At 31.7% G+C, this 72089-nt stretch overlaps 1 protein-coding gene and 1 pseudogene across 4 annotated transcripts; one reads left to right on the plus strand and one right to left on the minus strand.

The window, feature by feature from the left end:
• Nucleotides 1-9385: 9385 nt before the first annotated feature.
• Nucleotides 9386-38729, plus strand: LOC134275415 (ankyrin repeat domain-containing protein SOWAHC-like). 4 transcript variants are annotated; one of them, XM_062757695.1, is made up of 14 exons: nt 9386-9517; nt 11228-11295; nt 11857-12105; nt 24946-25089; nt 25828-25887; nt 26125-26226; nt 26542-26553; nt 28380-28452; nt 29129-29209; nt 29618-29656; nt 35932-35967; nt 36851-37092; nt 37795-37910; nt 38258-38729. In XM_062757695.1, the coding sequence occupies exons 1-14, from the start codon at nt 9394-9396 to the stop codon at nt 38310-38312; spliced, it is 1401 nt and encodes a 466-aa protein (XP_062613679.1). In that variant the 5' UTR covers nt 9386-9393; the 3' UTR covers nt 38313-38729. The 4 variants fall into 4 exon arrangements, with proteins under 4 accessions (XP_062613679.1, XP_062613680.1, XP_062613681.1 ...); XM_062757696.1 differs by lacking the exon at nt 26542-26553 and having other exon boundaries at nt 26125-26238; XM_062757697.1 differs by lacking the exon at nt 29618-29656.
• An 8066-nt stretch (nt 38730-46795) lies between these two features.
• On the minus strand, nt 46796-48499 carry LOC134275413 (uncharacterized; annotated as a pseudogene).
• Nucleotides 48500-72089: the final 23590 nt, after the last annotated feature.

Genomic DNA, 72089 nt, shown 5'->3' on the forward strand with positions numbered 1-72089 from the left:
CAACAATTAGAATCTGAACCCATTCCATATGAAAATCGAAAAAATTGAAAACAAATCCGTTCATTTAAATCACACTGACAGACATCGATAACGTACATGTATATACTTCGTAGCGTAGTGGTTAAAGCGGTCGGTCTTGGAGCAAACCCTGTGCGATGGAGAGAGTTCGAATCATATTTGAAGCTTTTTCTTTTTTTTCACACATCTTAAAAGCATGAGTGAAAAATAAATTATTAATAAAATATTAAAACAATGAAATACAAAATTAAATGTGTAAAAGATGATATAAACAGTATAATTTTGAACAATATAACTTTTAGAATTGAGAAATGTCTTTTCTCAGAGCGGGGGATTGTCCTCGCCTTGTACGCCTCCATTCTTTAAATGTTTTAAAGTTGTTACACAATACTCAGGTGACCTATAAGGCCCGTGGGCCTCTTGTTTCGTATAGATTTGTATAGGAACAAATTTATAAAGGTATAACAACACGATTTTTGTATTGTAATAGCATTTCACACGAAAATATGTTAAAAATCTTATTTCATCTAAAAGTTATTGAAACTTTGGATGGGTTTGATTAACACACCCTTGCACTTTCACAAATTTTAATTTTATTCTTGATACTTAAGAAAAGTGTACTAATGAAAAATATTAAAACTTTAATCCAGAAAAATAATTACTTTCAGTGTAGAAATGTTCGAAAACAAAACCCCTTCACATGTATCGTCATTCCATGCTTAGTGCTGTGTACAGAGTTTAGTAAACTGAACACACCCGTAAAAGGTACAGTTTTTGTAAACAGGGCACGAACTTTTGACGATTCACCGGGTGTGTTCAATTGTTAAAGTCTGCTCAACACAATTGCACGGACTGACAATATACTGTGTGTATCTTTTGCTTTCGAAAATTTCTACTTTGAAATTTCTGGATTATTGTTACCGTCTTCCTTGGAAGACGGTATTGTATAGTTGAAGTTTTTTACAGTCTTCGGACTATCCACTTCCTCTCTTTTGTGATTGGTAGAAATTGCATGATGAGAAAATTTTCAATTATTTCATTGGTTGAAATGCTGTTCAAGGCAAGGGAGATAATTTTCTGATGATCTATTTTTCGTACGACTTAACAATTTTGCAAGATTTCCAATCTTAAAAAAATGACAAAACGAACAAACGAACAAAAAAATCAGCAGTAATTATTTCTTAATAACATGATATTTTCTATAGCAATAAATAAAAAGGTTTCTTTAATTTCATTATAAATAAAATTTGATAGTTATTGCTTGCAGGCTTTACAATCTGTTATTCTTTTCCCCTTTCTTGTTTGAAGAGTGAATGGGAATCAGCCGAGGCTTGCCGAAAGCTCTCGGCCAGTCAAAGTTTACGGAGATGACCGAGCGACAACCGTGGTAGGGCTAATGCCCGTGAAAAGCTAATTTAGAAATACAAAATCAAGAAATTCAAAAGAATTATACGGCCTGTTAAGTGTAGATCTGTTTACTGTTAAAAATTGTTGCTAAAGACTTTTTTGAAAAGCTCTACTTGTTTTAATATTTTTTTATTAAGCCTGGGGCCCGTTTCACAAAGCGTACTTAGGACTAAGTTCTATCTTAGGAAAGAACTTTTTCCTAAGTTCATTACTTATCAGTTTCACTAACATCGTCTTATCTTAGGATATTCATAAGTTATGTCGTAACTTTAGGACAGGTAAATCGTTGACTTAGGAAGAAATTAAAAATTGCGGTTCATATCCAAGATTTCTTATGGGGGAGAGAATTTGTTTGGGGAGAGAAAATCCAAAGAACTACCAGTATATGGACGATTTTGTTCTCTCCATGATAAAACTGCTTTACTTTGCATGGAATTACACAGTACTTGGATTTCAATAATTGGCAAAGATGTGTCAAAATTAATGTGTCAGTTCACAAAACTGGAGCTGGCGATATAGATGTACACATGCTTGAATAATTCCCCATCATTTAAAGAGCACGCCTTTGTAAACAAAAAAATAGCACATTATTTGATCCATTATTATACATATGCATGTATATATTACGTTTTTATCTACATGTACATGTATATTTTTTAATAAATTGCTAGTATTTTAATTGATATTAAATTAGAATGGTTGCATCTAATCTTCTCTAGGACGTTATTATTGAGGGGACACAAGCATAACTTGTTTTGTTTGTCTGTAGTATTCTAAATATCAGTAAAATTATTATCAACCCCCCCCCCTCCCGTGCTCCTTCAGTTTTTACGGCCATGAGATTACAACCACTTCTTCTCTCCGCTTAATACAATGTATAGGCTAGCTATGCATGAGATTTCAATATATTTCAATATGTTTCCTTTATTAACCTCTTCTTTTAGTATTTTCATATCTTTATAGTCACGAATTTGGGATTTTTTTTTCTAGCATGGCATTCTTATTTATATATACGAGAAAGCTTCACACAGCACGAATAACTAACGTGGAGTAGTCATTGGCAAAGATTTTTTTAAATGCCCTCACATGAGCATTTGTTCACTATACGAAGCTATCATTCTGAATTTCATTTACAAGTGGATACCTTATACAGAGCAAAATAAAGTAAACGTATAACACGTACAACAAATGTTTAAAAAATACAAATATAGTGTACCCGGAAATGAAGAGGGCTTGAAAGGGTGTGTCTGTGAATGCTTAAATTTTAGCAGCAAACTTCTCAAAGTTAAATCATACTTCTGTTTAAGTCCTTTGCAAGTAGGGGTAATTCCCAATGCTCCTACCCCTCCCATTTTGAAGCTGAAAATATAACCCATACTGACATATTGAGAGTTGTAGATAGAGCGGAAAACATATTTCATTAGTCCTTATAAAGGCACAACATAAGAATTGACTTAGGAAAAATTTAAGATAAGATTGTTTCGTGAAACAGCTGTGACAAATCTTAGGAACTTCCTAAGTTATAACTTAGGCATATCTTAAGTTATGTCTTACGACATATCTTAGGAAACGTTTGTGAAACAGGCCCCAGGTCTGGACCACGATTTCCAAATAAGGAAGTCAAGAGCGATAATCGTGAATTGTATTAATACACAGAATAAACAAGGTGTTAGTCCTTCTGACCAATCAGATAACAGCATTTAGACAAACTCATGAGAAAATAAATAAGAACACGGGGTTTTTAAGTTTTTTGCTTAAAAGATTTTTTTAGAACAAACTCTTTGTAAACTTTATGCACATTTAAGAATAATACAAAATTTATGACAATTCTACCGTGAACAAACACGACTTAAAAGCTTAGAATACGTTTTAAGTGGGATTAAAAATCTGTCACTATAGGAAGTAGCAATCCCAAAACTTTAACTTGCGTTAAAAATTTGATATATATACGGTAAATATTCAGTCTTAGAGCCTGACATAAAAATCTTATCGAATAGATAACTGCAGTCTTAATTATTTTTTAGTGTTTATTACAGAATAGTCCATGCAGTTTCTGATATATGCGAGGTAAGATATTCATGCATAATTATTCTCTTTTCGCCAGGTTTTACGCCTTTCCTTATGCCCATTTAAAATCTGCATAGCATTCTTCAAAAGTTTTCATCTTACTTCTTAAGATTTTTTGTTAAAAAAATCTTTTTGAGGAAAAAACAAAAGCACGTGTTATCTTTTTGTTCTTTTAAAACATGTTTTGAGGTGTGTAAAAATGCCGTTGTCTAATTGGACAGCAAAAAATAACGTGTTCTTGATGTATATTTATAGCAATTTTCAGTTATCGTTCTTGACTTCCATATTTGGAAATTGTCCAGACCTGTTAAGACACAACAATATGGCCACTTTTCCTAAGTATTAAGAATAAAATTAAAATTTGTGAAAGTGCAAAGAAGGGTTAATTAAACCCATCCAAAAATTTGATGTTTTAATAACTTTTAGATGAAATAAGATTTTTAAATTTATTTTCGTGTGAAATGCTATTAAAATATATAAGTCGTGGTATTATACAGAAAATATTAACTTCAAATCTGTGTCTATGCACCTTTAAAACATTACCCAAGTTGCTATTATAATGTGTTGGACAAAATGTTGTTTGTTTCATCTGTCCTTAAACCTGAAGATATATGCATACATGTAGATTAATACTATATAAATATTGCATGTAGTTGAGTGTAACATTGAAAATTTTCACCCCAAGAAAACCATTGTCAACCGAGGCGCAGCCGAGGTTGACAATGGTTTTCGAGGGGTGAAAATTTTCAATGTTACACTCAATTACATGCAATATTTATTATATTATACTGAATGTTTTATACAAATACATATTACAGTGAACCGTGCGCGCATGAATTCCGCGCAGTCGCTATTTTTTGTAATACCACCCGTCGTCAAGCAATGTTGACTGTTGCTAGGCAGGAGGGCGTGGCTTCATTATTCAGCGGGTAGTAGTGTTTTTTATCAAATGTTTCTCGACGAATCAGATTCGAGTAATTTACATGAAAGTATAATTTAACAAAAATAACTACTTCTTTTTGTTGAGATATTGCAATGTTTTTATATAATTTCTCCTTATGTATCAAAATACTACTAACCACGTGTTCTTACTTATTTTCTTACTACTTCCATAACAAAGCTGAATTTATGAACCAGTCATGTCCGAAGCGCGTTGAACCGAATTGTCTTGCATGACACTCAAATGGCCGTTATCAAGCGAAATTTTCAATTGTTTCATTTTCATTCCCAGGAGGGTTAATGGACTTTTTCGAGAAGCGCTGACTTTTACAGTTGACTGCTTACTTTTACACTAGGACAATATGGAAGCTCTCTAACGATATAAATATTTAGCTCAATATTTAATTCAACGAAAATGATAGGTTATTTAAATGCACATATAGGTTGTCTTTGAAGAAAAAGAAAACCACGCAACCCTCAACTCACGGCCTTCACGTGTAAGTGCCCCTAACACCATACCTATACATGACCATTTCAAAGGTTTTCTGATCTATTATCAATTCTGTGACTCCGTACATGATAGATCTACAGGTTCATAAACTTTTTGCAAATTTTTCATTGTGGAAGTAAAATATACGGAGAAATATATGATCGAAATACAGCGCACTTATTATTTGCGTGCAATACCTATCCAATTTTTTTCTATGGGTGGCATATAGCTCTCTGGTCAATCTGATTGGCTCTCTGGTCGTCCATCTTGATTTTTTCCAGCTAGCTTCAGATCTGCAGTTTTACTATATGTGAATCATTTGAATATACACCAAGGTTAACTATTAAATACAAAGTCTCGAAGCAAACAAACAATAAGATAAGATAAGATAAGATTTATTAATACCAATTTGGGGCCCATCAGGGCATACAAGTAATAAGGAAAAAAAAAACATACAAGCAGAAATTCAAAATTGATAGCAGTAACTAACAAAAGATAAATGATGTTACAGCAGTTGGGGATTACAACATACATAATCAATATACTGTAAATAAAAGTTTGTTTAAAGTATTTCTATATATTACTCTTTTGTATTTATTTGTTTCTTTGTTTAACATTGCATAATTTGCTATTTCTTATTTTAAAGATATTGATTAAAAAATTACCCAGCTTGATAAGCAACATGTCATCTTCATTAGACATAATCCATAAAAATTTTTCTTTATTTGTTAAAGTATAGAAATTTTTATTACTTTTAGCAATAATATTAAAAAAAGTCATCTCTATCATGCTTATATAATGGACATTCAATCAGTGAGTGTATCTCATCTTCCACACAGTTCATGTCGCACATTCTACAAATTCTTTCATTTCTTGCAAGGGTGGTTTGCTCTCCAGCAGAGTTTAGTTTTTTTTCGTACCTTCCACTTTCTATTCTGAGGTTATGTGAACTCACTCTAAATTTGCATATAATTTTTCTTTGTTCAAAATTTTTTAATAATAAATACTTTTCAATTTCAAAACTTCTTTTTATATAGAAATATGTTGTAAGTTTACCCGATAGACAACCATCATCTCTTTGTTTAAACCAATATTGAAGGAAATCTTCTCTAATAATTTTTTTCAGATGTTTCTTTAAAGTTATTAGTTTCATTGATTTACATCTTGACAAATCTATGCCCATTCTGTTACAGAAATATGTTACATTTGAAAACCAACTATTTACATTACAACTGTCCAAGATAATGCTTTCTTTGTATGCACTGTATAACAAAGAGTTTTCAGGCATGTTTTCCAGTCTGTGCCAGTAAGATATAATTGCTATAATAATAGAATAAAATATTGGTTGTCTACCCAGTTCAGAGAGAACTGCAATATTGGTACTTCTTTTCCCAGACCCTATGATAAATTTGCAAAATTTCATATGAAGATTTTCAATCTCCCAATCTTTAAATATATCAAATAAACATTTTTCTTTTCTTTGCATTGATGATGACAATACACCCCATATTTCGGATCCATAGGTAGCTATTGGCTTGATCATGTGATCAAATAGATGAAGTAAAGTTTTAATGGGTGGATCTGTTGATTTTATATCTTTGTATATTTTAAATGATGACTTTAAAGCTTTGTTATATAAATTACACCTTGCTTCTTTGAAAGAACCAGAATTTGAGAGTATTATACCTAGGTATTTATACGTTTTTACACATTCTATATTAATACCATTAATTGAAAATGTTTCTTTTAATAAATGCCCACTTCTGTTGAAAATAATTACTTTTGTTTTGTTAACATTGATTTCCAAACACCATTCTTTACAATATTTGTATAACATATCAAGTTTTTGTTGCAGGGCTAGCTGGTTGTCAGATAATAATACTAAATCGTCTGCATATAATAAAGCTCCTATTTGCTTTTTGAAAAGTGAGACTGAGTTAACAACATCTTCATTTAGTAAATTTGCGAGATCATTTAAGAATATTTTGAATATATTCGGGCTTAAGACATCACCTTGTCTTACTCCTAGTTCAGGTGAGAAAGGTTGGGTTAATTTATTATCAATTTTAATCGAGATATAACTGTATTTGTACATACTGCATATTATTTTGTAGAATAGTCCATTTATATTCAATTGAAGAAGTTTAAGTTTTATGCCTTCGTGTATTATTGTATCAAATGCTTTATGGAAGTCAACGAAGCAAGCATACAAACGTTTATTACCTTTGTTGGTGTATTTGTCGATCAGACATTTCATTACAAATAAATGATCCGAAGTTCTAGCTTTTTTTGAAAATCCTATTTGGCTTTCGTGAATGATGTTATTTTCCGATAAAAAATTATCTAATCTATTGTTAAGTATTATATTGAAAAGTTTGCCAATACTGTTGGTAATGGTTATGCCTCTATAATTTTGGGGTAATCGGGGATTTTCTGATTTAAAAATAGGTGTTATATAACCTTCTACCCATTTTCTGGGATAAATTCCGGAAGTGAAGACATTGTTAAACAATTTTAGAATACAAGGATTCATGTAAATTTGTGCTACTCTCAACATTTCGTTGGTAATATTATCCAGGCCAGGGCTTTTATCAGATTTTATACTAGACAAAGATTTTTGTAATTCCTTTAAAGAGATTTTAAAGTCTAGTTTACTAAACGATATAAAGTTTGGTCCATTTTCAAGTTCCTTAATTTTATTTTGAATAATTTGTAGTCTCTCTGAATGCTTATTAGGCAGTTTAAACAGGGTACTAAAGTAGTTATGCCACATATCTGGTTCAATACATTTCTCAGTTTTTTCCTTATTCCCCTCTTTGGCTTCTCTGATTGATGCGACTAAATTCCAGTATTCTTTAGGATTATTTTCCTTTAGTTGATCTAACTTGTCGAAAATATTTTGAACAAACTGTCGTTTTTTGTATTTATTTAATTTAGCATACACTTTTTTAGCTTTGAAATAAGACCCTCGTATGAAAGGGTTGTTAGGAAATTTAGATATTAAGATAGCCTTTTCACCAAGTTGTTTCTTCATTTTCCAAAGATCTGAATCAAACCATTTTTTGTTAACTTGTTTATTTTTATGAACCTTCTTATTTAGTGATAATTTTGCTACTTTTTCAAAAATGTTATGGATATCATTTGTAGCTTCATTAATTTCCTTTTCATTCATTTGTATATCTTTATTTAAAAAGGTTTGTATGTCTTGTTGGATAATAGGGTGTGTAAAAAAGTTCTGGTAGTGGCTTATTAGTGAACTGTTCCATTTGTAACGAATAGGCATTTCTTGAAGATTATTGTTATTTATCTCCCTTGTAAAAGATGATAGTATTTTTAGTGAAATTTTACAATGACAATCAGAGAATGGTAAAAAATCATATACATGAAAGTACATAATATCGTCAAGTAATTTCTCTGTTACAATAAAGTAATCGACAACACTTGAACCTGCATAGTTATGGCAAGTAAATTTTCCATATGAATCACCAAAAATTCTACCGTTAACTATTCTCATCTTATTTGCTATACACATTTCTAACAAGTCTTTACCTCTATTATCTAATGTGATATCTCTATTTTTCCTATCCCCAACTGCTATATCTACATTATAAAAGTCTTCTTTAATTGGAATGTGTGAGGTATTATCTCCTTTTATGTAATCAGGTTCATTACCAGAATAATAACAATAAAAGAATCATTTCAGAAAATGACATCATTTGACAACATATAGTCCGAAATATCTGACTTTTTTTTTATTTTTACGATTTACGTTTTGTCCTGGCATGTAAAAAATTAAAATCGGGGAAAATCCTGGAAAACGTCAGACATTTCGGACTATTGGCAACATTGCAAAGTTATTATTCTTATTAACAAATTCATAAGGATATGAAACAAATGCTATAGTCTAGATAGTATTCTCTTTATCCATTAAAAAAAAAATTAACACAATAGAAACTTACATCTACAATTTATTTGTTTTATCAATATTACAAATCTGTACAGAAATGATAATTATTCTTTTTCAATTCTTTCTTTTTTCCTATCCCCCCTTTTGGTTTGTTTAAAAAAAAACTTCTAGGTTTTCAATCTGCATTTTAAAACAATCAAGCAATAATTTTTAAGGGGATTTAAAAAAAGAAGAAGATTAAGTCCGTCTATCAAATCAGCGGCTTAATTAATGAACTTTGGTGCAAGAGGATTTCTGGTACACCGTACATGTACGTAGTGATGATGTACAGGATCTAGTGATCAAGCAGATGGCATGCGATCTATATCTCTTGGCGAATGGGCAGAGGTATCTGGCCTGGTCTCTTTATATATATTTCAATAATTAATGAACAAATTGCATCTGATCAATACTATCAATACATCCTGATACACATAAACAAGACTATGTATTTTGTAATCCGGAAATGTTCAGCTTGACGAATTCATACTATTCTTTTAGTTTACTTTCACTTTCTTTCTAAAAAATGGCAGCTTCCGGGTTTTGTTTGGAAGCTGTCAAGAAATTTATGATTGATAATGATTGTAAAGTTACTAACCACGAACTAGTAACACACTTCAAAAGTTATTTGAATGATCCTGATGAAAAAAGTGAGTCATTATTTAACACATTTCATTTGTTTATGAAGTAATGTTTTGTTTATTTACTTTAAACTCTATCTCTTTCTATGTGTTTACATTTGTAAAGTTAGTGTGCTAAACAAACACAGTAAAAATATGCATGTAATATTTCCGTATGTGAATCTATTTTTTTATGTTAACTTCCTTTGTGATATATTGATTTTTATTTGCTTACATCTGTACGTGTTTTATTCTGTAAATATTGATTGACTATACCAGGTTCAAGTTACAATCTTTTGATTGAGCTATATGCCTATAGTTTGAATTACCTAAATGAAGCTTTATTAAGCTGTAATGAATAGCTTCATTTAACTGTTTTATTACATATCTTTTTGCAGCATATTCAAAAAGTCCCACCTTGCCTTGGAGCAGTAGTGTTTAAGTCACAGGCCTCCAAATTTCTTTCAATAAGCTGGTATATGATTGATCAGAGTGATATATATCATGTATGTATACCCCCGCCATACATGTATATAGAACTTAGACAAAAACTGATTGCTCTCAAATTCCACTGCTTCAAAAGTTTCAAATTGAAATATAGAGGCAATCAACAATTACTCTCCTCTTTTCAAAACTTTCTGCCACTGGCCATCGCCATGCATTGACTTAATGTATTCAAGGGCTCTGCACTGAATAAATCATGCTAAATTAAAAGCAATCATTTTGTTACCACAATAATAATATTAATATTGAACCATTAAAAAAACTATTTCCTTTGAATTTTTTATTTGTTTGGAACTTATGTCGAGGGGTGAGGGGGGTAAAAAGTAATCGCATACTGTAAATCACTTTTTATCGCGAGACAGTGTGCTCGTGAAAATTTAATTCTCGCATACAATAGTATTCCTTAGGATCATATAGAGCAATAACCACAATTCCCTGAAAATTTTATCTTGCTTATCAAGAATCAATGTCTATCTCGCGAAAATAAAGTGTCATGAAAATTAAGTGATCTACAGTACCTGGTGCACTTATAAAAAGAGGAGGTATGATATATCACTCTGATCACCAAGTTTTGGGGCAGTATAAAGGAATTGATTTGTGACCACAAGCTACTCCTTGTATGGAATTATAAAGGAATCAAAAGCTGCAACATTAGAAGTATCTTTGATAATTTTTACATTTTGAAAGTCTCTAGTACGTATAATAATAAATATTCAAATACTTGACCCTTTTTGCCTATTTCTAAATCAAGCTAGTTTAAATCGCTTTTTAATTTATATGTGAGAATCTTATTTTCAAGTAATTTTTGGAGACAGTTTGCTCGCAAAATTATCATTCTCACATATATGATATACATGTATCAGTATTCCTTAAAATTATGTAGTCTAGAGCAGTAACCACAATTTGTAAAAATTTCGAGAAAATAAGGTGTCATTAAAATTATGTTATCTACAGTACATGTATATAGCTAAATCGAAAAGTTCTGCTGGACCTGTATACAGCTGTTTAATCTATACAACCCATTCAATAATCTTTTTCTTGGGTGATATAGAAAATTGTTATGAACAGTCTTTTATTGATTGGTAATTTTGGATATGAAATATCTAGAATGAAGATCAGCAGTGAAAAATAAACAAAAGGATTTAAAGTTACAGATGCTATTCAAGATGGATTACTGAACAACTGTACATGTATTGGCAATAAATGGTTCATTTAACAGAGATTTGTGTTTTGCAGCTCAAAAGTTTAACAGAGAGAAGTTCAAAGAGTTTGTCAATACCTTGGCTGGGATAAAAACTGATGAGGTACATACACAATGCATCTGAATTGTTTATCAAAGAAAAAATTAAAGATAATAAACAAGTGATCAATGTAGAAAAACTATATCACTAATACAAATCTGTAAATAGTACATAAAACAGACCCTTGAAAAATTAACAAAGTTAATATATATTTTAATGTGAAGTTGACACAAGCTTTTTCTTCTCCTCAGGTAGGAGTTTCTGTATAAATACTGCTTCATAGAAGTATTAAAAAAGGTCGGCTTATAAGCAGCACAATTAGTGTCTAGTAGAATTCCAATAGTTTGTTGGAAGACCTAGTCTTTGAAGACTAAATCGGTGTTGTCAATAAGAAAAAAGAAAGAAAAAAACTTCGAACCTAACATAGCTAGTCATTGTATTCTTTGTATTTTAAGAAAAGAAGGATATGGAGATAACGAACAGTATTCAGTCTCAAAGTAAAAAAGAACTTGAAAATGTAAATGAGTAAAAATTAAACTTGCTTTCACAAAATATACTTTTAATTTGTTTAAATAGCAAAATAATTCTTAAGTTCTATAAATATACACATGGTTATATTTTCAGAGAGGAGAGAAAATTCTTGTGTTAAAAAAGAAATTCAGACCAGAGAATGTCAGTACAGATTCTTCTAGACAAGAATCTCTCCCCTCGAGCAGGTCAGGGTCATCAAGTGACCCCAGAGGTCAAGGGTCAGATAGTGTTCCTAAATCCCAAAGTTACAGCAGCAGCAGTTCTAGCACTGATCAAACATCAGAAATTCCAAATTCTAACCATTTGTCTACTGCATCATCAATTTCTTCAGCTGCCTCAACAGTAAGCATTATATATTTTTTTGCTGTGCCTCTTATGCACATAATGTGCATTCTTTGAGTGCATTAAAGTTTATAGTTGCTAAAAGACAGACCACTTTCACTTGAATGCATGGTACACCACATAGATATAGAGTTACCAAACTGAAATTTATTTTATATGAATATAGAAAAAACTCGGATTTCAAAGTGCTGATGATTATTTTTATATTTATACAAGAAATTCACAATTATGTTATTCAGACTTAAATTAACTGAAAGCTTTACCATATAAATTTACTGCTACATTGTAGCATGTAAAAGTGTTAATTACAATATTCAGATATTGATTTGTACATATATTTTTAAAATAGTGCTGTAATGAAAATCTGTTTTCGTAAATGAGGTTAAATGAATGTTATAGATTTTAACACAATTAATGGAAATGATCCAATAGAATTTACTGAATTTAATATTTCTTGATAAGCAGTTACTTGAATACTGTAGTACCAGAGTGCTTACATTACCAATTAGTATGGAAACAAATGACTGGTATTTGATCATGTTATCCGGTATATGTTATTCTGCAAAATAATTAAGTTCATCTGACAGTAATTTTCTCATCTATTTAGATCATATCAGGCCACATGAATTACAACTTTAAACTAGTCATTAAAAGTTGAAAAAGATAATAGCATATTATAAAATAGTTTTATGGTAGTAAGTTTCTACAAGTCTAACAGTCATGCTGTCACCCTAGAAATGTTGCATTACGTGAACACATTTTTTTTTCCATAAGACAAAGCCTTCAAACAAATTTAAAAAAGCTTTATGACAATTTTTCTATTGTACTTCAAAAAATGCAGACTCATTCTAACTGAAAATACCGAAGATCACTTTATTTTCCTGAGTAAACTATTTGGTATTTATTAGTGGGAAAAGTTTTTTTGCAAACTGTGGTTTCTGTTTTAAATGTATATAATCTTTTGTAATATGAATACACGAGAGAATAAAATTTTCATGGGCAGACAGACTTGCATAATTAGATGAAAACAAAGTTCTCATTAATAAAACATGATTTACAGTAAAAATTATAAATATAAACTAGCTACAGGTTCCGAATACATATAAGCAATAGACAACCTGGATAAAACCCTAAGTTGCTGGTGTGTGATCTAGTCTTCCTGGATGGCCTGATATCATGCATGCTAGCGACTCAATTCATTTCCCATTTTAAAAAATTCTATTAAAATATTAATGTATAGTTAAAAAAACAAGAATAAAAATGAACTCTTGCTTAAATAAAGTGAAGTTGATTCTTCTTGATGTGAATTATTAGGTATCATAAATTTTTGTTGACATTATGGAATGAAAATTGTTTGTTCCTAGCACTGTCTCCCATCCATTTTGTTCTTTATAAAATTATAATAGTGTTGCGCATTATGCATGTACTATGCCTAAATAGTAGGCAGGGTTTGACACATGGTGCACGAGCCGGAGGCGAGTGCACTATGTGTCAAACCCTGCCTACTATTTAGGCATAGTACATGCATAATGCAACACTATTGTTATTATTATGCTGACTGTTGTTATTATTTATGCGGTAATCCATTTGATTTTTTCCTGAAAATAATGGTGGTAACTCAGCGCACTTGCAACATTCAAAATCTTCATGCTAAAATTAGTTGCATGCTTAGTTATTTTGGTTACTAGTATTTTCTCTAAATAAGTCAGAATTTTCTGTCCCAAAGATACTCATCTTTATTTTCTGTTTTGTTAGTAAGACTGATTTGTTTACAGACGTGGATTCTCATTGATAATTTTCTTTTACATCCTTCAATCAAGCGCTATATAAAAAAGCGTTTTAATGACCCCATGATATCAATTCATCTAACGATCTGTATGTAATTAGTATGAAACTTTGTTGTACACATTTATCTAAGATTCCTTAGAATAAATATAACTGTTTTCAAATAATATTTGTCTATTTTCTCCTTCTTGTGTCAATTGTATAAATTAAGTTTATATATTTAATAAAATTCTCCCAATCAGTGATCGTCTCTGTGGCGTAATAGTTAAGGCATCGGACTGGCAACCTCATGGTCATGAGTTCGATTCCCGGTGTGTGCATAGGAGAATTTTATTCAGAAAATAAAGCCGTGCACTATTTCGGCATAGTATGCTTACGCTATATAAATCCTTAGACCACTATGCGAGAATAGTATGGTATGGGTTATTTAAACAATAAAATGCTTTCTTTGTTCACGGTGTAGTACCTAAACGGCTGCTATCGGAACAAAATTGCGTTCATTGTTGCTATTCGAAAATTGTACGGCTGCTAGCAGAAATAAATATGTTGAAAACTCTTGGAACAAGTTGTAAAACTGTAAAATCATGACCCCAAATCAAGATAGTCTATGAAAAGTCCGGGTGCACGGAACAAGTTAGGTATTTCTATAGATGTTATCATGTGTAATTTGAAGCATAGCCCTCTAATAATTTAGAATTAGTAAAATTTCCGAAGCCTGTACCAAATTTTAAGTCAATAAATACCCAGTTTTCATGCTTTTTTAAATCATCTATTATTCAGATTGTGGGTATTTTGGTATTTGAAGATGCGTCAATCTATAATAATACTTAGAAATAATTTTAAAAATTTGAAAAGTGTATTTTGAAAGAGATTTTTGGATGAAACACGATTTTTAAAGTTACGGTTGCTATCAGGGTCTCAGCATATATTGCACCGGTTAATAACTGAAAACATCGCATCGGCTGCTATTTGAAAATTTTCCTTATTAACAGAGATATGAAACAAACTTATGGCAGCAAATGTCTAAAATATACATTTTAAACATCCCAAATTGCATATGAAATAAGATGTGTATATATGCAGTTGACTTTTACCAACTTAACTCAGGGGTGTAACTTCGATTTTGAAAAAGGGGGGGGGTGGAGAAAAATTCAAATCTATATTTTAAAAAAGCTGACATGGAAAAAAGGAAAATGTTCAAACTTCTTTTGAATAATTTTTTCTCACGCGCTACCGCCTACCCTTCTTTGACTATACTGCAATAAAAAGGGGGGGGGGGGGGTCAATGAGTTATGCTTGGAAGAAAGTTAACAGGTCTTTAGGTCTTTCAATGAACATTCTAGAAAGTAAAGGTTATGCTTGGAACAAAATGTGGAAGGGGGGGGGGGGGGGGAGGGCACGCGTCTGTAACTCAAATGTATTTTTGCAAAGTAGAGATGATCTTCGAAAAGCATTGCTACACAAATCAAAAAGTAAGCTTTACGAAAGGACCCGTAAATCAATTTGAAATAGCATATAATATATTTTAATTTTTTTTTTTTTACAATCATTTACAATCATTTTTTTAACTTTCTTAAGTTAGAGTCTTTCGGGATTTTTGTAGCCTACATGTACACTTAAACATGTATAATATCTAGAAAAGTCAAAGTATAAGATTTGTCAAATATTTCTAATTCCATATTTCTTTTCCGAAGTACGGTGATGCATTGGTTCGTTGTACGACTAACATGCAATATTCAAAACATCGACTTAAGAGTTCTTTAAATTATATAGGTAAGAAAAGACAAGCCCCCCCTCCCCCCCCGCCACGAAAGAAAGCGTGGTTTTTATATTGATGTTTCCTACTTCTTTTTACTGTCAAATTTCTTGTAATTCAACTTAATGTGACTCTGGGAGTCTCTGACAATACTACAGCAAAGATTTTTTTAAATCACAGAAAATTCTCTTAACAAAAATGGAGGAAAAGGAGCAGACCTAACCCCCCCTTTTACCTTCAACGTTCTTTACCCGATGTACATAAATCTTAATAAATGTAAGCTCCTATATGAACATACGTTATTGTCCACGTTTTCAAGGGAGGGGGGACACACCAATATAAAAAAAAGATTTATTTAGCATAAGTTTTCAGTGCATATATTATGTCTACATGTATCTTTGCAAAAAAAAGTGGGAAGGCCTAGCCTCCCCCTGTTGCACAGCCTATGTGTACAGGGTTCATGTACATGTACATACAAACTCCACTATTTACATCATACATATAAATATACGATTATTTTTCATTATATGATCGAAAGTAACATACATGACAAGTCAATTATTTAGAAAGAATATATATATAGTTTTCTTACCTATAATTGCATAGCATATGTAACTTGAGGATGTGATTTCATGAGATTTAAAAACTTAAAAACCTTTTCCAATAGTTACCGGTGCCGTAGTCTAATAGTAGCCGTAACATAAGATTCTCCAAATAAAAACGCTCTGGCTTTTCAGAAACCCATCGAATTGGACAATGATATAAAATAACCAATAATATTTACAAATACACAACGAACTGTCGATTCATTTTTATCAAATATCTAAAACTTCTGACGCAATTTTAATATATTTCTTACGTGCATGTAAATGTGCCCAACGCTTTCGACACTTTTCGTCTTATATTTCAGCAATCCTTTAATTCATTAAAATTCTAAATATACATGTTAGTATCAAAATGTATGTAACGTTCCGTAAAGGTGAAATACCAAGCGGCTAAACTTTAATAATTGAATTATTGACCATTTTGTTGAGCCAGCGAAGAAAAATACTTACAATTTCATCCATTTTTTTCCACTAGCAACCGCTCAACTTTCAGATAGCAGCAAAGAACGCGCATTTTTTTCTGATAGCAACCGTTTAGGTACTACACCGTGTTGTTTGTTGTTACTGGAATGAACGGTCGCAGCTGTTGCAGAAAAAATACATAACCCGCGTAAGCGGGTTATGTAAATTTTTTCTGCAATAGCTGCGACCGTTCATTCCAGTAACAACAAACAAAGAAAGCATTTTATTGTTTATATTTATATCTGTTTAAATTATCATTTTAAGTAGGATTAAAAATATTAATTATTGTGTTAATGATGCGAACGTCTTTGTACGTTTCATTGATGGAACGGCCACTGATCAAGAAATCTGTACAGGTGATATGCCTAATGTAGTTTATGCAGGGATGAACGCAATGGGTTTTCTTAAGAAATAAAGAAGAAAATATTCAGTGGATGTAAATATATAGAGACAAACTGACAGGAAGCATAATAATCCCTAATATGGTATAAAGTGTGATTGATATTTTTTGTTTATATCAATCCGGTGGGTGTCATTCTTTTGTTGAAATATCTGTTTACCTATTTTTGTGCGTGTGCATGTACATGACTTAAGGGAAGAAAAACAAATGTAAAACTTAAAGTACCTTAAGGTTAAAAGGAAATGAAGCAGACTTTTATTGCCTCTCTGTAAAGAGAGTCAGACTCAGATTCTGAACCTTGTCATCGTGTCCTAAAGGTTGTTTTATTTCTAAGTAGGCTAATGCTACAGTGATTCTGTGTTCTTCTGAAAGCAAGCAATATTTTTTGGAAGCTACTAAAGGTTTAAATAGGTCTAGGGTTGATTTTGTTAATATTAAGTTTATTTGCAGGAAAAATACATTTAAAGCTTACACACTTCCCTTTTAGAAACACTTTGAGGTATTCAATTCTTTAGAGTCACACTAACCTAACTCCTAGATGTAAAGGGAATAAACTAAAAGAATATAAAGGACCAGTAACTCACAATGCCAAGAGCTCATATGTTTACAGAAGTTGCATGTCGTAATCTTAGGTAACCCTTTCTGTAGTAGTATATTTGCATTATACTGTGTTTTTGTCAAACTATACTGGCTGTTGTTTCATAGTTTTTCTTCAGAAGCAAGGTTAGACATGGAATCACTCTCTTCTTAAATTCGGGCATTCCAGGCCTTATACTAGTATGCCGATGTGGTGCATCTGTTGATTGATGATAAAGTATCACTTGTGTAGCGCAATGGTTAAGCATCTGCCTTAGAGTAAGGCGTTCATCCTTATGTAGTTGGTTCAAATTCCACCATGGGACATGGAGACTTATCCTTCAGAAGCGACCAAATAAATTGAAGTTCTGTGTCACAGTAGATGCTGGCATAAAAAAAAATTCTTCACAGCTCAATGGCCCCGAGTGCAGAGGACAGGTCAAAATTTGAAGCTCTCTACCAGCAGGTGGTGTCACTTCCATATTAGTGAAAAATTCTCGAGGGGGCCATTAAAAACAACTAATACACAATCTTAATGAGTTACTTGCTTTTATAGTGCTTAAACACTTATTTCAAAGACATCTTTCCTGATTTAAGTCTAACTTTATGTCACATGTCTTGAAACTAGATGAATAAAAAGGTAGATGTTTCAACCTCCCACATATCACCCTTAATCAATTCAAGAAGGCCTCATGATATTGATGGCGGATCTTGAAAAAGTAATAATTAGACACAATAGTGTCAGATTTAACTGCATGTTAGACATTAATAGGTTTTACAGTTATCTGAAGAAATTTGGAAGCAGCAACATTATAGAGTAAGTCAAAATGTAAGCAAGAAGAGCACAAAAGTTATGACACCATTTCACTTTCTCATTAATCAATGACTCTGACCATTGAAGTATGACATCAGCTCTGATTGATTATTGTTGTTTTACACCAAGTCGGCAATATTTCAGCCATATTTTGGGCTATCGGCACTGAGATATACCCTTTTCATGCCTCTTTCTTGTCACAGATACCTTTGTGGCCTGGATGATACTTGTTTATGCTAGTAATTGTATAGAAACTTTGTTTACATTTTATTTACAGCTTAAATGTATACCGCTCTGACCAGTAAATTGTTGTAAGGTTTCTCTCCTACCATAGCAGGAGGATACAATTTCTTATTTCGCTAGCGAATGTTTTACAATAGCTTTGTAGCATACGCTCATCTACACAGTTGACAATTGAGTATAAGCTGAAATGTGGCCAAAACAAGCGGCTTAAAACGTGGCCTCAGATTTAACGCGAGAATAAAAATTATGGCGGACAAATTCCTTTAAAGATATCAACCTTTATGAGAACTTTACGTTTGTATAGAAACTACTTCATATACCGGTGAAGGGCTTTAGATTTAGACCTCTACATGTCACTCAGGGCAAGTGAGCATAAAAGGATTTTTATTGTACCAACGCCTGCCGTGACTTAGGGCTTGCTTCATAAAGTCCGCAACTTCCACTTCATATTGCCGGACCCTACCTTGGCAAAGGCACAGTTGCTAACTATTTTTTGTCGACTTAGGTCAGTCGCAGTCAAGGTTTTAAACCAACGACTTTCCCATCACAGAGCGAGCGCGAGATACGAAGTGGCCTATCGTGACCAACTTTATTATCGGCGTTGTTTTCATTTAAGCACTCATATCTAGTTCTTCATTAATCAGCAGACATTGATTTATTTTTTTTGTAAATTCCCTATAAAATTGTACTTCAACTAACATTTGTGTCAGAATACATGCACTTTCTTCTAAAGGGTTAAATACATCTCTTCTAAGAAGAAACACAAGTTGGGTAATGCTGAACAGCTCCTCTGATCAGATTCAGTATACTACTAAACGAAGGTCAAATAACACAACCAGTATATGCTTATAGAGTTTTCTGAGAAAAAACCAGAATTGTACCAGCACAATGAATCCTACCTCTGAAAGGGAGTAGAAGGGAGTCACGAGTGATTTTGGATAAGGCATTATTTAAAATTGTGGCCCCGTGTCACGATATGCATTGCCGTGCTTAAGTGCATCACTTCTTCAGTCGTTAATGCAAAGGAATGGTCAAATTCCATGGTATTCACCTAAAGCAAATGACCTCGCTACACGACTGAAACGTTAAACAACAATTAATCATATAAATAAAATGCGATAATTAGTGTTTATAGTTAAAATTGTTAACCAGATTTCGAATTGTTTTATATATACATGTATTAACCGATTAACCTTCCTCCTACACTTTATATCACTAGGGCACTTTTAGAGGTTAATAATGTGGGTTTTAATTTGTTTTATTTTTTCATTAGTGATAATATAAAAAAAATCTTATACCTTTTTGTTACAATAGACAAATCAAGTTGTGTTATTTTAAAAAATGATCTAGAACCTATAAAGCATTTATACATGAAGGGAATAATTTCATGAAATCTACACAAGTAAAAGGAGAAATATAATATTTATTTTCATAGAAAACATTTTCATGAACACTACACATGTGCAAGTGACTAAGGTCAGTTGCAGTCGAGGTTTGAACCCATGATCTTCCGATCACAGTAAGCGCTCAATTGACTTCGCTACTGTGACGGTTTTACCCTAAGACGTCGGGTTTTCTAAACTTGAATTTTTTGCGTAGTTTCCATCTAAGCACCCATCACTTGTTTTGAGACATCCAGCATAATTTTTAAAAGTCCTTTTTAACATTTACTACTGAATGTACTTCAACTAAGATTTACCGGTATGTAAGAATACATTTCCTTTCGTCTAAAACGTTCTACTTCTAAGGAAAAAAAAAACACAAACTGGATCATGCTGAGCAACTCCTTGATCAGATTCAGTATACATTGTTTACATGGTAGGAAGATAAAGAACCCATCCAGGATATGCGAATAAAATTTAAATTATACTTTACATTATTATGGAAAAAATGTGAATTTCGCCAGCACAATGCACCCACACCACAGGCATTTGTTGCGGAAAAATTAACCCTTAGTATAATAATAACACTTGTAACATTATAAACTATGAGTTTTATATTTTATTCTAATGGCCGAAGACCAGAAGAGCTTATGCGATAGTAACATCTCTGTCATCCGTGCGTCTGTCTTGCTGTAAAGAATGTTTAAAATGCTACTCCTCCTACAGTTTTTTCTGAATTAATTTTAACTTGGCTCACAAGTAGACTACACTGAGATACAAATTTCTGTGTACATGTATCGGTTTTGATTTCGATGAACGGTGTTACTATGGTTACTAAAATTACAAATTTGTTTGAAATATCTTCAAAATGCTACCCCCCTACAGTTTTTGTCTGAATTTAATATATACTGACACACAAAAGAAACGCAACAAGCAGTAATCTACAAATGTTTGATTTTTTTTTTATCTTCTTGCTTTCAAAAGCGAATAAAGAAGGCTAAACTCACTTTTTAGAACATCGGAGATTTGAAAAAAATGTTAAATGTTTATCTGTTTACTTTACTAAGTAAAATATGACTGTTAAAACACCCCATCCCAGCCATTCAAGTAAAACGTGCAAGACTGCCTTAAACAACAATTGCAGCTTAATTTCTACGATACAATAGGTTCATTAATATCGAGACCTGAGCGATGGAAGAATTCATTGGCATTTTAAAATGCCCGTTTGTCAGATGATTATGTCGAATTTTCTCTAACTTAGAGCAGTGTAGCCACTCTTGGACTTCCAGTACAAGGATTGTCCTTAATGCATATGATACGTAAGACCCTGTTGAGGCCTAATGTAGTGAAATTTCGCACCAGCAACTCTCCATCATCTTTACATTGAAATTTTACAGCTAGAGCTATGGAAATGCATACATAAGCCATTTTCAAGTAGCCTTAGCATCGTTACGGGAAACGAAAGGAGAGTTTAGTTTTTGAAATATTGTCGCATTACTTATGATGAACAGTAAAACACCTTTAAAACTCCATAATATTGCCAAATGTTTTGTTAAACAAGCGATTTTGATTTCTGTTAAGCAGACTCAAACTTGACTTCCGGTTCCGGTATGGAAATCGTTCAACCGTTAAATTACCGATGTTTTCCAAATTGAAGATATTCATAATTTTAAGATACAAAATTCTTTACTTAACATAATTATTTCCCCCTAAAGTAGGGTGTTGCGTTTCTTTTGCGTGTCAGTATAACTTAGCACACGAGTAGACTACACAAGGATACGCATTTCTTTTCATAGGTTTTTGATTTCGATGAAAGGTGTTGCTATGATTACTAAACATATAAATTTCTTTGAAATATTTTCAAAATGCATCTTGTCTGATATCAAAAAACCTTGACAAGAAAATGACTAAAACACTGATCTTTTTTTATTTTCTCCTGTAACAAGTGTTGCAAAGTTTCAAGTTCAGTTACTACTTTCTCCTGCCTTCATTATAAGTATATAACAGTAGAGCTCCAGTCTCGTCAGAGACTTCTTGTATGCTTACTGAAACAAATGCCTGTGATCCACAGTGCGAAATACTTTTGAAGAATATTAGAAGGGAGTCATTGGATATTTCAAAAGTCAGGGCCCGTATCATGGTGTGCAATGTCATGCTAAAGAACATCTTTGCTTCGGTTATAATCGCAAAGCATAGGTCAAATTTTGTGACATTCACCCAAAGCAAGTGACCCCGCTGTAGAAGTGAAAAATTAACATAAAATCAGATTAATAAAATGCGATAATTAGTGATTACAATAAATCGTGTAAACTAAAGTTCGATTTATTTTATATTGTTTAACCGATTAACCACCACCTACATTGTATATCACGATGTTAATTAGGTATGTTGGTTTTGTTTAGCGCTATTTTTCATTTCATTTAGTGATAATGCAAAAAAAATTTAACCCGTTTTTGTTACATAAGACCAATCAACTTGTGTTATGTAATAATCCTCTTTAATTTGTATTCAAGTTTTAATGGCCTAAATATCATCAGTATTCAATTTGAGTAAAATGCGTCCAAAATGTAGCCAAGAATCAGAAGCTAGGTGCAAAGTTCTATTTTTGGGTTTGTGTCAAACAACTACAATTAAACAGCATTGCTTATTCGGGAATATGCACGTATATCAGGGATGGGGTCAATTACTTTCAAAAGTAATCGATTAAATTACAATTAATTTGGATTTTAAAAGTAATCAATTACAAACTGATTACAGGTATTTTTATGCCCCCCTTCGAAGAAGGGAGGGCATATTGCTTTGCTGCTGTCCGTCGGTCTGTCGGTCGGTCTGTCGGTCGGTCGGTCTGTCGGTCCATTTAGTTTCCGTTCATTTTCTTTACAACCGCTGCATATACTGAAATGAAATTTGGTATACAGGTTTATCAGGTAAATATCTAGGTCAAGTTCTGTTTTGGGTACGATCACACCATTTTTGACAGAGTTATGCCCCTTGGACTTAGAAAAATTCCATTTATTTGCAGTTTCCGTTCATTTTCTTTGCAGAGGTTGCACATATTGAAATGAAATTTAGCATACAGATGTTTCAGCTGAATATCTAGGTCGAGTTCTGTTTTGGGTTTGATCGCACCTTTTTTGATAGAGTTATGCCCCTTGGACTTATAAAAATTCCACTTATTTGCCGTTTCCATTCATTTTCTTTGCAGAGGTTGCACATATTCAAATGAAATTTAGTATACGGATGTTTCAGCTGAATATCTAGGACAAGTTCTGTTTTGGGTTCGATCACAACCTTTTTGTCAGAGTTATGCCCCTTTGACTTAGAAAAATTCCAATTATTTGTAGTTTCCGTTCATTTTCTTTGCAGAGGTTGCACATAATGAAATAAAATTTAGTACCCGGTATACAGATTTTTCAGCTGAATATCTAAGTCAAGTTTTGTTTTGGGTACGATTGCACCATTTTAGACAGAGTTATGCACTTTTGGACTTAGGAAAAATCCAATTGGGGGGAGGGGGGCATAAGTGTTTTACAAACATCTCTTGTTTTTTAAAGTAATCAATTACATCTTATTACTTTTACTTCATGTAATCATGATTACTTATGATTACTTTAGATTACATGGATTTTAAAAATTTTTTTAATGTTCAAGGACAACAGAATGTTTTTATTCAATCCTATCTTTTTAAATATCATTTATATTCAGTGATATTTTAAAGGTAGAATCCAGACAAAGTTTGGTGGTACATTTCTTTACAATTATAAATGTAGATGCATAAGATTTATAAAGTTCATGTTTTCTATCTTTAATACAAGTAATTATCTGTGTTATTGTTGAGATAGAAATAAGAAAAAATTATTTATCAAATTGGATATAATTATAGCTATGCATAAAAGGATTCAATAATGAATTGTTACACAAGTAATTGACCCTCTTGATGAGTGATGAGCTTTTCAATTGAGCTGCCAATTACTAGATGATTTTACAAGAATTAAACCATTGACTGGGCAAGCATTGATAATTCAATAATTGTTATAACCCAAGCTGATCTAATTTTAGTATACTGGTTTTTTATCACTAATTAATTCACATATCTTTTTATGTACGCTGAAAATCAAACAAAGTGATTTTTAGAATACACATCTCAATAAAGAAATATTTGATATTAAAAAAACACACACACATTTATTCAAAAATATTTTTATAGGGAAAACAAAATGTTGCATTTCACGCATGTTAATTGATTGAAACAAAAAAATCAATCTTTAAAATGATCCTGTAGTAATTTTCTTCTAGTTTCATTATACATATATCAATTCAAAATTTCTAAGCTGCTAAAGTATTTTGAAATTACTACTGAATATAGCTAGGAACTGATAAAATTTACTCATTTTCTGGACTATGGACCTGATTATAAGCATTTCTGGAAGCATTAGAAGAAGAAACCTAACTTAAAATAGCTTATAATTTTATAATAAATTTTGCTCCTTGAATATCATCAAGAATCATAATTTCATGGACTTTGTTTTAATAATTGTAATCATAAAGTAATCAAAAAGTAATCATGATTACAGGACTTTTTTCATAGTAATCGATTAAATTACGATTACTTGTAATCAGAAAAATGTATGATTACTTGACAAACTGTAATCGATTACAGCTGATTATGATTACTCATTACGATTACCCCATCTCTGACGTATATGTACTAGTTATATAGATATATATTACAAACATGTACCATTATGGAAGCTCAATCTGCATTGTTATGTATCGCTTTGCTTCTCACCTACAACCTAACATTGGCACAATTCCAGAATTCGGGACCAGTGACGTCAGAAGATGACGTGAATGCCTCCATTGTAAGCGTCAAAGAACGAGCACATCACCTAAATCGAATGGAGTCAGAAAGTGAACTGCAGAAAATGGCTGAAGGTCAAAGAGTAAAAGGACAGCGAAGTGTAATAAAATTTTCTTTCAGATTCATCCTAAATCTGTTTCTTGTTGCACCTTGATAGAGAAACACTTGACATAGATGAGTCAAAGTGAATTTAATCTGACTTTATAGATAGGATTTATTTTCCTTTTTAAAAATGCATGTCAATGCACGATTAACTTTTTGCCAATTTACTAATCATTCCAGCGAGATATATTTTTGCCTTAAATTTTGATTTTAAAAACATTTTTGTTGATATTAATACGGTTTTGTCATAAATATGATAAGGACATGAACACTGTCTACTGCATACCACAAATTCTCCTTTGATTTCCCTTTTTTTGTTTAAGTGTATTTAATTATAATAAGTTAATGGATGACCATTAAAATGCATACATTTCATATTTGATTAAAGTTTATTTTTGTTACTATACAATGGTGAATAAATAATTGCAGTGTAAACCGACGGAAATGAATACGTATTTATAAAAATATGCTTTATGTATAATATTTATTAAATGCTTTATGCTTTAAATTGCCTAACTTTATATACCATGCATAGAGATATTTTGAGAATTTGTCAATGAATTTCTTCTGATAGGAACTGCGCGTCTCTGTTTTATAAAATGCTTTCTCTTACTGAGTTATAACATTTTTTGTAAGTGGAAGACTTGACTTATTGACCTTGGAATTAATTTTAAAAATGATTTCAATGCTAGTTTGTTTGGATGTTTGTTGTTTGACGTTTATTTGTATGTTTTAGCCAAATGAGAAAGGTGATCCCGATGACGAATCAAATTCGTCTGGAAGTTGTTATGTTTCGGTAGGTAATAAAGCAAGTAAATTACTGAAGAAATAAAAAGAAAAAAGAACTTAATAATCATCTGAAATTGTTACTTCTTCATTACCTTGCTAAATAAACAAAATCCAAAGACTATGGTTAGTTGAATTGGGAATGGAAGCGGAGAAATGCATTCAAAAGACAAAAAGAATTAAGCTCACAAATACCTTTATGTGAATCACCTTTTCATGATACATGTACGAATTTATTTGGATTTAGTTGGATTCTGAGGAGAAAGAATGGATTGTGGTCAGCTCCACGTCAGAGTATCATCCAATTCACAGAATGTTGACCAAGAATCCAACTTTAGTCAACGTGAAGGTTGGTGTTATGGTGTTATGAAGGGGAAATATCATTAACTAGTTGATTTAAAGCTTTGAAGAGAATGCAGCCTTATTATTTCTTACTTATATGTATGTCGACAGAAAAAAGTCATTTGGAGTTGTTTTATCCTAGTTTATTTGTGTTTGAATTTAATGAAAAACATGAATGTTTTTTTCAAGATTTGTTTGTATTTTTATAATTTAAGGAAAAGTCATTTGAAGGTGTTTTATCATGATCTATATGTATTTAGATTTTTCATTGGAAAAGTAATTTGAAGTTTATTCATCATGGTGAATGTGTTTTTTTTTTCAGGAATTTACAAGTGTAAGTATTTCTTTCTCCTTTTTTGTTTGTAATATCCTATTCCAAAATAATTGCTTACAGTTCAATAAAATTAAAATGTATTTACATTACAAGACTTTTGCATAATTTTTTTTTTTTGATTTTTATTTTCATGTATTGTTATCCAGGGCGTAAGTATATCATTCATATATGAAGATATTCTATTGAAATTGTGTAACTGATAGAGTTTTATTTCGTCAAAGAAAATAGAATTATAATAGAGCTTTAATAATCTTTTATTCTTTCTTCTTTTTTTATATCTTCCACCATTTTTTGGAACATCTGGGATATAGTATGTAAGTAACTATGTACAGTTTTGTTTTATTTTGTTGTATGACTATTAAGAAATGAATTGGTTAAAATCAAACAATGGCATGTTAAATATTTAATTTTTTTAATGTAACGTTTTATTTTTTTGGAAAACGAAGAGAGTTAAGACTACATTCTTTGGAAAATAACGTGTTTTTCACCAAAGGAATCAATGAAAAAGGAACATTTATTCAATATCATCTCATACAACCCACCCTAACCCCCTGAGAGTTAAACAAGTGTCTACATCCTCTAATATTTTTAAAGTTTGTGTTGTTTAAAGGCTTGATTTGATTCATATACATGTATGTAATTTTCCCCATGCATATTTTAATATCAAAAAGAAATAAAACATGTATATAACATGCTTTTCCTCATTTTTGTCATTTGTTTTAACTAATTTATTTCCTTAATCACAAAAAGCTAATTAACTATAAATATACTATGTTAGGTGGTGTACATCGAAGTCCAGCCACTAAAACTACGTTTCAAGAAGGAATTTATTTATTCCATTAAAAATTGATATTTTGAATTATTTAAATAAAGATTACTAAAAATTCTTACATTTATCGTTTTTGCTAAAACAGACTGCATTACATTGGGCAGCAAAGCATGGAAAACCCGAGGTGATAAAATTATTGGCTAGTCAACGTGGAGTGGACGTCAATAAGAGAACGGTAATTGAATAGATTCATATTCATTTAATTTGTACTGTAACTCAATTTTTAAAATTTATATTTGATTTGTTTTTGTCATTGCATTAAAATATTAATAAAATATATTTTCTTTTTTACGCTTTCTACAGAATGTAAGTATCACTTAGAAGATGTATACCTTTTTTGACAAAGGACACTAGAAATCATTATTTCAGTAAAATCAAAGTAAGAAAGCTTCATTTATTTATGAAGTAGAATTTTTAAATGTGATCAAAAGTATACGATATGTGTTATTCACATCGTGAAATTCAGTCACTTTCAATTGGAATTAGTTCATTTGGAAGACATGTAGATTTTCATATGTACATGCAATTAAATACAACGATATTGAACAATAACAATTGGGAAACGAGGGGGCATTCATGTCTTATTATTAACTTATTAGCATTATTACATATTGTTTAGGATGTGGGCTTGATAATGTTTTCAGTCACTCTGTTAAAATTCAAGAAAAATGCTGAATCAATTCAGAATTAATTGTGGATTTCTAATGGAAAAATATCGTTCAACAGATTTAAAAAAAATCTGTCAAGATATTTTATCTTTGTGAACTGTAATTTAAAATAGTACTTTTAAAAAAAGATATGATACAATGTTCCATGCCTTCTAATTTTATTTTAAAATGTTTCATTATTATTTATCCTTAAATATGATTTTTTTTTCTTTTCATAAAATGCGGAAAAAATAAATAGGGGGTAAGTAAACTTACAAGCTTTTTCAAGTCCAGATTTTATTATGAAGTAGTATTTACCTCAACTTATATGAGCCATCCTCTTAAAACAGGGTTACACTGCATTACATCTTGCTGCCATGCATGGACATGAGGACATAATAGAACTTCTAGTCTCAACGTACAGTAAGTTTTTGCTCACAGATGTTTGCACTTTTCCTTCAGTTAAAATGCACAAATATAACATAATGTTTCAAAATCATTTAGAGGTAAACCCAGAGATAAATTCTTTAGAAAAAAAACGTTTTTAAAACTGTATATGTATGACTGACAATAATAATACAGGTACTTTATAATGATTCATCTAGCAAATTTTCGAGTTTTGGTTAAGAAATCAAAAAAAGAAATACTGGGAAAACATTCCTTTTTAGTATTTCACAGGAAGCATTTATTTCAGAAAACAAAATGCTATTTGAAAGCAGAATTTTTAAAGGGAGATCTGCAGAATGAGGAATAGATAAAGGTTGCATGCGTAGGTGTGCAAAACAAAGTAAAGATCAAAAGGCACTGAACTGCATAGATAAAATAAACATAATAAATTGCACTTTAGCAGTGGCTTAACAAGGATTTAAGCATCGCTTGACTTCATCGGAGAAGCATTTTGTATTGTTTTCCTAGACTTTATTTAACAACCAACCTACACTTTACCTGTTGAAATTCACGTATTCATTTTAAGAGACGATGCTCTAACAGCAAATTCAGCCTTCGCTTTATAAATATACTGTTGAAATAATTTTACGATTTTGACAGAGCATAAAACAGAGACAGAAGAGACATAAAAGCTGGTTATATTTTTTTTTAGAAGCTGATGCCAATCTCCGTGATTACAGTGGAAAGAAAGCAAAACAGTATTTAAGAAATACTGCCTCTACTAAAGCTCAACGTAAGCATTTAGCCTCTCTTTCGTCCTACTCTGATACTGTTGATAGCGGTTCTTTTACAGCCTGTCCGGAAGTCCAGAAAGCGGCATTACGAAACTCTCTAAATATAAACGTCTCCGGAAAAGATAGAACGTCCTTAAGAAACTCTCTTCAAATCGTTCATTTGTCCATGAACGAGACAGCGGAAGGTGCTAGTTATACTTGATGACTTGTATTAAATTAAAATTGCTTACATGTTTAATATGTTTTTAAGAAAAAGTTGATATTTCCATTATTGTGATAGTAAGTTAGGATTGTCGTATTTTTGTTTTGTGGTTGTGTATTATTTATGTCCCCTAATTTATTGCTTAGAGTGCACAAAAGGGATGTTTTTTCAAAATATTTTTGTCCACTGTTATTAATTTATACAGGTTTATTTGGAAATGACATTAATGTAATCGCAATGGGAGGTAGGTCTCAGAGCATTTTGATCAAGTTTTCTATGTGTACATAAATGTATGAAGCAATGGTCTTTGGAATTGAACCATGTTAGCTTAGAACACATAATCAGGTTTGGCATTTGATATTGAAAATTACTAATCTGTAGTCTAGAGAACTCTGCAACTAGCAGCACTTTGTCAGCATGGCTTTTTCCCTTTATTTTTTGGTTTCCGTTTTCTCTTATGTTAATCAGATTTAGAGACTTTTCATTAAAATATTTTTGTTTAAAAAAAGGGAGATGAATTGCTAACTTGCAGAAATGGGTTTTTTTCCTCTGATAAGAATTTTAATTAATTTTGTTTCATGATTCTATTGAATTGTTGAAGAAGTTATCTAACTGTCTTTGTTCTATCTTAAGATAAATTTATTTGAAGTATTAAATAAATATAAAAACAAGAGGCCCATGGGCCACATCGCTCACCTGAGCACTAAGGGTAGGAAAAAGTACAAAATAGCTTTGTATTGTAAAGTTTAAATCCAAAAGTAGTCCCATGACCAGTCATGGATTTGCTATTTTTTAGAAAATGATTGTTAAAGAATTTTCCTATATATATCTTTAAAAACTTTGGCCGGCCATTTTGGCCCTGCCCTACCCCTGGGGGTCATGATTTGAAAAAAATTGAATCTACACTACTTGAGCATGCTTCCATATAAATATGATGAATTATGGATTTAACATTTTTGATAAGATTATTTTTAAAGAATTTTCCTATATATTTCTATGTTAAACTTTGGTCGGCCATTTTGGCCCCGCCCTACCCCCGGGGGTCAGGATTTGAACAAACTTGAATCTAAACTACCTGAGCATGCTTCCATATAAATATGATGAATTATGGCTTTGTCATTCTTGAGAAGAAGATTTTTAAAGAATTTTCCTATATATTTCTATATAAAAACTTGGTCGGCCATTTTGGCCCCGCCCTACCCCTGGGGGTCATGATTTGATCAAACTTGAATCTACACTACCTGAGCATGCTTCCATATAAATATGATGAATTATGGCTTTGTCATTCTTAAGAAGAAGATTTTTAAAGAATTTTCCTATATATTTTTATGTAAAACTTTGGTCGGCCATTTTGGCCCCGCCCTACCCCCGGGGGTCAGGATTTGAACAAACTTGAATCTAAACTACCTGAGCATGCTTCCATATAAATATGATGAATTATGGCTTTGTCATTCTTGAGAAGAAGATTTTTAAAGAATTTTCCTATATATTTCTATATAAAAACTTGGTCGGCCATTTTGGCCCCGCCCTACCCCTGGGGGTCATGATTTGATCAAACTTGAATCTACACTACCTGAGCATGCTTCCATATAAATATGATGAATTATGGCTTTGTCATTCTTAAGAAGAAGATTTTAAAGAATTTTCCTATATATTTTTATGTAAAACTTTGGTCGGCCATTTTGGCCCCGCCCTACCCCCGGGGGTCATGATTTGAACAAACTTGAATCTACACTACCTGAGCATGCTTCCATATAAATACGATGAATTATGGCTTTGACATTCTTGAGAAGAAGATTTTTAAAGAATTTTCCTATATATTTCTATGTTAAACTTTGGTCGGCCATTTTGGCCCCGCCCTACCCCCGGGGGTCATGATTTGAACAAACTTGAATCTACACTACCTGAGGATGTTTCCCCATAAGTTTCATCTTTCCTGGCACAGTGGTTCTTGAGAAGAAGATTTTTTAAATATGCCACCATATTTTCTTTAATTCCCAATTATCTCCCCTTGAATGAGGGCGTGGCCCTTCATTTGAACAAACCTGAATCCCCTTTACCCAAGGATACTTTGTGGCAAGTTTGGTTGAAATTGGCCTAGCGGTTCTTGAGAAGAAGTCGAAAATGTGAAAAGTTTACAGACAGACGGACAGACGGACAGACAGACAGACAGACGGACAGACAGACGGACGCCGGACAAAATGTGATCAGAAAAGCTCACTTGAGCTTTCAGCTCAGGTGAGCTAACAAGCTTAAAATTTTTCTGCGAATTTTTACGAACATACTCGTTTTCATTTTGAGCCTTAAAAAGTAAATTTTTTAGGCAACCACCAAAATCGAAATTCTAGTTTTAAAAGAAGTTAAATTTCCAACTTATATAAAAACAGAAATATTATAAACTTTCCATACCATGTTGTTTTTCTGATTTGATTTTATACTGTAAATCACAAAATTTTCGTGACACCTTATTTTTGCTATGTCATTATTTTATAAATGTTTTTATTTTTGTGAGGCGTTTGCATTCCGTAATTTTGCGAAAATAAAGTTTTCGCAAATAAAAAGTGATTTTCAGTATTAAATTTATTTATCTTGATGTTCAGTTAATGATATTTTTTTGCATTTTTTATATATATATATATATATATATATATATATATATATATATATATATATATATATATATATATATTTTAAATTTTTTGTATACATATGTGCATAAGATTTCATAATTTTATTAGGGGGTATCTGTAAAGGACGAATTTATAGAAAGAGATGTTTGTAGAATTGAAAAAATAATCTTTTTCATACATCCGTCTGAAGACGGGATGTACTAACTATGTGGCACTCCAGTCCGTCCGTCTTTTTTTTTTTTTCTCTGGTCGTCCTTGCCATACGTTAGCCTAACTAAAAAGCTAAATTCTATGAGTCCTGTGTTAACCTTGTTGTTAACTTTGTTCAGCTTAAATACATCTCAGGTAGAAGGTACATTGCACTAAGGGATAAACTTGTACATAAATTGGAAAAATCATTGAGATCTTTGTACTTAAGTTGATATTATCACTATGAAAAATTCATTTGTTTGAGATGAACAATATTTGACTAGTTAATCATGTAGTGTGGTGTGTACTTTAATAGAAATTGTTATAAAGAAAGCTTAGCCTATCTAGTGTGGAATCCTAAATATACTTTATAATAGTAAGGTGTTTCATTTTTAGAATTACCTTAAATACTTATCAAAAGTTGATAAAGGGCGAGTGGAGTTACTTTGAGTGATATACCGAATTACAGATATACAGCTGTACATCCTTTTTATATATCAGTACTTATTTATTTTGAAAATATAGTTGAGCTTATTTATTTCAAGATGCTTTTTCTAATGGTTCATAAATCGATCAACCTTGTGAAAATATATTTGGTCTTTTGGTTCTTGATTTAAGAAATTTTTAATTTCATTATTTCCCCTTTGCTTTGTAACGTATATGTAAACTATAAAGGGAATCTTTATCTTCATTATTTGAATATAAGTGGCACGTCTTTAATTGTGTAAGTTAGATTACGCTGCTTACTTTAAAATTGGTATTTATGTTTTGGTATTATATTAATTTTAAGTAGGCTGCAGGAATTCTGCTTTGTAAAATCAATATGCCAAAAAGAGAACAGTATAAAAACCAAAATTGCAGAGTGTGTTTGACTTCTGAAATATATATCCATTGTCTTTAAGTTTGATGGGTTAAGTTTTGAAATATGGATGATGCACGGACACTAAGAAAGATGACATTCCATTTATTATCGCTGGGTCCTTATTTGCTGTTGTAAAATATCTGATCATTGTGGACAAGGAATTTTTGATATATGAAATAAGTGTATTGTTTATTTGTTATAAACAAGAAACTGAGGAGGAATTAACTGTTGAAATAATATTTACAAGTTTGCTTGTGACTAATTATTTTTTAATTATGTAAGAAATATTTTGTTGGATTAAAAGAACAAAATATGTGGGATTACAAGATTTTTGACACGTTTATGTTAATTGTATAAGCACTAGGTTTCGCTACAAATGTTGTTACAATTGTAATTTCAATTTGTGGACATCACTTGGCATGAAAATGCTCATGATCTTTAGAAAAAATCACAGGTTTTGTTAGTTATGATGTTATTCATAATATAGAATATTAATCATCTTGACAGTTAAAAATTGGAAATTGTAGAAGATAATTTTTATAAGGAAGAATTCATAATTCATGTTACAGTTTGGTATTTTTATAAGGAAGAATTCATAATTCATGTCACAGTTTGGTATTTTTATAAGGAAGAATTCATAATTCATGTTACAGTTTGGTATGTTTTGAAAGGAATTAAAAAAAACTGTTTAATTTTTTATATTTTTTACCGGAAGAAAATTGTCAGGTACTTTACAAAAAATACTTTACTTAGTGCAATTATATTTATTTTAATGTATTACAAATCCTTTTTCGTAGGAATTAAGTAACAATTATTTATATTTCTTTTCAATATAGCTACTCTTTTGATGAAAAGAATAATTAAATTTTTTTTAAAAGTCTATATTGAGATTATAATTTGTATTGCGCTCTATCACTAGGCTCACTGTATAGGAGAGGCACAATGAGGCACAAGGATCCTTCAGAGGAGGTCTTTCTCTATTCTCTTACACTAACAGCCTGAACTCCTCAATACTAATAAGGAATGAGGCAGTTAAGGCAGAAAAAGGCATTCCCCATTTATATTTTTGTACACGATCCGTGAAAAACTGTTTTCTTTAAGTTTTTAGATAATGAATGTGTTAAGGAACAATTATTTTATGTGATTTAATGAGCTTTAGAGAATAAAAAATGTAATATTTTATTTGTTTTCAATTGAGAATTATGAAATGATGCCAAAAAATTCTTTGCTATATTAACACCTTATGTGCTTCTTGATCCCAAGCATGGTAATTTCAGTTTCTTTCATATAATGAGCTGTGGATTGCTGGATATGTTTTCCTGACCTTATGGGGTCCATGAATTACCAGTTGTTTATTTCACGTTGATGAATGAAAAATAAATATAATTGTCGTTTCGATTTCTAATCAATATTTTCTTTTTCAACACGTGAAGTAAGTATGACCAGATATTCATCAAATATATTTGTAAATGAAAGAATATCACTATTTCATTATTATTTTTTTAATGTATGTTTTGCATCGTGTTAATCATATTTTGTCGTTTTTATATGATGAGAAAACGTAATCAATTGTCATTTTCAAATTGTTTTAAATTTTGCGAGTTGACCTCGAATTAGTTTAGCTCAGGGGTTTGTTCATGTATTGATCATTTTATATCATACCAATTAACCTTCTCATTTTCAATAGTACAAAAAATTTTTTAGGAACTTAATGGTGAAACAAGCAAACGGCTTTGGGTGATTGGTCTCAAGAATAGCTATTTTTATTTAACAAAGACTATTTAAAAGCTCCTTTATGGAAGAATCATTTGAGATGAATTCATCGTTCCATTTCAATTTACATCTGTATTATTATTTTTACTGCTTTGGAGTATGTTGTGAATTTTTTTTTCTAGATGTAGGTTTAGCTTAGCATGGATGCTATTTGTTTCATATGAACTTTGTTTAATACAGGTTTTTGTGTGTGTTCACCCTTCTACGTGTGTTTATGTGCACATCATTTTCAGCCGTTTGTCACCTTGTTTTCGAAATCCTCATTAGTGCGTTGTTCTTGTTCAATTAACAGTCATCGGCCTTTGTTATTTCTTAGGTAGTTTCTAGGTTTAAAGATTTCGACATATTTTTGTTCGTTTTAAAATTTCATATTTTCATTGCAAATTGTCTTAGAAATATTTGTTTCAGATAGATTTGAGATGGCTGTGGGGATTAACATTTTGCTTTTTCATATATCGCATTTACTCAGATTCAGTTTATGATATACTGATTGGAAAGTGGAATCAGAAGAGGACTTAGTTGGAAATCATAAGATAAATGTATTTAAAGTTTTAAGTCCGACTACGATTTAAAAAAAAAAGTATTCAATGCATTTCTCAGAAGAATTCAAAGAAAGTCACTGAATGCTTAGTTTGTGCAATCTTTATGGTCAAACCGTACATGGAGCTGGTAATTGCAGTGCACGCCTCTGAAAATTCATATTTTTACCAAGCTTCTTATTTATTTCTCTTCTCCTTTCCTCAAGCTATCTCTATTGTATGTACTTCCAAAAAGCATGGCATCAATTTGTTAGTGTTTTTTTTACCTATATTATGCAAATAAAAATAGTTAAAGTTAAATTAGTGGAGAGTTATATTTAATTGATTGCACATTAAATGATATTTATGATTTATGTTAAAATAAAAGTAAAAATTGATTTATTCATGTAATTTAACATAAATATGCAACTTACCAAGGATGCAGGTAAGGAATCAATATTTTTATTTGCTAATAATACCATATGGCCATATTTAAAATTATAATTTAATAGAATAATCAGGTAAATTTCAAATATTTTACTTCCAGAATTGTTATTGTCAAGAAAATTGGGATCGTCACTAGGTAAGATGCATTGATCTTTACTTCATTAATAAGGGTTTATTTAACAAAACATACACGTATATTTACATTTGCAAATGTTTTCCTTTACATAACACTACTGAAGGCAAGCGTTTTTATAACTGTGTAAATACAGGTTTGGGGTCAAGAGGTCATAGATGTGCGTTTGGATAAACGTTCCATGTAATTTCTCTGTGACGTCATAAAGGGTCGACGCGCGTTTGGTGGATTACATACATGCCGTTGGGTTTGAAAAATTAACGCATTTCACACGTTAAAAGTAACAATCAGGCAAATACAAAGTATAAATAAGTCACAAATGTAAATATAAGTAATAAGGTATCATTTTTTGAGTTTTATTGAGATGTAAAACGGGTTGACACATGATCAAATCTTCCATAAAGCCCTTCGGGCTTTATGGGATTTGATCACGTGACCAACCCGTTTTACATCTCAATAAAACTCAAAAAATGATACCTTATTTCTTAAATAAACATCATAATTTTTTAATTAAAAAAAATCGGTCTAATGTTAATAAATGTTGAAATGATCTATCAAGAAGATCAGGATTTAAAACTGAGATAATTCCTATAGTTTTACACGATCAAGTTTCCAAAGATTTTTTATGAAAATTTTTAAGTGTTTCAAGTAATGTTTTATTGGTTTGAAAAATGTTAAGTGTTTCCAATAATGTTTGATGGGTTTGGGTCGAATGCTTTATTAATTACATGTAGAGGTAAGTCCAGCAAAGTTAGTTTAGATATTCTGGTATATTTCTTTATGTTGTAGGCCAACTAAATACATTGTACTTTCTTAAACTTTATATTTGTCATTTAATAACATGTTTCTTACAAAGAGATTAATATTTTTCTTTAACTGCCTTTAGGCTCTGTTCGATCTTTGGACGATTCTTTTACAAGGAGTGCTTCTTTTAGAAGAAGCAAACAGGTGAAAGCTATAAGTAGTCTCATCCAGGGTTCATCTTCTGGGGTCAAGGCCATGTTTAGAACCACGTGGGCAGGATCAGCTGATGATCTAATTCGTAACCGCCACTCTCGTTCTCGAAGTCCAAACTCTACCCCAACAGGTAGTGGAAAATCCTCCCCAAGTCCCCAGCGAAGGGAAACGGTAAATATGGCCAGAAACCTAATGATATAACAATCTAATTCAGACTTCTTAGATCCGCGCTGTATGCAGAGTGTATATGGCGCGGATCTAAGAAGTCTTATTTTAATTAGATATATTTACATTTGCAAATGTTTTCCTTTACATAACACTACTGAAGGCAAGCGTTTTTATAACTGTGTAAATACAGGTTTGGGGTCAAGAGGTCATAGATGTGCGTTTGGATAAACGTTCCACGTAATTTCTCTGTGACGTCATAAAGGGTCGACGCGCGTTTAGTAGATTACGTACATGCCGTTGGGTTTGAAAAATTAACGCATTTCACACGTTAAAAGTAACAATCAGGCAAATATAAAGTATGAATAAGTCACAAATGTAAATATAAGTAATAAGGTATCATTTTTTGAGTTTTATTGAGATGTAAAACGGGTTGACACATGATCAAATCTTCCATAAAGCCCTTCGGGCTTTATGGGATTTGATCACGTGACCTACCCGTTTTACATCTCAATAAAACTCAAAAAATGATACCTTATTTCTTAATTAATGATGAAACATATGGATATAAGGAACTATTTTCAAGATCAAAAGTCCGTAAAACAATGCAAGATAGGAACAAAGCAAACAGGGACCCCCAAAACATAATGATTTTTTTTTTTTGGAGTATGAAGTCTTTTTTTGAAATATTTTTTTTTCTTTTAACAGTTTGCAAGTCGGTCAGTGGACAGGGAATTAATGCCTCCCCCATCTGCACCTGTAAGGAAGAGGCGTGAAGCTCAATCAGGCAGTGATGGAAATCTCGCTACTGAAGATATGACTAGGTACCTGTTGAATACAAATAGCAAAATGAAGAAAATCTAATAAAAATGGTGCATTTGCCCCTATACAATTAAAATTGTTTAGAAGAGTTTTATTTGATATTGTCAAGTTTATCATTTAAAAAATTATGGTTTTAAAAATAGGAATGTTCGTCTAGGAGAAATCGAAGAAACAGTTGCATTTAAATAATATATGGGCATTTTAATGTTTTTTTTAAAAAAAACTTAATACATAGGCAATTTATTTTAAATGTATGATTTGCTTAATTATTTTAAAAAGTTGAAGAATGGAACATGACTTGTTTTAATACGAATTCTACATGTAAAAATGTTATTGTTTCGTGTTTCAGAACTATATCAGAACCGACTCTTAACAGTGGAAGATTACCAAAGACTTATATATGAAAACAATCTGACATCTGTTTTATCGTATAAGTATCATTTATAAGCAATATGGCATTACATATATTTTGCTTTCAACATGTTCAATACGGTTTGCAAGTTTACACGAGCATGATGACATTTTTGTTACAAAATAATTTTGATCCATATTCTGTGCAATATTGATGAAATTTTGTTAGTAAATTCGTGGATGATATAATATTTCATTATGATTAGAAACATGTGTGAATGTCTATTTTTGATATGTACATGAAATCGTTGTAAACATGTATCTATATATAAACAGTATATACAAATTCAAACATCAGCCTAGACACAGGCATTCAAAGCAAAATATTTTCATTATTTATATATTTGTCATTGTTACTTGTTAGTTTGTTTTTTACTGATTGTTGACAATAAAAATAACTATGAATAACATGATTATTATTTTATTATATAGCTGCAGAACTCTACATGTAGCTCTCCAGTTGAGAAAAATCAGACAGGTAAACCAGAGAACTACAGTATTGTAAAATCCTTAATATGATTTATGCCACCATCTTTTTTTAGGCTAACTTCGGGTGTTTATTCTTGAATTTTATGCTTTTCTTCACTGATGTCGTCCCGAAATAACTCGCTCGAGTTTCGCTTATCCCATGTCCTATTTACATAAACATTGTCAGCTTTATAGACAATATTCATGTTACTTAAACCTGGAGATCTTGATTTTTGAAATTTGTTATTTACATAACTCGTCAAGTTTATGCACTTTGATAGACTTTTTTTCGCATGACCCCCAACATGGCAATGGAATGCGGGTTTTTTAATCCGTTTAAATGAACGTAAATAAAAAGCAAATATTTAGTAATGAGAAATGCATTGATCCCGAAATTAAAACCATCGTTAAATAAACTTATAAATGATTTCTAAAGCTCAATTTATGTACATGAAATTCAAGTTTACATTTTTAAAATCACATCTGTAATCATTTCAAAACTTAAGCTCTCCAGAAAGTAGTCAAATATAAATACACCTACAAAAGGTTATTAACTTTTGAGATGTTACATGTATGTTCATTATAATTACTACAGTTAGTTCCAAAGGATAATGTAGTAAAATATAAACACCTCTTTAAAGTTATTATAATTTAACTTTTGAGGTGCATCAAATACCACAGGTAGTTCCATTCCAAAGAGATGGATACGATGAAGTTTGCAATTCAAAATCTATTTTTGAAATGCTTTACTTTACAAAAAAGTATGAGCAAGCAAAATATTTTTGCTGAAGAAGATTTTTGAACATCTTGTTTATGACATTTTAACGCACACTGTTGTTCAAAGAATTGATTTATGGAATACGTGAACTAACATGGCATTGTAGGTACGTTATGAAAGTTGAAAACTTTATTGATACAGGATAAAGTCTTATTTCGTTTTCATTTGAAAAATTTGTACAAATGATCGTTAGTTGATAAAAGTCTTATCTTGCAAATAGTACATTGTGATTTAGATCTTACGAGGGCCAAGAAGTACAAGTATAGGACTTGAAAGTTTATTGGACTCCGTATTGAAACGTATGAAATTAAAGGCCAGTGAAATTCAATAATATAAAAACACATCAAACTGAAAACTAAAACATACCAAACTGACAATCAATAATTGGAAGGCGGGGTGGGATTCAGATTTTTATTTCTTTTATTAAATTAATTAAAAGGAGATGACAATGAGAAAGAAATATATTCTTAAAATGAATCAAAATTTTAACGAAAAATATAGGTAGGATTGCCTTTTTCTACAAAATGACCGCCCCCAGTTGTTAGTGTAAGAGAATAGAGAAAAAAATTAAAACTTTCTCTGAAGGATCCTTGTGCCTCATTGTGCCACTCCTATACAGCAATCCTATATAGTGTGGAATGTCTTTTTCTGCCTTTGCTGCCTCATTCCGTATTAGTATTGAGGAGGTCAGGCTGATGGTGTAAGAGAATAGAGCAAGACCTCTGAATGATCTTTGTGCCTAATTGTGCCTCTCCTATACAGCAAGCCTAGTGATAGAGCACAATGCAAATTATAATTTCAGTAGCATGGTTGATATGTTTGGCACGCCAAATTCACAAAAATGAGATAAACCTAGTTTCACATTTGATAAACTAGGTTTATCGACTGTAAACTATAGTTTACAAACCGTAAACTATAGTTAACGATTCGTTAAGTATAGTTAACGATTCGTTAAGTATAGTTTTCATCTGTAAAACTATATTTAACGGTTGTTAACTATAGTTTACGAATGATAATCTAAGTTTATCTGTTAACAATAGATTTTGTTGATAAACATAGATTCACGTTTGTAAACTATAGTTTACAATCGTAAACTATAGTTAAGAGTTGTTAATCATAGATTCACAATTCATGAAACTATATTTATCAGATCGTTAACTATAGTTAACGGTTTGTAAACTATAGTTTACAAATCGTGAAACTGTATTTATCAGATAATCTGTTCTGCAATCGCAAATGATTGTTTTCAGTGTTAAGTATATTTTACGGTTGTGAAACATAGATTATCGCGTTAACTATGGTTTACGGATGTAAAATATAGATTAACATTGTTAACTATAGTTTACAGTCCGTAAACTATAGTTTACAACTGATATACCTAGTTTATCGACTGTAAAACTATGTTTAGCTCATTTTTGTGAATTTGGTGTGCCATAGATATGCACATTAAAAATTGATGTTTACCATCAAAGGGGTGGCCATATGAAATGAAATACAGTACCCGCATCGTTATTCTTTACAGGATACACGATACGATAGGATACACGCACGATACGATAGGATACACGCACGATAGGACAGGATACACGCACGATAGGATAAACGCAAAACACGATAAACGCAAAACACGATACACGCAAAACACGATAAACGCAAAACACGATAGACCTGATAAACGATCTTCACGATAGGATAAACGCAAAACCTGATAAGATTGTTTCAAAATGCGGAACGTTTTTTGACAAGACGAAAAGATTATTTTGTTTAGTTTCCGCAATATTTTAATCTAAATACTTGCAAAGCTTCAAATCTAAACTATAAAGTGAATTTAATTATTATAAAAAGAACTTGAGATCTCTGTGGTAATTTTACAAAAGTTGTTTATTTATATAAACAAAAATTGACAGTGATTAAAGGGATTATTATGAAATGGAGACTGTATTTTTTTTTTTTTATTTCTTCTCAAGGGTGTGAATTTTGAAAATCTATAAATAGATTTATTATTTATGAAAAAATATACATATTAATTTTCTATCTAATGAATTTATCTACCAGTACCAAGTTATTTCAGGGAAGGAATTTACGCAATAAATTAAATATTTGTATTTAATGTTTAAAGCTTACAATCTGCGATGTATCCAAAATCGCAATAAAATATTAAAATATCTTAGAAAAAAAAATACAAGTAGAAGACCGGCCGAAAGAAAGGTTCCAAGAAATCGGCTTTAACAAAATAGATTTAACATAATAGATCTATCAAGAATTAAACAGTTCAAGAAAATTAATTCCCTGAATAGAAATCTAAATAATTGTTTAAATAATGGCGCTCTGCATTAATACATGTAAACTGTGTCATGAGAATATGAATCTGCTACAACTGCATATGTACATGTACGTTTACACTAAGCTAGGGCTTATGTTTATTTAAACATTTATATATCGGATACTTAAAACCTCGTATTTATTAATGAATATTGAATGGTTAAATACTTTTTTCTTTACAACACAAAACAGAAAAATTAATTAACAAATATTCAAAGAGTGAAATGCAACTTTTCCGACTAAATAATTATAAATCATTGCTATTAAACTCTGTATGTACTGTTTCTAATAATAACAAAAAATAGGTTTAATTCGGCAAATGAATTATTAAACCTTAAAAATCGTTTTAGACTGACCCGGTAATCTCATTTGAGGCATATTTGAAGGGCGGGACTTTGAAAGTCCGTAACCAATTTAAAATGAGATAAACAAGATCTAACCAAATAGCCAAATATAATATTAAATTCTTAAATAAAGTAATATACGTAAGGAATTAATCGATTAATACTATTAATTGATTTGGTGTAATTATTATAGTCTTGCATGGTAACGGCGGAATCAGACGACTTCTTTTGTTTTATTTTTATAGTAAGATACCGTAAAAAAAAATAATGCGAGCTAATTTTCATAGTTTACAATGTTAGAACTATTTCATCCGTTTCTACGATCAATGAAATTGTTTCCTAGAATTAATTTTGTCCGTATTACGTAGAAAACCCGATGATCCGAAAGTGCATGTACCATAAGTGCAGTATTTCTTTTTAAAGTTTTATTAAAAGACTAATTTACATAAACATGATGGAAACATTGTACGAAATGAAAGAAATCTGCGGATTGAGTTTAGGGAGTTCATTTCATTAAATTGATTTATTTGAATTTTTATTTAACATTCAAGCGATGAGATGATTTTTTTAATCCATTAATTGTACAATTATTTAATATATTTTGAATTAAATCTTTGATAAGTTTTTTCAAACAAGTTAGGAACAAAATCCCGAAAATAAGTAGATGCGTTTCATTAGAACCAATAATATTCGAGGTTACTAATTGACCCCAGGTGAGAAATCAGTACAGGTATGTTGACGGTGGTCACACACACGGGCCGAGGTGTCAGTTAGGGGAGAAGGGGGAGAGGGTGGTTGACCGCACAGGAAGGTGAGCTAATTAGAGAGCTACACATACGTGTCAGTTTTCTGGTAAGGAAAGGTCTTCGATTTATTTTGATTTTTGACATCCCGATGGATTATATTTTCAGTTTATTTCCACGTCGAAAAGGTAAGCTTTAAAAAAACATCATGTTTTTCCCTGTATATATTATTTTTAGATTATCTAACGCCAGATAAAATTAAAGAAAAACTTCTATTTTATAGTAACAACCAAGGTGTAATAAATATGGTAGAATATTTTCATGCATTACATTTTTTAATTTTGATTTTTTTAAAATTTAGACATTCATCAAGGAATTTATAAGTAGCTAACTAAAAAGTGATAAAAAAAAATTAAAAAATTGAACGCATACTGCCAACATCGATGTTAAAATCATCTTGATCAATGTCTTATGCTTTATTATTTTTGTAACATAAAGACTTTAAATAATTATGCACACATGCAGATCAGAAGCGTAAACATATAACTAATATAATCAGACGATAAACAAGGAAAAAAAGAATATATATTTTTAAAAAAAGATACATATCAGTCCCCTGCTTATTATTTATTTATTTGCTTTTTGAGTATGCATACACCCAGGGACCTATATACACCGTAGCTTACAAAAATTCTTTCTCAAGTTACTCTGATTTATTTAAGAAAATCATATTGATAATATTTAATTTTGACAAAATAAATCATACAATTCGATAAAAAAAAAAATTAAAAAAAAAAAAAAAGGCGACCGATTATAATTTCATTCATTTCCGAAAATAGAGTTACTGTTTAACATTTGATAAACACTCTCTGCTTGACTATGAAATAATTATTTTATTTATTTATTTTATTATTGATTAATTAATCAATTAATTTATTCAAGAACTACGTTATTTATTTATTCATTCTTTTTCTTCTACGCTTAATATTTCTTTTAATGATGAAAAACAAAGGGATAAAACTTTCATTTCTCTTTTTCGGTTGAAGTAATCTTATTTTAGTTAACAAAACGAAAAAGAAACTCGGAATAGCTCAGTAGTTTCTTTCTAAAGTAAAGATAAAAAGCGAGGGTTTCCGAATATACATGATAAACGCAAAACACGATACACGATAGAACCTGATAAACGATCTACACGATAAACGCAAAACACGATAAACGGAAAAGACGATAGAAAACGCAAAACCTGATAAACGGAAAACACGATACGATAGGATACATGCACGATACGATAGGATACACGCACGATAGGACACGATAGAATTGTAAAGAATAACGATGCGGGTACTGTACTAGAGGTACTTTGTGCATTGAGCTCACTAAATGATACCGCAAGCCTCATGTATGATTATGATAGCAACATCCATGTTTTGTCTGGGAGTCCCGAAATAATTGACTGATCATAAAGTAGAATAAGAGGTGCACAATAGCATTGCATATTAAGAATCTGCGAAAGTACATGTATCATCATCTTCGCTGGCCAAGTGTCCAAATTTAATTTAAATTTCATTTAGTGGCAGAGGAGGAGTTGCGATACCCTTTAATGGATACCCTTTAATATAGCAGATGGATGCCCTTTAATATTGTAGAAGAATGACGGTGTCCATGTTTTGCTATGATAAACACAAAGTACCGTATAAAAGGAAATTTCAGCGAGACGCAAATTTAGCGATTCGACCTTAAAAATTAGCATTTATTTTCAGCAAGATGTAATTTTAGCGATTTCAAATTGTTCACTAAATAAGCAATTGCAAATGAAATGCAATTAATTTTAGCGATATTCAATTTTACCGATCTCAGCACCCTCGCTAATAATGCCAAAATTAAATCCTCGCTAAAAATTCTAATCATACGGTATGTTTCAGATCAAAAAAAAAAAAAATAGAGGTCGATTTCTATTTTTCTATACAGGGAGTAAAAGAATCTGCATCAACAGCATTAGAGTATGAGGAAAGAGAGAATTTATCCTTATTCTGAGCTTTATGTAAGATGCTGTATTTCTTAAATACAAATAACCTTCTTCCAAAGGCAATCGCGGAGATTGGCATCAGCTCTGAACTACTTGTAATATATAAGCTCTATTTTCAATTAGTCTTATTTTCTGTTATGTCTAGAAATTAATTGAGAAGAATAGAAATATATGTCAGGAAACGATAAGGCAAAGTTTTCTGCATACAAACTGAATTGCATTACATCTTATTCAATTGACGGTAAAGACTAAATAAAGTTCTGAGTGGATATTTTTCATACATGTCAATAAACAAAGTCATAAACCTTAACAAAAGATGAATTTCATGATTAATAAGTCTTAATTTACAACCGGAAAAATGACTTGTCTGTTTATATTCTTTTCAGAAACTGAAGTTCTATTTTTGCAATCGTAATTATTGCAGTTTCCTGTTTAAGAACTAAAAAATTCAATGCCCTTTTATAAAAGAAAACCACATCTAAGCATCTATAAAGCTCTCTTAATTCAGATCTGGTCAATAGAAGAATGCTTCTTAAATAATAATAATAATAATTATTATTATTATTATATAATAATTAAGTCATGTAAGCACTACATGTAGTTGTTTTTTTTTTAATTCTTTAAAGAAAAAATCAGACATTTTATTTTTCAAATTACAACTTGATTGTTATAGTTTGATTCTATACTGAAAGGAAAAAGAAACACAGGGTAAACTTTCGAGGTGAATTAAATTTCTCTTCTTTTTAATTTTTTTCAGTATTGCTATCTAAATTTTAAAATCATCTTTATAGAAAATGTAACCGAAATCCCATCTGATTTTGACTTATAATTCATTAGTTATTGAAACTCATATGATGATACCACCCAAAAGTGAAAATCGAAAACTCACAATGTCCTCAATGTCTCCCCCGCGCATCTGTCACAGCCTTGATTCTCCTTTGCATGGAATTCATCAGAGTGTTTATTTTTCAAGACCTGGCTATACTAGGCATGGGTAAATGGCCCAAAATCCCAAATTGCGCAATTGGTTTCTTTTAGTTTTTGAATGAATGTAATGATTATGATAGTCGACACGAACTGTATTAATAGCGTTTTTTTAAAGAATTGTTGAGTTATGCAACATTTTACATTTCGTGGTGGACATGAATTCGTGGGTCTTTTCATACCTCGAAAACAACGAAATTTAACCCCCCTAGAAAATTTGTGATTTCACAGTATGTTTATATTAGTTATATAATTCTCTTTATTAGAAACAAATACCACGAAGGCAGCACATCTGCTTCTGATTTCCTCTATAACATACGCCTTATTGGTTTTCATAGCGTAGAGAATACTACTCGGGAGGTCATTTTTATTCGCTATTTGATAGGTGCAAATCTTCTCCGGAAAAGCATGCTTAAAGTAGCAATTTCCTTTAATAATCATAGATAGAAATGATTATAAGATTGACCATATTACTGTTCAACGGACAAATCAAATTATCATATTATAATACATGCAGGGGGACTTCCTTTGTTTTGCTCCCACTGTAAACTCTCATTGTATTTAATGATTTCCAGCCGATAAAGATTTTTTTTTTCATTTCTGGAAGTATTTTACTTGCATTATATTCATGAATTTAAATTTTCTAATTAAATGAAGAAATAAGAAAAAGTGAGAGTTTTGGGTTGTTTCTGTCAACAGTTCACATGTATGAATTTATCGACATTTCTTTATCTTAAAAACCCCCAAAACTTAATTCATTTTGAAATAATCATAAAAGCACATTAGTTTGTAAAAATCCAGTTAAAATGTGTTACATCTGAATAGAATAATCAACGGCTCCCATATAGGTCTACATTTCTGGAGCATAAGAATTTCAATTGAAACACCCCCATGTTGAGAATTGATAGATGGCCAGGTTCCTGTAACACAAAAAGAACAATGCTCATAATTTATGTCAAACATGCTGTATTTAGTTATACATAAAATAAGTATCCATTAGATTTGCATTTTTGATAACCTTCTCATGCAATTACTGTAAACGTACTTTTTTCAACGGGTCCGCGGAATCGCTACATGTGTATTTCTGTTTAATCCGCAGGTAAAAAATTACGCAGATTTCTTAGACTCTCACTATTAGCCTTTCATGCATTTTAAGTACGATGAGACAAATTTCCGCGGAAAATTTGTGATCGCGTACATAGTGTAAATTAAGACCACGTGGAAAAAGTACTTCAACAGTATTATTAATTAATTTAACTTCAAAAATAGACCTGATGCTGGACTAAGCAAAAAAAGAAAACAAAACTATAAAGAAAGAAAAAGAGAAGGGTTATGGATACGATTCATTTCATACCTGCTGGAATTGCATGTCGTCCTTGTCCTGAGATATCATAAAGAGGGAACATGTCACCACCTATATTTTCGCCAATGCAGACAGAAAACTTGTTATGACTCTCCTTCTTAAACTTCACTATTATGTATTCCTTTGGGTAGTTCCAGTCTATAGTGCCATTTTTACACCCATCCGAAGCTTGGTATTCACGATGTTCTCCATCAGGTATAAATCTTCAAACAAAATTAGACACAGTTTTCAAAACAACAATCTTGTTGATGAGTCCGGTTTATACAATACACATGTAAAATTTAAGATCGAACATTACAATGTTCGACATGCCCTAAGCTACTAGTATACTAGTGTCTTTCTGACATATTTTCTATTTATCAAAAAAAATATGCATTATGAATACTTGTAAGTATTATGGTTTATTTTCTATTTACCCCTTATTGTTTTTTATAATTCATCAACAGGAATCTTACAATAACTTTTCTATCACTACACCGACTCTAAATTTTTTTTAAGATTTCATAAGCCTCTTTGTGAGAGAGCAGGTTCAAAGTTATAATCTCAAAGCGCAAGACACAGTTTTCAAAACAACAATCTTGTTGATGAGTCCGGTTTATACAATACACATGTAAAATTTAAGATCGAACATTACAATGTTCGACATGCCCTAAGCTACTAGTATACTAGTGTCTTTCTGACATATTTTCTATTTATCAATAAAAATATGCATTATGAATACTTGTAAGTATTATGGTTTATTTTCTATTTACCCCTTATTGTTTTTTATAATTCATCAACAGGAATCTTACAATAACTTTTCTATCACTACACCGACTCTAAATTTTTTTTAAGATTTCATAAGCCTCTTTGTGAGAGAGCAGGTTCAAAGTTATAATCTCAAAGCGCAAGATTTTAAATAAATAATCATCTTGTATTGTTAATATCTAAAGTTACAGAGATAAGTATCCTTACTGTCCACATATTCCACATAGCAGTGGAAGAAATCTATTCGAATACACCTCAGAAAAGTGGCCTGTACGGGATTTAATCATTTATCAAAAAGATTCAAACTGCATACCCTTGTGGAAGAATTGTACATCTATGTCCAAACAGGAAGGAAAGGACATTGAGAAGTGTAAATACGATTATTCCAAACACGATTGAGTTCATCTTGACCAAATTCTCTGTTAACATTCCTGAATTTTTTATCATATACCTTATCATATTTACATGTATCTACAAATAGTAGTCGTCGTTCGCGTGGCGATGTGGTAAATGCGTCTGTTGTAGATTTGGTTTGTAATGAGTCGATCCTTACGTCAAAGGTTCGATACCAACTTTAAATTTGGGACGTGGAGACCGGTCCTTCGGGTGAGAACGTATTAACCGAGGTTCTGTGTAGCATAAGGTGCAGCTGCTGGAACGAAAAAGATTCCTAACAACTCCGATGGAAATGAGTAAAGGTTAAAACTTTGAAGCTCTCCATCGGCATCTCATTTTTCTCATACATTGTTAGGCCCCCAAAAACAAATTTTCTGGTGCGACTGTCTAGCTGTCTGTTTGTCCGCAAAAACCTTAACCTTGTCCATAACTTTTAGTGGGTGGGGCTATGGCATTAATATTTCAAAGACGTATTCCTTGTGAGCAGACCTTTCTTAGGGCACCACCAAATTTGACTTCTTGACTTTGACCATGGAACTTGACAAACTTTTACAAAAAATACCACACTTCAACCTTGACAGTAACTTTTTAACAGTTGGAGCTAGGACTTTCATACTTCACGTGTGTGTTATTTTGATAAGACTTTTTTGTGGGTATAAATATTATTGACTTTTTATCTTTGCCTTAGGGTTTGATCCACTTTTAATATGAGCCCATACCTCGATCAAAAACAAAACATGGATTATAATCTTTTGAAACAGTTCTTTCATTATGCATTACTTTATTTTGGATCAAAGGTTTGGGCTTATGCAAAATAAATTAAAGCAGTATAAATTACCAATTTTTGAAGAAATTAAGGATCGGGGATATAGATGTAATTCATGACTCCATAATACACAGGCTACCAAGGAAATTTCGATATATTTCATAGATATGCAGTCACCAAGCTTGACTCAGAGCATGCTTGAGTAAAAAGATAAAAGTAAGAATCAATGAAATTTTATGGCATTTTATAAGAATCTTCTTGTGAAAACCACGCAGCCAAAAATATAAATTTAATAAAAAATATTGCTGCATAGTGTAGATTCAAACTTATTCAAATCGCAACCGATGTTTGGGCGGGGCTATAATCGGGACCACGGTTGAACAAAACGAAAAAGAAAACGTTACAGATCTTCTGATTTTCTTTTACAGAATAGCAAAGCAATGTTTATTCAATTTTATATGAAATTGTATACTTAGGTGGTATAGATTAAACTTTGTTTTTAAAATCATGACCCCAAGGCTGGCTCTACAGCTGGCGATCAAAGTTTAACATTGTAAAATAGGAAAGATCTTTTGAAAATCTTCTCAAGAACAGCAACGACGTGATTGATCATATTTATAAGAAAGCATTATCAGGTAGTGTGAAAACCGCAAGGCCTTATTGACTAAGGTGAGCATATTAACCCATGGGTCTCTTGTATTGACTTTGGATGCCTTATGTTTCTTTATAAAAATCATTGTGAGAAGTTAATATGCATTTTCATAATTTCTAAAACTAGATAGCATTTTTTAAAATAAATAGAATATACCAGTGTAATAAATATATACAAGACATAGCTTACACTTACTTTTTCTTTAAGCTACATGACACTTGCTTTGCATGGGGTCTTTTTACCTTAGTGTCGCGAAGATCAATTACATAAGTTTAATAATCTCAAGTTTTCCCCTTCTTTTCTACGTAGGAAAACATAACAAAATCAAGGGATAGTTAATGTTGTGTTTTTTCTTAAAAACAGATTTCATTTTTGTAGATGTATATTAATTTTAAATTTCTAATAGATTGAAAAAGTATTATAGTTGGTTTTAAACGTCATTATGATAATTGTAATCTATTTTTCATTCAACTTTCTTTCGAAACTTCATCACTCCTTGAAGGTGCAAAGAATTAATATACATTTCCTTAAAAAAAATCAATACGTGTTATAACAAATTACTGTTCAAGAAAACCATGATGTCTGCAGATTTTTTATAAAGCAAATAATTTAGGTTTGAATAGAATATTTTATAGCTCCCAAATAAGGTAGCATTTCTGGAGCATGAATATCAATAGAGGCATTCCCACTCTGAGAGGTTATGCATGGCCATGTACCTTTAAAACAAAAGAGATGAGTTCATCATTGGTGATATCTTTTGTAAAAAAAAAAAAAAAAAAGAAAGAAAGAAAAGAATAGAAGTGTTTTCTTTTTTCCTTGCAAATTTCTTCATAGGAATATTCAAATCAAATTCTATACATACCCTTTGGAATGCTTAGTCGTGTTTCTCCTGTGATATCATAAAAACTGTTGTCTCCAATGCTCTCACTTAGACAAACGGAGAAGTTACCTGGGCTTGCTATTCTGAAATTGACAATGATGTACTCCTTTGGATATTTCCAGTATATGGTGCTCTTTGTAAAGTTGTCGGGAACTTGGTATTCACGATGTTCCCCATCAGGAATAAATATTGAAAACATTATAGATAGGAAGTATTATCAATAATTTTCTGATAAAAACTATAGTACCTTTGAATTTCGTGTTTTCTCTCTATTTCCTTGCATAGTTAGGTAACAGTTTAAGTACACTCACACAGAGTTGACTGGATTTAACTTATGTTTCATTTTTTTGTCTTCGATTTCTAATCTGCTCTTCTCGGATGACAGAATTTTTACAAGATTTTCGTTTGGAAATGGGTCATTATGGAGACTCTGATGATACCCTTATTCCAAGCAACACGTAGGTTACTTAATCTTAATTTTCTTATTATACCCCCCTTGAAAAGCTGGAGGGTATACAGTAATCAGGGTGTCCGTCCGTCCGTCTGTTACGCTTAGGGACACCCATCTCTTATGCGCAACTCTTCTCAAACCACTTAATGAAATTTGATGAGACTTTCAAAGTATCTTTATTACATACTGCCATTATGCACCTCCTATTTTACTTTTTGATCCGACAAATATTTTGGATTTCCCTTAGCAAAACATGGACACTGCCATTAATTCATATCGTAGGCGGGGGTATCATTTAGTGAGCTCATTGCTCACAGTACCTCTAGTTTAAAAGAGATTTGATCTTGAACTCTCTCTTTAATATAAACCCCACTATGATAAAATGTATTAGAAGCTGTCTGTACACCTCCTCCTGCCTTCCACAAACATAATTTTCAAAATATACGATACCTGTCCTATTGAAATATTTCTAGAAATCTTATGCTTGTAAAATTGCTTAGAATTTTTTAGTAAGATACTTATAAAAGTATCCATACTGAAAGCTTATTTACAGAATAAATATATATTCAGAAGTACAAAATACAACAGACATACATTTGCATGTTACAGTAGTTTAATGTCAATTGACAATTGTCGGCATAGAGAAACATGACATAAAAACAATCATACCCCTTCGGATAGATTTCATTTTGTTTAGAGAAAATAACTGGAAAGTTTATTAGTTGCCACTTCTAACCATCATCTTGTGAAAAACCGACTTTGATAAAATCAGTTAACTGACAGTCATATCATTAAAACATTCGTGCATCATGTGTCAAACCCTGACTACTATTTAGGCATAGTGCATGCAAAACACAACACTATGATGTAAATATAACCTATCAATGGTTCGGGTTTTTTTAGGCTGACTTTCATACAAATGGTTAAGCCTTTGTTTTTTAATACTCAAATGACTACGGATAGTTCTGTCTACTTGATCAATACATAGGGTTAACAGCGAGTGTGACCAGTTAACAGATTATACTTACTCAACAGTATCAGAGTGAATAGGAGGAAAGAGAGGATTATTCCTAATATTGAGCTTTATATAAGTTGCAGTATTTCATAACGAGGATGGCTCCTGATATTTAGAGTCTTAAACGTCTTTGGTCAAGTATATTTTTACTTTCTTCACATATAACTTAATTAAAAATCAAATCGAAATATGGGGGATCAATATGCTTCTTTTGGCGCTACAGTACTTAAAAAATTAAAGATGACCTTTTTGCACCTCAATCTGTGTCTTAATCAAAAATTACATATTTGACGTTTTCCCTCCAACAGTTGTATCCAAATAAAGCATGGAATAAAATGAACTACAATTGTATTTAAAAAAGACACTTTAAATTGTGATTAAGAAAAAGTTTCAAATTGCTTCGCATAATCAATTATTTGACCTTTCTGCACTCACAAAATGTGATTTTTCTGGCATTGAAAATAGAATAAGCAAGATAATTATTTTTATCTTAAACATTTGAAGATTCTAAGCAGATAGGTCCAAGTTATCTTAGATATTCAGAAAACAACATCAAAAATGGGGGTATATGATGTAAATTTTTCAAAAAATTGTCAATTTTATGATAAAAATGGCTCAATGTTTTTCTGGACTTTTATAATATATAATATATTTTTTCAGAGTATTTTTTTTCTAACGCAGCATGCATGACGATTATCATGCTCGAATTTTATAAATCCGTTATATATCTAATCATGTAGTGAACATGTTGAAGTTCCCCAAAATTATTTACATGTATACAGGATAGTAAAATCTTTAACAAAATTATTATCTGACCAGCTGAGATTGACTCTCCATTGATTGTCACGCTTCACAGCATTGTCACCGATTAATGACCGTACGTATTTGTTTAGCACAGTCTGCTTTCCTTTGAGGCATGCAAGGTGCATGGCAGTCGTAGTATAAACACAATTAACTACTCAAGTCATTAAAAAAGTAAGTGTCAGGACTGACATGCAATAAAATTTAATCATGGCGGCTACCGATTTTAACCATGGCGCCCCTCGCTTAACCATGGCGCACATGAATTTAACCACGGCGGGCCGCCATGGTTAAACCCCTTGTGGGAAACCTTTATATATTTTTGAACACGTAATCTCCTGTTTAAAAACTAAAAAAAAAAAAAAAAAAATCAGTGACCTTTTATGGAATTTATAAAGTGTCTTTCTGTTGGTAGATTATGGAATCCGGATAGGGCCATGCAGTTCACTATCGCACCATCGAGTATCGACTAATAGGTCGATGGCGCGATGATGATATGGTGCGATAACGATGATGCGATGACGATGGAGCTATGGTACGATAGCGCGATGTCGATGATGCGATCAAGCGATAATGCGATGACGATGGTGCGATAGAACGATAGAGTAAAAGTGAATATTGCTTCATCGTCATCGTACCATCGTCATTGCACTACTGTGCCATCACTATCGCACCATCTTGTTATTGCACCATCGCTTCATCGTGCTATCGCACCATCGCCATCGCTTCATCGTTATCGCACTATCGCAACATAACTTCATCGTTATCGCACTATCGCTTCATCGCACTATCGACCTTAATTTCGATGGTGCGATGATGCGATAGTGAATTGCATGGCCCTTTCCGGATTCCATAGTAGATACTAAATGAAGCCTGTTTCGCAGTTAAAATCTATAAGTCGGTATACCTTTCAACAGTATAGTGATGTATTTTAATAACGTTAACGATCTCTCGGCTTCCTGTTCCCTCAGCACAATGTATATATTGTACATGTTTAACACCCCCCCCCCCCCATCACTGCTTTTCTTTTCTGCTGTAGAGATTATTCTACACGTAGAAGGAAGCACGCCTGCTTTTGATTTCCTCTATAAAATACGCCTTTTTGGTTTTCATACCGTAGAGAATTCAGATATGTAAAGTCAGCTACTCGTAACTGGCTACGGCATGTGGGTAAATTTGGCTACTATAGTAGCTGGCTACGAGAAATAAGTTAAGTTGGCTACTAGTAACTGGCTACGACAAGTAAGTAAAGTTGGCTACTAGTAACTGGCTACTAGTAAATGACTTGATGACTTGAACCTTCTAGTCCTTTTTATGTAAAATTATGCAAACTTGGGATATCTGCGATGTAAAATTCAATCTACCTCAATAATATCAACATTTGTCTTCCAAATTAGCAAAATTTTACACAAAAGGTACTAGTAGCTGAGTTTATTACTAACGATAACTTGGTTAGATCAGTGTCAAATCATGTGGAAAAGCTATCACCTTGTTTTTATCAGCAATATCAGTGGATATCAGTTATGAAAAAACAGCCTCTTCAAGAATATCAACATTTGTATCCTAAGTTTGCATAATTTTACAAAAAAGGTACTAGTAGCTGAGTTTATTACTACAGATATCTTGGTAACCACAGTGCCAGATCATGTGGAAAAGCTAAGAGATTGTTTTTTTTAATAATATCAGTGGATATCAGCGATGTAAAATTCCAGCTACGTCAATAATATCAACATTTGTATCCCAAAAGTGCACAATTTCACACAAAAGATACTAGTAGCTGAGATTATTACTAACGGTATCTTGGTGACATCAGCGCCAGATCTTGTGGAAAAGCTAAAAGATTGTTTTTATCAGCAATATCAGTGGATATCACTGATGTAAAAAAAAAAAAGCTTCTTCAAGAATATCAACTTTTGTTTCCCAAGTTTGCATAATTTTACACAAATGGTACTAGAAGGTTAAAGTCATTTACTAGAAGCCAGTTACTAGTAGCCAACTTTACTTACTTGTCGTAGCCAGTTACTAGCAGCCAACTTTACTTACTTCTCGTAGCCAGCTACTAGTAGCCAACTTTACCCACTTGTCGTAGCCAGCTACTAAGGGGTTTTAAGAAAGTTCGTCCTGGGATGGAATATTTTTAAAAAATTCAAAGTAATGCTTAACTAAAGAGATCAAATTTCAAGTCTGACAAAATCACAGTACTGTACTTTAGATTTATAGCAATTCATTTCTAGCAGGGAATTATAGGATTTTTCTTCCAAATGGAAATATATATAACATCTTTAAAGCACCTGCATGATAGAAATGCTGGTCATTTTGAGTGAAAATAAAGGATAATTTACTTTTGTTTCTTCATAGCCTATCTTGCACCAGGCAAGCTGATCCGCGTAAGAACCAAAGATCACTTTTCAAAAGAAATTTTTCACATATTTGATAATTTTGGCATAGTATTTGAAAGGGTATTTCGACCTGTGTGCTTAATATATGTCACAAATAGGCGTCACCCCTTAATTTGCTGAACAGACATCATCTGTTTTAAAACCTGTCCTCCACTTATTGATTCAACAAAAGACAGTTAAAACCTTATCCGCAGCAAGAATGGACATGAAATATCACAAATTGTAAATATCTTCTCATCGTATTTCTTTCCAAAAATAAAAAAAAATGTGGAACGAACTTTCTTAACACCCTTTAGTAGCTATCTTTACATATCTAGAGAATTCTACACGGGAGATTATTTCTATTCACTATTTCATAGGTGCAAGTCCTTCTCCGGAAATGCGTGTTTTGGCAGTTTCCCTTAAATAATCGTAGATAGAGATAATCAAAGATTGACCATACTACTGTTCAACAGACAAATCAAATTATTATATAATACATGTAGGAGGATTTCCTTTGTTTTGCTCCTACAGTCAATTTTATTTGTAATTAATGATTTCCAGCTGATAGTGAACTTTTTTTATTGACAGGGACCCTTGACAGGGACTATTAGCGGGTTTGATTAAAGAGCTATCCCACTCACAACCAGCGGATAAGTGTATAATATCAATAAAACAATTTATCCAACTCCGTATTAAATGTAAACCACCCTCCCCAGAATCTCAGAGGAAACACACTAGCAAACTGTTTATCACCATTGTTTTCTAAGCAAAGTTTTCTACGCAACCTTGTAAGGCATGTTTGTCGTTTTTCTTCTTTTGTATTCCTAAAGAAAAACTCTGCTCTTTGAAAGAGAAAGTCCGCTTCAACCATAAAACGGAATGTGCTAGTCCCGGGAGAGAGCAAAATTAAAATATGAGTGTATTAAAGAATTCACATTCCAGTGTACTTAGAATATTGCAGGGAATTAACTGACTGACGGCAGATCTTCATTTTAGAATGGGCCCAGGTGAACGAAAACTCTTAATGTTGGAAAAGAGTCAACTTTCTATATAAAAAATAAATAACACGTTTATCTCATTTATTGAAACAAATGATTCTTAAGTTAACATAAACGAAAATCTGTTAATATAGTGAACATAAATGTACTAATATAACTGTATCACAGGCAAATGGTTAAAAGAGCCAACTTTTAAACAAATGGCCCAGGGGCTACATTGCTCAACTGAACACTGTGACTAGAAAAAAAGTAAAAATCTTTGTATTATTTAAATGAATAATTTGTCATGGCCTACCTTTTATGGGGAGAGGAGGTATGGTTTGAAAAAAAATTCAATTTACACTTAAGGTAGAACCTATGTCGGAAAAGTCTTTGTCACAAGATTTTCAAAATTTTCAAAATGATAAATTAGTACTTGCTCATCAATCAGTTAGAAGCTAATGATACAGTATGTTTCCTTGTTTTTTAAATCTAGTATATCCTGTGAGACTTGGAATGGTAATTACATACTGCGACTACACATTTTCAGTTATTTTAGGGGCACTTGTCAAGAAGAGAATATGAAAAATCACAAAAATACTTCTTCAAACACCGTCGTTTATAGACTTTATTAACTGAACAATATTAAGCAATATTTCTCAAGAATAATCTCTTTTTATTCAACTGACATAGAAAGAAATAAGTCCATATTTTAAAAAAAAGATAGGTAAATGAACTCTGTTTTTAAGTCAATTTTCCATCTTATATTTGTGAATATTTTTCAGAAGTCTTTATCACAATGTCTTCAATTTTTAATGATGAAGAACATACCCAAATGATTTCAAAATATTATTAAAATATATACCTTTCGACTCCAAATAATGAGAGGGAGGTTATTTACCGATGCTAATATATTTGATCTTTTTGCACTAAACCGGATTTCATTATCAAATGACTGTTTGGGGTTACTTTCAGATTGAAATTCTTGACATTTATCAAAAATTGTACTTTTTATTTAAAAGGAATTATTTAAAAGGAACATATTTAATAGAAAAGAGTAATCAAACACAAAGAATATGAGTACGAGGGCTGTTCAATAAATAATGTCCTCGGTGCGCAGAAAGAAGCAAAAGACGCTTTTCAATGATTTGGTCGTCATGATTTTACTAATTAATCTCTTTTAAGTAAAATACATGTCCGTAACAGTTTTTATCCAATTTCTGATTGTTTTTAGAACTCATTTTTGGGTATGACCCTTAGTATACTGGAAAATGGCAGATCCAATGATTTCCCGTTCTTGTTTCTTCCCCCTGAAAGGTGTATTTTTCAAGTTTGGAAATAGAGACAAGTCAAAAGGTCAAAGATATGGCGAATATTGTTAACGTGAAAAAATATTAACTTTCTGTTTCTGATTTTCCCGAAAACCTCTTTACTCTTCAGGGCGTGTGGGTTGTGGCTGTCATGAGGAAATTAAATGTAGTGGATTCCTGATTCTGGGTCCTTCCTCTAAGAAACCTTTTGATTTTTTTGCAAAAAAATTGCTTTTTTGACTCCTCCAGAAATTAAACTGTCTCTCGTAATACGAATATGAACAACAATACCACTATTTTTTAAGAAAATTACATATAAATCTGTCTTTGTGCTCATGAATACCTGTGCTCTTGTCAGACTTTCGCCGTTTTTATCAAGTACATCTTATGGTAAATTTTGTTTTGAGGGTTTTAATCAATAGATTCATGTTCCAATATCTGTTTGAAAATAAAACAAACGCGGTTAACTAAAATTACTGGTATTTTAAAATAATTGTTAAGAATTTCGTATACGCTGTCGTTTTCACTCATTTTTCAAAATATAGGGTGACCTTTGTGTACCAAGCTTTTTTACCGTCAAACGTTTCTTAAAAACAATCTAAAGTACTCCCGATATGATGTCTATCAAATTTGCTATGTGTCTTAAAGTCAATCATACATCATCAAATATTATTTGTTGAAATTTGACAACCACTTCATAAGTTGTTATAATTTTTGTTGGCAAGGAGGATACCCATTTTTGATGCCCATTATATATTTTTTATTATTGAAATCCACCTGCTCTTTTGTCTATAAAACAGGCATTGGTTGCTGTAAATGTCATATATTTCTGTGAATATTTCTTTGGGATTTTTAACAAGTTTTACGGCAGCTATAATGAAGCTTTTATTTTCACTCTAGTTTACCGATTCTTTACCATTCATTTATAATGCAGTGTCTCGAAAAGCCCTTGTTTCACTGCTTCTCACGATGAAACTATGTGATGAAAAGTGGTCACATAAACTGTTATAAATTCATAAAATATTCAATAAAGAGAGAAAGTCAAGTTTAATATCAAATGATATCTGTAATGTATGTTATATAGTTCAGGACATTATTTATTGAACAGCCCTCGTATGTAACAAATATTTATGAAAAGGAATGCACATCATTTCATAATAGATATCACAAAAATGTACACACAATCACACGATCTACAACACGTACATCTTTGACTTTCACACATTTCATCAAGATATTACACTATTTAGTTGACAACTAAAGATTTCTTAAGATTTTAGCATTCCTTCAAACTAGTTACCATTCACATTATTGCTGTAAGTTGTATACATTGTAATTTCATTACACAAGATACATGTAGTCTTTGATTTGCCAACTTACTGTAAATCGTTTTAATATCACGATGTTAAAATTTCACGATATCTCAAAAAGTACCATTTGCGATGGTTTTAATTTCACGCTGCAAGAAATTTCCTATAAGCAATTTAACATTATTCAAAACTAATAATAACATTCACGATGGTTTTAATTTCGCGGAAAATTAATAAATCGCGAACATAGCGAAATTAAAACCATCGTGAATATTTGCCAATCTACAGTAATTAAGGTCATGATCTAGTAAATGAAAGGTGCCTACAGGTTTCTCTATAATTCAAGTAATGTATTGTCATGAACATTATAACCAATATATGTATATATATATATTGAATTAAGATTATTTCGGCATGATTTTAAATTGAATTCTGTGAATTTCAAAATTCAGTATTTTCTTCATTTTCTATTGAAGTGTAAAGTACGGGAAAAAGTGACATTGAATCAATTATGACGTCATAATGAATCTAGCACAGGTTAAACACATTCACTAGTTATGATGTCATACGACGTAGGTTCTACGTTAAGATGCTAACAGGAGTACTGTGGTGTACTTCGAATGGTGGTGTAAATCAGATGTGGACACTGAAAAATTTCAAGGAACTTTTAGAGAATTTGAAATGACAAAATTTTACCAAAATCAACATCATAAAAACTTGGCAGACCGGTCACACCCGGCGTGTGCTCCTTGTCACGATCGGAAGATAACGAAATAAAAACCGTCGTCAATGGAGTGTGTAAATGATGGACTAACAATTAGTATGAAAAACGTCAGTCAGCATTTGATTAAATGATTAATGTATTTGCTGACAAGGTCCATGTATCGACCATAGAACTTACGAAATGATGATATTCTTCTTTATTTATTCAACTGTCAATTATTTCCCTCGTTTTAGAAATTATACATATACTTTAGTTAGAGCATTCGCTTTCATCTCGAACTGAGAGATATAAACTCCGTATGCAGGTATTGAAGGTATTGAAGGTATATTGCTGCATAAGTAAATGAGATTGACGATTGAAAATGTAAAGTTATCAGGTTTATCATAAAGATTGGTTGTTAGATTACCAGAAACGTCTTTTTCAAGTAAAATTACCTACCTATTCCTGTGTAAAACTTTGATCGTGCATTGTGGTCTGAAACTTTCACCGGGGGTCATGATTTAAACAAACTCGTTTCTATACTACCTGCAGATGGTTAAAAAAAATACCAATCATAGCATTGTTGTTCTTGAGAAAAAAATTTAAAGATTTTTCGAATTTATAAATGTAACACTATGTAAAACTTTGATTGTCCTTTGTAGCCAAACCCTTCCCTGAGGGTTCATGAGGTGAACAAACTCAAATTAACACTACCTGAAAATGATTCCACATGAGTTTCATCTTTCCTTGCCCATTGGTTCTTGAAAAGATTTTTTAAAAATATCAGTGATTTTCATTATATTGTAATGATCTCCACTTCGAGGAGGCGTGGCCTTTTTGGACTTTGTGTTTTGGTTGAAATCCGTCCAGTAGTTCTGGAGAAGATAAAAATGTAAAAAGTTTGCAACGACGACAACAACGACAACGACGACAGACAACGGACAAATTTTGATCAGAAAAGCTCACTTGAGTCTTCGGCTCAGGCGAACTTAAACATACTACTTCATTGAATGACGTAATTGCCGAATTTATTTAACTTCTGATTAGCAAAATTTCAATATTTTATGAGATTATGTATTCAAAGATACATTTTAAACTTAATTATAATGCTCTGAAACCTATTAAGTGTGCAATAACATTAATATTAATGTACTGATCGATTGAAAACAATAGAAAAAATGTAACATCTTTATACTGTAAATGTATTAAATTTAGCGTGTACAAGATTTGGCTGAAAAGCTAGCTTAGGTTTTTGTTAGCGCTTTTCTAAATGTCTTATATCTGCAACACATATATAGAGCATTGTACTTGAATTAGAGGTAATTACTTTCTGCAAAAGACATTTTAAAAAACGAGTACAAATCCAAAAATAATACGATTACAGTATTCTGTTAAAAGGACAGTCATTTTAAAATATAACAAACTAATCATTCTAGTAAATTTTCACCTATATATTATTATTATTACATGAATTACAAAAAATTAAAACTTTAATTATCTTTCTCAGATTAGTTTAAAATCTATAAAACATTTTTATTCCAAACAAACCATTATGTATAGTTCATGGACAAATGAAAAATCTGAAGAGAGTTTCTTATGGACGTTTTGTTTTTATCGTATACATTTATATTAGGATAGTTTCTTAAAACTGCTTTCTGGACTTCCGGACAGGCTGTAAAAGAACTCCTATCAACAGTATCAGTGTAGGACGAAAGAACGTCGAGCTTTAGCAGATGCAGTATTTCTTAGATATTGTGTAGCTCTCCTTCCACTGTAATCACGGAGATTGGCGTCAGCTTCTGAAATAATATTCATGCTTTTTTCAATGACAGTCTCACCTGTTTAAGACAAAGATCTAGGAAATGAAAGGTGCCTACAGATACCAGTTTATCCCGCTTCAGACAAATTTGTAGATAACTGATTGGATAACAGCTAATCACATGACGCCCTGAATTTTTTCGTATTACGTCGCCGTCAAGGCGTAATATGAAAATCGGGCACGCGATTCCGTTCCAAGCGTTGACATTATTGTAAATAACAATGGCGGCTAAGAAACTGTTTGCGTAGGTACAGTTGTAGTTTAATTACTTAAATTTCTTGTTACGATATTTTATGCTGATTATTATTGGATTAAAACTTGATATTTTCAAAATATGCACATAGATTTTTTTTTTATTCAAGAAGGTCTTCAGCGGGATAAATTCGTAACACAGTCAGTTAATGACCTAATACGGAGTCATACAGGATGTGAAATTCACACACTGTATGACTCCGTATTAGGTCACTAACTGACTGTGTTACTAATACTGCAGTAATATCAAATTTAAGAAATCTGAAATTATACTTTATAACTTTAGCTGGGTCAAATAAGGTATTTGGGACATAATTTGTTGGTAAACTAGAAAAATCATATTTTAAACTGTCATTTCTAATGAAAATTCAAGAAAGCAGTAATAAATATGGGAGTTTTTTTCCCATATCAGACAAGGCAAATGTATCCAGATTGCCTGCAGTCTTTTAGAAAACGTTAATTTGTATGTTCATGGCCTCTTCTTTAAAATAATGTTAAATATATAATATACAATAAACAAAATTGCTAACGCAACATTTAAAAGAATTAATATTTTACTTTTAAAAATCTGATGTATTTGATATATATAAGTATGTTACTTAAATAAAAAAGACATATTAATGTAAAACCTTATAAATAATTGCAACTTTTATTGAATTGTGACCAGTGCATAGAAAAAATCTAAATTGTTTTCATTCCATTTTCGAAAAAAAAAAATCATTTTTGTCGTATATGTGTTCTTTACATTGATCTCTTTCTAATTAAAAATTACAACGTATGTGGCGTTTGCCGCAAGAGAAGTGTGCTAAATCAGACAGTATGGCGTTTGCAGGGGGTTCCTTAAGAGAAATCTGTAAAAAATGAAAACAATAAAAAAAATTATGAATTCCATTCATGAAAAATTGTTGCAAATAGATAAGAAAAATAAAAATGTTTGCAATAGATAGCCACAGTATTACGTTAGCAGCATATATACAATAAGTTGAAAAATTTTTCCACAACATTAGGTCAACCGTAAGTGGAGTGGAATTGGCCTGGACATTAAGGCACCGAATGATTACTAGGCAATATGAGAGTCAATGGCTGTTTGTTATTTGATTTATAACTGGGGGACTACTCTTGTGGCAACCTCACAGACCACCTTTAGTGATCATTTCATACATGTATCAGTGATCATTTCACAGAAATTTCATATCTGTGCAAAAATGGTGTGCAGTGCACAGATAGAAATTGGTTTTCGGACAAGGTCATTCAAGGGTTTCTTTTTGATACAAATACATTTTTTTTACACATTTCTATTAGAGCAGTAAAGTACGGGAAAGAGAAAGTTGAAAGTAATAGATTTAGCACCAAAGAGTTATTCTGAAGACATTTACTAGATTTTGACCTTAAGTGCAATTCAAAATTTGTAAGGCTTAAAACTAAATATAGTTTGAAAAAATAATCAGGAAAATTTTAATTGTTTGTTTGGTTATTAAGGTCTCTCCGAATTAGTTTTCACTCATTTGGAGACAGAGGATAATTAAAGCTGTTTTTAAAAGGAGATCAAACTCTGAAGTCTAGGTAAAAGTATTTATAACCAAGAAAAGGACTTGTTACAATAAATACATATGGTGAAAACAAAAGACAAAACACCAACTATTCAAAAGATATAACCAAGATTATTTTTTTAATGTAAGTCAAACTCTCAGATCGAGATCAGAAGGTCAAAATATTTATATTCAAGGAAAGGACATTTTACAATAAATTCATATGAGATATGTCAAATTCTAGCATTAACTGTTAAAGAGTTAAAAGTTAAATCGACACAGTTTCAAATGAATCTTTTAAACCAAATTTAATGTTTACAATAATTACTAACTAAGGTAATTATAATGATCAGCAAAATTTTGAATATCATTTGCTGTATTACAAAGGAGATACATAGCTTAAAATTCTACATATTAACGTAATCAACTTTGAAGGCTCGTGTCTTGCTTTTGTTTATATACAGAATTTGTCACAAAACGTGATTCAGCAAATCACTAGAAACATTTTAATCGTATCAAGAATCAACTTCTTTATTGAAAACAATGCTTTGAAAGAGATTGAACCTACGTAAACAAAAACATTGTACGGACCCTGTTAACATGACAAGGTTTGAAACTCCAAATCTGTATTGTATCGCGACAACTGAAATTCAAAGTTTTGATGATCATAAGAAATAACTTAAATATTAAATACTAAAGTAAAATATTTGTAAAAATGGAAAAATACATTTGACAATTTTTGCTGAAACTGTGTCCATGTCCCTTTAAATAAAATGCTTTATTTTTTTCAGGAAAGATTATCTTAAAGCAATATGAGCTGCATTTCTAAGAATTTTATTTTGGTGGTAAAATGTGTTATAATGATTAATCTGTATGTAATCTAAAACTTTATGATCAATAAAACCAAAATGAAGTTTAAAAATATTTTCGAAGAAATATTTCTGTACCACCGAATATACAGTATTACATAAGAAATCATTATTGCACAGGACGACAATATTTCAATTTTGCTTCAATCAAAGCGTATAAAAAGTTCTTTCATAGCTAATATCACCAACATAAGTTTATTAATGTTCTATTTTTCTGTCATTGAAATAGTTAATTACAAATTTGCAACATTTTTACCAATGTCAAACATGCAGCTCATATTGCTTTAATTTTTTAAATATATTTTAAGAAAACACAAATTTATTGAGAGGAAGTAAATCAATACTTATTAGTAATACTTTGGCTGTTTTATTGGTCCCCACCTTTGATTTTGCAATAATCATTGAACTAGTCAGATGTTCCTCAGAGTGTATATATTGTAAAGTTTTACAAAGTACATTAAGTTGATTTTGCTTATGGAGTGTTATTAACTTTTTTTACAATTAGTATTATACTGCATTAGTAGTTTAGTCATTATGTTAATAAATGACCTTTTTCAATTCAAATTGTGTTATCTCTTTGCTGTTAATCAAACGAAGCTAATAGTTTTGCTTGGGCGAGATGACAAAAAATCACATTTATGTTAATAAATGCATTTTTGGCATGAGCTGTATTTTGTGCATTGAGAGAGTTATCTGCCTGCGTAGTATAAAAAGAATAGAAGCCACCGCTAGGTGGCAGTGTAAAAGGTCACAAAGTTTGTAAACAGAAGCTGAAGTTCTACGGTAGTAGAAATTTAGCGATTTAATGTTTTCACCCGCCACCCTCCCAAACCTGAAAAATTGTTAATTTGCTTTGATTTTGCAATAATCATTGAACTAGTCAGATGTTTCTCAGAGTGTATATATTGTACAATAGGTTTTACAAAGTATATTAAGTTGATTTTGCTTATGGAGTGTTATTAACTTTTCTTACAATTAGTATTATACTGCATTAGTAGTTTCGTCATTATGTTAATAAATGACCTTTTTCAATTCAAATTGTGTTTATCTCTTTGCTGTTAATCAAACGAAGCTAATAGTTTTGCTTGGGCGAGATGACAAAAATACACATTAATCATTAATAATACTTTTCAAAATATGCTTGTAACAAAAGGCCCAAGAGCAGTTTCGCTCATCTGAATACCGTGGCTAGAAAAAAATGAAAAATAATTATAATATTGGAAAATTTAAATGCATATGTGGTTCCGACTTATCCCTAGAAGGAAAATAGGATATGATTTGAACAAATTGAAACTATACAAACTGAGGATGCTTATATATTTCTTTGACTGTGACTTTTTTCCCCTAATTTGAACTTTCATCGCGGGTCCACCTTATCCTGGGGGTCATGATTTGAAGAAACTTGAATCTTTATTATCTGTGGATGCTTCCATATAAATATGACCAACCATGGCTTTGCTGTAGGACCTACAATGGCGTTGTCAGTCTTTGAGAAGATTATTTTTAAAGATTTTCCCTATATACATGTATTTTTATGTAAAACTTTGATCGTCCATGGTTGCCGACTCGATCTACCCCCATGGGTTATCATTTGAACAAACTTAAATCTAAACTACCTGAAGATACTTTCACATAAGTTTAATATTTTCTTGCACAATTGTTCATGAGAAGAATGTTTAAAAGGTTTCATTTTTTTAATAGGAATTCGCAATTATCTTCCCTTGGGAGAAGGCGTGGCCTTTCATTTGAACAAAGTTAAATTTCACTTCGCCCAAGGATAATTTGTGGCAAGTAATGTTTGAAATCGCCCCATTGCTTCTTCAGAAGATGGAAATGTGAAAAGTTTACAACGACAACGATGATGACGATGACAACGGCAGACAACGGACAAATTCTGATCAGAAAAGTTTATTTGAGCCTTCGGCTTAGGTGAGCTAAAAGAATACCAAAGGTTTAGTCCAAAACACATTTCTATTTTTGAAAAAAAATTTAATACATGTGAGGAATATACTTCAAGTATGATTTTTATTCTATACTTTACATTGTCATTTGTATTTAAACTTACTGTAGGTTGAGACTAGAAGCCTCATGATGCTTTCATGCTGATGACAGGCAGCGATATGTAATGCTGTATAACCCTGTTTAAAAATATCACCATAGATTTCAGAATTCGTGTATGTTTATGCTACATAAAATCCACAAAATCTGGAAAATAATATTCGAAATTGAAGAAATTTAGATAACTAACTGGAAGCAAAATTCAAAAAGCGATTACTCCCACTTTTAAAACTTTGTCTAACAAAAAAAAACACATGATAATACTATATTGAAAATTGAGTTTTTGGTTTGTTTGAACAAAACCAGTACAAAGTCATTCCTTATATTATCTGTTAAATAAATCATTTGATCATTTATATCAAATATAATGCAACCGGATAGCGGAAAACAGTTTTTTTTACGTAGCTAAAGGTTTATCAACCACACAAAATAGAAGGACAAAATATTAAAGATAATATGAATTATCAAGAAACTTGTGCTGAACACTTGTCAAGAATCGTTTCTTTGTTTGTTTGTTGTTTAACGTCCCTCTAGAGACCTTTTCAATCACATGGAGACGCCATCACTTGCCGTTGGATTAAGCTGCAAATTTTAACCTACAGGTATGATTGGCACCCGGGGCCCTCGAGCAGTGAAGTATCTTTTTTTCCGTAATACACTTACTGCGACATAAAACCTCGGTGTATACGGCCTCATAAGATGTACAGGGTCTAAACTCTAGTAAAGTAAATAACATGGCCGAAGGAATCGAATCGGATGAGGAAGGAGTTGTTGACGCCAATAATCTTTCTTTCTTTCTTTCCTTCCTTCTTTCTTTCTTTTAAAAAAACACAATTAAATTTCTACTCACATTCTCTCACACATTCATGCTTCCCCATCTGACTTTAAACAAAATTGAAATAAAAGAGATTTCTTAACATAAATCAAATACGAGTATTTCATTTGAAAAATTATTGTTGGTGCTTTAATAAATGTTAATAATTTTACCGATTCCTTATGATATGCACAGTGCTTTTTAAAACATGACTTCTTAATGCCCACTGTCTCCCCCAATATTACCGCATAATGATCCCCAATGGTGTGTCAATAAATTATTGTATAGGAAATCAGATCTTGAATCTTTACATTCGAATTTAGGACTTCCTATTTCAATTTTCGTAAATCGAAACTATGCTTTTTAGACCTTAATAAAAATCAAATATGGACTTAAATGATATGAACTGCATACTCACCCCCTGTTTATTTTTCCAGTTTTATGAAAGAAAAATAAGATTTCATATTCAATGACTCAATATGATATTATGATAAAATTATCCTAAATGTTATGCTATTCAAAAACATTAAATGAAATCTAGCTACAATGCCTGAAATGGTATGAACTGTAGAAATCGCATGAAATATTGCACAACGGATGTCAACTTTAGTGCTTTGCTTACTCAAACGTATGACGTTTTTTATGATTTGTATGCTCTTCTGGGGATCAGATCAAATTCGTAAGGAATATTCATATATTCCAATTTAAATGTCATAATCTTACCCGAATCCTGTTATATATGTACGTATTTTTAAGATATAAAATAATAGTTCATTGTAAAATTTGAACAAACATTTTGAAGTAGTATTCGGTCTATGTACATGTAACACTTGTTAAATATGCCCTCAATCGTTGAAAATTTCTGTCGAAAATATACACATGCATTCAAGTTTGAAATAGCTATTTTAGCATGTATGAGTATGTCACAGTCAAGGTCACAAAGTCATTGACCTTCTTGTCATTTGAAAAAGCTTTATTAGTGAAGTATGCATGTAAGACTCAAAAGTGCGTTGGTGACGCCAAAGTCCGATGGTCTCGCCGAACCCCGAGGGTCTGCGTCAAACCCAATGGCTCGCTGGCCTTGCGGACGCAAAAGTCCGATGGCTCGTTTCCTATGAGACACGTTGCGCTAAAGCAATGGTTTGATACGCCAAAGTCCAATGGTGTGGTGGTACAAGCAACGTTTATGACGTCACAATAGTCTCGCGTCATTACGTTGTCCTGCATTCAAAATCGTGTACAATGTGTACAATTTTTCTGATTTTGCTTATTGTGTCACCCACTAGAGACATCAATTAGGGTTATTCCTCGCAAATCTCTAGACTGATAAGGGTTTGCCCTTAAAAACTATTGGATTGATAATGTATTTGTTCGAACTCACCCGAGAGATTTAAAGGTTAGCCTAGTCCTCGACTGATTTGGATTAGTCCAGCACTTACCCAAGATATTTAGGTTATACAGCTGTAGTTATTGAGTATTACGAATTTTTCGACTGAATAGGGTTAGTCTCGCACCTATATCTAAAAGATTGGGGTTAATCTTTGCATTTAATATTGATAATTATTTGTATTTATTTTCAAAAATCGGGCCTTGGCATGGCACGGCATCGCATTTTTGCGCAGTAGTACTATGACGTCATCAACGTAGTATTCCACACCATCGCACTTTGGCGTGTCAAACCATCGGGGTTTGGCGCAGACCATCGGACTTTGGAGTCCCATCGCACGTTGGAGTCGTACATGCATACCAATTATGAAGTCTCTATCTCTCATGGTTAAATAGACAGGACCAAAAAAATACACCCCGGATATGGCGCATAAAAGTTATCGACAAGACAGTTGTTCTGATAAATATACTAAAAAAACTTTATCATAATATTTTTTCAATTTATCTCACCCTTTATCTAGATTATGTTTGAAATCTATTTTACTCAATTTTTGGGCTATTTACTACTTACTGTATATACTCGCCTATAATTTGGTCTGCCTATAAGTCGGTTGTATTTTTGAAGCTTATATGAAAGGAATTGACCTAAAATACCATTCTTTTTATAACTCGCCTATAAGTCGGACGTAGAGTTTTTGGCCAAATTAACTGTCAAACATCCAACCTATAGGCGAGTATATAGCATTCTGCTATTTAAAATTCCACTACACGTTATTATTGGGTTTTTAGAAAAAAAATGCAAAAAAGATTGGTTGCTTCGTAAAATTTTTCATCACAAATTTTACAGTGAGGCTTTAATTTTTTTTAATTCTATTCAAATTTATATCAAATTTAACATTTAATACTTATTTACAATATAGCAATATAATGAAAAGTTTAAGTTTTAAATCTTATACAAGGACATGACATGAAATACATTGTGTATGCAACAAATTTTCTCAACATCCTTCATAGATATTAATAAATATTACTTTAAAGTGATACATGTACTTACATTCTGTAGATGGCAATGAAAAAGAAAACAAAACATTTTTATGCAAATATAAAAAAAATATTGTCATTGTCTTAAAATAAAAAAAAACGTATTTTAATCATTTCTTTATAAAATTTGCTAATACCGAACGGAAATCAAGCTCACAAATTCATTGAAACAATACAAATTGGAAACAGAGCTAACAGCAACTTAGAACACTGGAGGGCGATCAGGTGCCATCCGCTGTCGACCGGTCACACCCGTATTACTGAACAAATGGGAAAATATATAGACATAATGGTCAAAGAATTTGTAAATAAACTCAAATTTCGACGTACGACCTCTCTATACACTCAAGAAAAATGTTCTTGACTTTGAAAAATATATTGTAAAGAGGGGTATATTCTATATAAAATGCATGTTGCACTTTATTTCATTTCATATCATATTGAAGCTCAGTCTAATTGCACAAATATACCCTGATATTAATATGGAATGTATTGAGGTCCTTCATGCAGATTGTATTTACTGACAATACCATTTGTAACGATCATAGATTTTTTGAGATGTTGACTTGAAACGAAATTGTTGATATTCTTGTTTCATCGAATAAGTTGTTCATAACTAACCTGTTTTAGAAAATTTAGAAATACATGTACGTAAAGCATTCACTAAAATTTTCAAACCTTTTATATACACATAAGTTCTGATCAAACTACTATAAAATCACACAATTACCGTTCTCATGTTGACGTCCATGCCACCATGGCTAGCCAACAGTTTTATAACCTCGGGTTTTGCATGCATTGCTGCCCAATGTAATGCAGTCTATTAAAATAAATGCGACTGAAATCAGTTTTTTAATCGCCTATACTATGTATTTTTAAACTGACATAAAATTATTTAAAATCAAATGGTAATTTTATTTCTTTTAACTTTACTGGTAAACCTTATTGTTTTAATCATATACACTTGAATGTATACTACAAAAAATTAGTAATTGATTTTCCAATTCGACCGGTATAATTCAAAATTATTTTTCTGTATTGTTTTATTATGTTTTTCTCAAATTCATTAGAGATAAAAGAAGCAAACGGCAAACTTGTTTTCTTAACTTTTGAAAAACCTTTTGAGCACGGTTGAGAAAGAAAATCTTAAGATATTGCAAAAATGTCTAATGGGGAAACGAACAGGATACTTTGAAAATAAACGTTAAAAGGCTATAAGGATGCTAACCGCTGGATGCTCACTAAGATATGTTGCTTAACACTTTCATGTTCCGGATCACTGGTAGCACTCAGGACGTCTTCGAAAAACGACAGTTAGGCAAAATCATTTAATGGTTACAAAGTCAAGTCTTAGAACGTTTATGGTTGCTCCATGCAGAGGAGTTACACAACTCTTTCGAAGGAGGTGATGTGGACACAGTGTAAGAAACGGGCTACGTTCGGCAAATCTTCCAACTCAAAAAACTCTCAACGCAGTACCACTAAATCAACGTCAGGCACCGTATAATTCATGGACTGGGGGCTTTGAGTGGAGTGATGAAGTGCATTTTTGGAGTGGAGTTTAGAGTCAAATTTTGGAGTCTTATTTTAAGTAACCTAAATAAACTCAGGTGACCTTTTGCTATCTGTATTCGTCCTTCGTCGAGCGTTGTGCGTCGTGTGTTAACATGTAAACATTTTCAATTTCTTCTTTGCAAACACTCAACCAATTTCAACCAATTTTGGAATAAAGCATCTATGGATAAAGGGGAACGAAATTTGTGAATTTCAAGGCCCCTGTAACCCTGGGGCCTGAGGGGTGGGGCCAAAAACCACAAAATTAATGCAAAATTTAATCTTCTTCTTTACTCCTGAACATCAAGCAGTCAAACTGTTGACATGATTGTAATCAGCATTGAGTCCTCTACCATAATTTAAAAATTCATGGCCCCAGGGACCTGGGTTCTAATGCGAGGGAGGGCTAAATAGATTATATAGTGAATGCATTATTTCTTTGAAAATCCTCTTCTCTGCTTCTCGGCATTAAATAAACTAACCAAGTACATAGTTATGTTGAATAAGGCTGCTCCTTATAAAATTGTGAATTTCATGGCCCCAGGGTAAGGCGTTCTAGTGCTAGGTAAGGGTTATTTAGATTATATAGTGAAAATGCATTATTTCTTTGAAAATCTTCTTCTCTGCTCCTGGTTTTGAAATAAACTAGTAACCAATTACATGGTTATGTTGAATACGGCTACCCCTTTTCAAAATTGTGAATAACATGGTCCAAGGATGATTCAGGGGTTCTGGTGTTAGGGTGGGGCTCTATTGATTATATAGCAACAATGCATAAATTCTTTAAAAATCTTTTCTGCTCCTGGGTATTAAACCAAATTCCTACATACATAGTTATGAGGAAGGATGCCTCTTCCAAATTTGTGAACTTCAAAGCCCCTGGGTCAGGAGTTCTGGTGTTAGGGCGGGTCTCTAATGACAACATAGTGAGAATGCATGAATTCCTTGAAAATCTTTTTCTTTGCTCTTTGGTAATATGCCAGTGATCTAAGTACATATTTCGGATGAAGAAAGGTGCCTCCTCCAAAGTT

This window comes from Saccostrea cucullata, unplaced genomic scaffold, assembly GCF_032062105.1.
Source record: "Saccostrea cucullata isolate Sc308-1 unplaced genomic scaffold, CSIRO_AGI_Scuc_v1 ctg593, whole genome shotgun sequence".
In the NCBI taxonomy this organism is placed as follows: domain Eukaryota; kingdom Metazoa; phylum Mollusca; class Bivalvia; order Ostreida; family Ostreidae; genus Saccostrea; species Saccostrea cuccullata.

What these genes read in the sequence shown, in the direction of transcription:
- LOC134275415 (XM_062757696.1), top strand. Translation starts at nt 9,394, where the DNA reads ATGGCAGCTTCCGGGTTTTGTTTGGAAGCTGTCAAGAAATTTATGATT. An exon ending in TTTCTTCAGCTGCCTCAACA is followed by an intron (nt 12,106 to 24,945) that starts GTAAGCATTATA and finishes GCACAATTCCAG; the next exon opens with AATTCGGGACCAGTGACGTC. An exon ending in GTCCCCAGCGAAGGGAAACG is followed by an intron (nt 37,093 to 37,794) that starts GTAAATATGGCC and finishes TTCTTTTAACAG; the next exon opens with TTTGCAAGTCGGTCAGTGGA.